The sequence below is a fragment of the Apodemus sylvaticus genome, chromosome 10, assembly GCF_947179515.1.
Source record: "Apodemus sylvaticus chromosome 10, mApoSyl1.1, whole genome shotgun sequence".
Taxonomy (NCBI): domain Eukaryota; kingdom Metazoa; phylum Chordata; class Mammalia; order Rodentia; family Muridae; genus Apodemus; species Apodemus sylvaticus.
Genome location: NC_067481.1, coordinates 110,507,740 through 110,579,828, shown reverse-complemented (window position 1 = coordinate 110,579,828; position 72,089 = coordinate 110,507,740).

Below are 72,089 nucleotides of genomic sequence, written 5' to 3'. Positions count from 1 at the left end.
TGGTTTTCTGACAAATTTTGACGAAATAAAACTCTCCTGTGGGTACTCTTTTGAGGCTACACGTTTAGACGTACACGCCACACAAAATCTTTTCGAGTTACAACGTGTTGTTTAGGACATACAAGCTAATTTTGCAAGATGCGTTATTTCTCTCTTAAAGTGTTTCCAATACGTACGTATTTGTCTTTACTCTGCAACACTGTATTTCCTTATAATGTGGTATCCTTACATATTCTTTCGAGAGAAAACTCTCCTGTGCATTCTCTTTTGAGGCTACATGCTTAGACATACACGCAACACCAAAGCTTTTCGAGTTACAACGTGTTGTATAGGAAAAACAAGATAATTTCGCACGATGCGGGATTTCCTTAAAACGTGGTTTTCTGACAAATTTTGACGAAAGAAAATTATCCTGTGGGTTCTCTTTTGAGGCTACACGTTTAGACGTACACACCACACCAAATCTTTTTGAGTTATAACGTGTTGTTTAGGAGATACAAACTAATTTTGTAAGATGCCTTATTTCTTCTCGTAAAGTTTAAGTTTTTCCAATAAGTACGTATTGGTCTTTACTCTGCAACACTGTTTTTCCTTATAATGTGGTATTCGTACATATTCTTTCGAGAGAAAACTCTCCTGTGCGTTCTCTTTTGAGGCTACACGCTTAGACATAAACGCAACACCAAAGATTTTCGAGTTAAAACGTTTGGTTTAGGAAAAACAAGATAATTTCGCACTATGCGGGATTTCCTTAATACGTGGTTTTCTGACAAATTTTGACCAAAGAAAATTCTCCTATGGGTTCTCTTTTCAGGATACACGTTTAGACGTACAGGCCAAACCAAATCTTTTTAAGTTACAACGTGTTGTTTAGGAGATACAAGCTTATTTCTTACGATGCGTTATTTCTTCTCATAAAGTTTTTTTCCAATTTGTAAGTATTTGTCTTTACTCTGCAACACTGTATTTCCTAATAACGTGGTATTCTTACATATTCTTTCGAGAAAAAACTCTCCTTTGCGTTCTCTTTTGAGGCTACGCGCTTAGAAATACAAGCAACACCAAAGCTTTTCGAGTTACAACGTGTTGTTTAGGAAAAACAAGATAATTTCGCACGATGCGGGATTTCCTTATAACGTGGTTTTCTGAAAAATTTTGACGAAAGAAAATACTCCTGTGGGTTCTCTTTTGAGGCTACACATTTAGACGTACATGCCACACCAAATCTTTTCGAGTTACAACGTGTTGTTTAGGAGAAACAAGCTAATTTTTTACGATCCGTTATTTCTTCTCATAAAGTTTAAGTGCTTCCATTGCGTACATATTTGCCTTTACTCTGCAACACTGTATTTCCTTATAACGTGGTATTCTTGCATATTTTTTCGAGAGAAAACTCTCCTGTGCGTTCTCCTTTGAGGCTACATGCTTAGACATTCACGCAACACCAAAGCTTTTCGAGTTACAACGTGTTGTTTAGGAAAAACAAGATAATTTCGCAAGATGCGGGATTTCCTTAAAACGTGGTTTTCTGACAAATTTTGACGAAATAAAACTCTCCTGCGGGTACTCTTTTGAGGCTACACGTTTAGACGTACATGCCACACCAAATCTTTTCGAGTTACAACGTTTTGTTTAGGACATACAAGCTAATTTTGCAAGATGCGTTATTTCTCTCTTAAAGTGTTTCCAACACGTATGTATTTGTCTTTACTCTGCAACACTGTATTTCCTAATAACGTGGTATTCTTACATATTCTTTTGAGAAAAAACTCTCCTTTGCGTTCTCTTTTAAGGCTACACGCTTAGACATACACGCAACACCAAAGCTTTTCGAGTTACAACGTGTTGTTTAGGAAAAACAAGATAATTTCGCACGATGCGGGATTTCCTTAAAACGTGGTTTTCTGACAAATTTTGACGAAAGAAAATACTCCTGTGGGTTCTCTTTTGAGGCTACACATTTAGACGTACACGCCCCACCAAATCTTTTCGAGTTACAACGTGTGGTTTAGGAGAAACAAGCTAATTTTTTTATGATGCGTTATTTCTTCTCATAAAGTTTAAGTGTTTCCATTACGTACATATTTGCCTTTACTCTGCAACACTGTATTTCCTTATAACGTGGTATTCTTGCATATTCTTTCGAGAGAAAACTCTCCTATGCATTCTCCTTTGAGGCTACATGCTTAGACATTCACGCAACACCAAAGCTTTTCGAGTTACAACGTGTTGTTTAGGAAAAACAAGATAATTTCGCAAGATGTGGGATTTCCTTAAAACGTGGTTTTCTGACAAATTTTGACGAAATAAAACTCTCCTGTGGGTACTCTTTTGAGGCTACACGTTTAGACGTACACGCCACACAAAATCTTTTCGAGTTACAACGTGTTGTTTAGGACATACAAGCTAATTTTGCAAGATGCGTTATTTCTCTCTTAAAGTGTTTCCAATACGTACGTATTTGTCTTTACTCTGCAACACTGTATTTCCTTATAATGTGGTATCCTTACATATTCTTTCGAGAGAAAACTCTCCTGTGCATTCTCTTTTGAGGCGACATGCTTAGACATACACGCAACACCAAAGCTTTTCGAGTTACAACGTGTTGTATAGGAAAAACAAGATAATTTCGCACGATGCGGGATTTCCTAAAAACGTGGTTTTCTGACAAATTTTGACGAAAGAAAATAATCCTGTGGGTTCTCTTTTGAGGCTACACGTTTAGACGTACACACCACACCAAATCTTTTTGAGTTATAACGTGTTGTTTAGGAGATACAAACTAATTTTGTAAGATGCCTTATTTCTTCTCGTAAAGTTTAAGTTTTTCCAATAAGTACATATTGGTCTTTACTCTGCAACACTGTTTTTCCTTATAATGTGGTATTCGTACATATTCTTTCGAGAGAAAACTCTCCTGTGCGTTCTCTTTTGAGGCTACACGCTTAGACATACACGCAACACCAAAGATTTTCGAGTTAAAACGTTTGGTTTAGGAAAAACAAGATAATTTCGCACTATGCGGGATTTCCTTAATACGTGGTTTTCTGACAAATTTTGACCAAAGAAAATTCTCCTATGGGTTCTCTTTTCAGGATACACGTTTAGACGTACAGGCCAAACCAAATCTTTTTAAGTTACAACGTGTTGTTTAGGAGATACAAGCTTATTTCTTACGATGCGTTATTTCTTCTCATAAAGTTTTTTTCCAATTTGTAAGTATTTGTCTTTACTCTGCAACACTGTATTTCCTAATAACGTGGTATTCTTACATATTCTTTCGAGAAAAAACTCTCCTTTGCGTTCTCTTTTGAGGCTACGCGCTTAGAAATACAAGCAACACCAAAGCTTTTCGAGTTACAACGTGTTGTTTAGGAAAAACAAGATAATTTCGCACGATGCGGGATTTCCTTATAACGTGGTTTTCTGAAAAATTTTGACGAAAGAAAATACTCCTGTGGGTTCTCTTTTGAGGCTACACATTTAGACGTACATGCCACACCAAATCTTTTCGAGTTACAACGTGTTGTTTAGGAGAAACAAGCTAATTTTTTACGATCCGTTATTTCTTCTCATAAAGTTTAAGTGCTTCCTTTGCGTACATATTTGCCTTTACTCTGCAACACTGTATTTCCTTATAACGTGGTATTCTTGCATATTTTTTCGAGAGAAAACTCTCCTGTGCGTTCTCCTTTGAGGCTACATGCTTAGACATTCACGCAACACGAAAGCTTTTCGAGTTACAACGTGTTGTTTAGGAAAAACAAGATAATTTCGCACGATGCGGGATTTCCTTAAAACGTTGTTTTCTGACAAATTTTGACGAAAGAAAATACTCCTGTGGGTTCTCTTTTGAGGCTACACATTTAGACGTACACGCCCCACCAAATCTTTTCGAGTTACAACGTGTGGTTTAGGAGAAACAAGCTAATTTTTTTATGATGCGTTATTTCTTCTCATAAAGTTTAAGTGTTTCCATTACGTACATATTTGCCTTTACTCTGCAACACTGTATTTCCTTATAACGTGGTATTCTTGCATATTCTTTCGAGAGAAAACTCTCCTATGCATTCTCCTTTGAGGCTACATGCTTAGACATTCACGCAACACCAAAGCTTTTCGAGTTACAACGTGTTGTTTAGGAAAAACAAGATAATTTCGCAAGATGTGGGATTTCCTTAAAACGTGGTTTTCTGACAAATTTTGACGAAATAAAACTCTCCTGTGGGTACTCTTTTGAGGCTACACGTTTAGACGTACATGCCACACAAAATCTTTTCGAGTTACAACGTGTTGTTTAGGACATACAAGCTAATTTTGCAAGATGCGTTATTTCTCTCTTAAAGTGTTTCCAATACGTACGTATTTGTCTTTACTCTGCAACACTGTATTTCCTTATAATGTGGTATCCTTACATATTCTTTCGAGAGAAAACTCTCCTGTGCATTCTCTTTTGAGGCGACATGCTTAGACATACACGCAACACCAAAGCTTTTCGAGTTACAACGTGTTGTATAGGAAAAACAAGATAATTTCGCACGATGCGGGATTTCCTTAAAACGTGGTTTTCTGACAAATTTTGACGAAAGAAAATTATCCTGTGGGTTCTCTTTTGAGGCTACACGTTTAGACGTCCACACCACACCAAATCTTTTTGAGTTATAACGAGTTGTTTAGGAGATACAAACTAATTTTTTAAGATGCCTTATTTCTTCTCGTAAAGTTTAAGTTTTTCCAATAAGTACGTATTGGTCTTTACTCTGCAACACTGTTTTTCCTTATAATGTGGTATTCTTACATATTCTTTCGAGAGAAAACTCTCCTGTGCGTTCTCTTTTTAGGCTACACGCTTAGACATACACGCAACACCAAAGCTTTTCGAGTTAAAACGTTTGGTTTAGGAAAAACAAGATAATTTCGCACTATGCGGGATTTCCTTAATACGTGGTTTTCTGACAAATTTTGACCAAAGAAAATTCTCCTATGGGTTCTCTTTTCAGGATACACGTTTAGACGTACAGGCCAAACCAAATATTTTTAAGTTACAACGTGTTGTTTAGGAGATACAAGCTTATTTCTTACGATGCGTTATTTCTTCTCGTAAAGTTTTTTCCAATACGTAAGTATTTGTCTTTACTCTGCAACACTGTATTTCCTAATAACGTGGTATTCTTACATATTCTTTTGAGAAAAAAACTCTCCTTTGCGTTCTCTTTTGAGGCTACGCGCTTAGAAATACACGCAACACCAAAGCTTTTCGAGTTACAACGTGTTGTTTAGGAAAAACAAGATAATTTCGCACTATGCGGGATTTCCTTATAACGTGGTTTTCTGACAAATTTTGACGAAAGAAAATACTCCTGTGGGTTCTCTTTTGAGGTACATGCCACACCAAATCTTTTCGAGTTACAACGTGTTGTTTAGGAGAAACAAGCTAATTTTTTACGATCTGTTATTCTTCTCATAAAGTTTAAGTGCTTCCATTGCGTACATATTTGCCTTTACTCTGCAACACTGTATTTCTTTATAACGTGGTATTCTTGCATATTTTTTCGAGAGAAAACTCTCCTGTGCGTTCTCCTTTGAGGCTACATGCTTAGACATTCACGCAACACCAAAGCTTTTCGAGTTACAACGTGTTGTTTAGGAAAAACAAGATAATTTCGCAAGATGCGGGATTTCCTTAAAACGTGGTTTTCTGACAAATTTTGACGAAATGAAACTCTCCTGTGTGTACTCTTTTGAGGCTACACGTTTAGACATACACCCCACACCAAATCTTTTCGAGTTCAACGTGTTGTTTAGGACATACAAGCTAATTATGCAAGATGCGTTATTTCTCTCATAAAGTGTTTCCAATACGTACGTATTTGTCTTTACTCTGCAACACTGTATTTCTTTATAACGTGGTATCCTTACATATTCTTTCGAGAGAAAACTCTCCTGTGCATTCTATTTTGAGGCTACACGCTTAGACATACACGCAACACCAAAGCTTTCGAGTTACAACGTGTTGTTTAGGAAAAACAAGATAATTTCGCACGATGCGGGATTTCCTTAAAACGTGGTTTTCTGACAAATTTTGACGAAAGAAAATTATCCTGTGGGTTCTCTTTTGAGGCTACACGTTTAGACGTACACACCACACCAAATCTTTTCGAGTTATAACGTGTTGTTTAGGAGATATAAACTAATTTTGTAAGATGCCTTATTTCTTCTCGTAAAGTTTAAGTTTTTCCAATAAGTACGTATTTGTCTTTACTCTGCAACACTGTATTTCCTTATAACGTGGTATTCTTACATATTCTTTCGAGAGAAAACTCTCCTGTGCGTTCACTTTTGAGTCTACACGCTTAGATATACACGCAACACCAAAGCTTTTCGAGTTAAAACGTTTGTTTTAGGAAAAACAAGGTAATTTCGCTCTATGCGGGATTTCCTTAATACGTGGTTTTCTGAAAAATTTTGACCAAAGAAAATTCTCCTATGGGTTCTCTTTTCAGGCTACACGCTTAGACGTACAGACCACACCAAATCTTTTTAAGTTACAACGTGTTGTTTAGGAGATACAAGCTAATTTCTTACGATGCGTTATTTCTTCTCGTTAAGTTTTTTCCAATACATAAGTATTTGTCTTTACTCTGCAACACTGTATTTCCTAATAACGTGGTATTCTTACATATTCTTTAGAGAAAAAACTCTCCTTTGCGTTCTCTTTTGAGGCTACACGCTTACACATACATGCAACACCAAAGCTTTTCGAGTTACAACATGTTGTTTAGGAGATACAAGCTAATTTCTTACGATGCGTTATTTCTTCTCATAAAGTTTTTTCCAATACGTAAGTATTTGTCTTTACTCTGCAACACTGTATTTCCTTATAACGTGGTATTCTTACATATTCTTTAGAGAAAAAACTCTCCTTTGCGCTCTCTTTTGAGGCTACACGCTTACACATACACGCAACACCAAAGCTTTTCGAGTTACAACGTGTTGTTTAGGAAAAACAAGATAATTTCGCACGATGCGGGATTTCCTTAAAACGTGGTTTTCTGACAAATTTTGACGAAAGAAAATACTCCTGTGGGTTCTCTTTTGAGGCTACACATTTAGACGTACACGCCCAACCAAATCTTTTTGAGTTACAACGTGTGGTTTAGGAGAAACAAGCTAATATTTTTATGATGCGTTATTTCTTCTCATAAAGTTTAAGTGTTTCCATTACATACATATTTGCCTTTACTCTGCAACACTGTATTTCCTTATAACGTGGTATTCTTGCATATTCTTTCGAGAGAAAACTCTCCTGTGCATTCTCCTTTGAGGCTACATGCTTAGACATTCACGCAACACCAAAGCTTTTCGAGTTACAACGTGTTGTTTAGGAAAAACAAGATAATTTCGCAAGATGCGGGATTTCCTTAAAACGTGGTTTTCTGACAAATTTTGACGAAATGAAACTCTCCTGTGTGTACTCTTTTGAAGCTACACGTTTAGACGTACACCCCACACAAAATCTTTTCGAGTTCAACGTGTTGTTTAGGACATACAAGCTAATTTTGCAAGATGCGTTATTTCTCTCATAAAGTGTTTCCAATACGTACGTATTTGTCTTTACTCTGCAACACTGTATTTCTTTATAACGTGGTATCCTTACATATTCTTTCGAGAGAAAACTTTCCTGTGCGTTCTCTTTTGAGGCTACACGCTTAGACATACACGCAACACCAAAGCTTTTCGAGTTACAACGTGTTGTTTAGGAAAAACAAGATAATTTCGCACGATGCGGGATTTCCTTAAAACGTGGTTTTCTGACAAATTTTGACGAAATGAAACTCTCCTGTGTGTACTCTTTTGAGGCTACACGTTTAGACGTACACACCACACCAAATCTTTTCGAGTTATAACGTGTTGTTTAGGAGATATAAACTAATTTTGTAAGATGCCTTATTTCTTCTCGTAAAGTTTAAGTTTTTGCAGTAAGTACGTATTTGTCTTTACTCTGCAACACTGTATTTCCTTATAACGTGGTATTCTTACATATTCTTTCGAGAGAAAACTCTCCTGTGCGTTCTCTTTTGAGGCTACACGCTTAGACATACACGCAACACCAAAGCTTTCGAGTTACAACGTGTTGTTTAGGAAAAACAAGATAATTTCGCACGATGCGGGATTTCCTTAAAACGTCGTTTTCTGACAAATTTTGACGAAAGAAAATTATCCTGTGGGTTCTCTTTTGAGGCTACACGTTTAGACGTACACACCACACCAAATCTTTTCGAGTTATAACATGTTGTTTAGGAGATACAAACTAATTTTGTAAGATGCCTTATTTCTTCTCGTAAAGTTTAAGTTTTTCCAATAAGTACGTATTTGTCTTTACTCTGCAACACTGTATTTCCTTATAACGGGGTATTCTTACATATTTTTTCGAGAGAAAACTCTCCTGTGCGTTCACTTTTGAGGCTACACGCTTAGATATACACGCAACACCAAAGCTTTTCGAGTTAAAACGTTTGTTTTAGGAAAAAGAAGGTAATTTCGCACTATGCGGGATTTCCTTAATACATGGTTTTCTGACAAATTTTGACCAAAGAAAATTCTCCTATGGGTTCTCTTTTCAGGCTACACGCTTAGTCGTACAGTCCACACCAAATCTTTTTAAGTTACAACGTGTTGTTTAGGAGATACAAGCTAATTTCCTACGATGCGTTATTTCTTCTCGTAAAGTTTTTTCCAATAAGTAAGTATTTCTCTTTACTCTGCAACACTGTATTTCCTAATAACGTGGTATTCTTACATATTCTTTCGAGAAAAAACTCTCCTTTGCTTTCTCTTTTGAGGCTACGCGCTTAGACATACACGCAACACCAAAGCTTTTCGAGTTACAACGTGTTGTTTAGGAAAAACAAGATAATTTCGCACGATGCGGGATTTCCTTAAAACGTGGTTTTCTGACAAACTTTGACGAAAGAAAATACTCCAGTGGGTTCTCTTTTGAGGCTACACATTTAGACGTACACGCCCCACCAAATCTTTTCGAGTTACAACGTGTGGTTTAGGAGAAACAAGCTAATTTTTTTTATGATGCGTTATTTCTTCTCATAAAGTTTAAGTGTTTCCATTACGTACATATTTGCCTTTACTCTGCAACACTGTATTTCCTTATAACGTGGTATTCTTGCATATTCTTTCGAGAGAAAACTCTCCTGTGCATTCTCCTTTGAGGCTACATGCTTAGACATTCACGCAACACCAAAGCTTTTCGAGTTACAACGTGTTGTTTAGGAAAAACAAGATAATTTCGCAAGATGCGGGATTTCCATAAAACGTGGTTTTCTGACAAATTTTGACGAAATAAAACTCTCCTGTGGGTACTCTTTTGAGGCTACACGTTTAGACGTACACGCCACACAAAATCTTTTCGAGTTACAACGTGTTGTTTAGGACATACAAGCTAATATTGCAAGATGCGTTATTTCTCTCTTAAAGTGTTTCCAATACGTACGTATTTGTCTTTACTCTGCAACACTGTATTTCCTTATAATGTGGTATCCTTACATATTCTTTCGAGAGAAAACTCTCCTGTGCATTCTCTTTTGAGGCTACATGCTTAGACATACACGCAACACCAAAGCTTTTCGAGTTACAACGTGTTGTATAGGAAAAACAAGATAATTTCGCACGATGCGGGATTTCCTTAAAACGTGGTTTTCTGACAAAATTTGACGAAAGAAAATTATCCTGTGGGTTCTCTTTTGAGGCTACACGTTTAGACGTACACACCACACCAAATCTTTTTGAGTTATAAGGTGTTGTTTAGGAGATACAAACTAATTTTGTAAGATGCCTTATTTCTTCTCGTAAAGTTTAAGTTTTTCCAATAAGTATGTATTTGTCTTTATTCTGCAACACTGTTTTTCCTTATGATGTGGTATTCTTACATATTCTTTCGAGAGAAAACTCTCCTGTGCGTTCTCTTTTGAGGCTACACGCTTAGACATACACGCAACACCAAAGCTTTTCGAGTTAAAACGTTTGGTTTAGGAAAAACAAGATAATTTCGCACTATGCGGGATTTCCTTAATACTTGGTTTTCTGACAAATTTTGACCAAAGAAAATTCTCCTATGGGTTCTCTTTTCAGGCTACACGTTTAGACGTACAGGCCAAACCAAATCTTTTTAAGTTACAACGTGTTGTTTAGGAGATACAAGCTTATTTCTTACGATGCGTTATTTCTTCTCGTAAAGTTTTTTTCAAATACATAAGTATTTGTCTTTACTCTGCAACACTGTATTTCCTAATAACGTGGTATTCTTACATATTCTTTCGAGAAAAAACTCTCCTTTGCGTTCTCTTTTGAGGCTACGCGCTTAGAAATACACGCAACACCAAAGCTTTTCGAGTTACAACGTGTTGTTTAGGAAAAACAAGATAATTTCGCACGATGCGGGTTTTCCTTAAAACGTGGTTTTCTGACAAATTTTGACGAAAGAAAATACTCCTGTGGGTTCTCTTTTGAGGCTACACATTTAGACGTACATGCCACACCAAATCTTTTCGACTTACAACGTGTTGTTTAGGAGAAACAAGCTAATATTTTACGATCCGTTATTTCTTCTCATAAAGTTTAAGTGTTTCCATTGCGTACATATTTGCCTTTACTCTGCAACACTGTATTTCCTTATAACGTGGTATTCTTGCATGTTTTTTCGAGAGAAAACTCTCCTGTGCGTTCTCCTTTGAGGCTACATGCTTAGACATTCACGCAACACCAAAGCTTTTCGAGTTACAACGTGTTGTTTAGGAAAAACAAGATAATTTCGCACGATGCGGGATTTCCTTAAAACGTGGTTTTCTGACAAATTTTGACGAAAGAAAATTATCCTGTGGGTTCTCTTTTGAGGCTACACGTTTAGACGTACACACCACACCAAATCTTTTTGAGTTATAAGGTGTTGTTTAGGAGATACAAACTAATTTTGTAAGATGCCTTATTTCTTCTCGTAAAGTTTAAGTTTTTCCAATTAGTATGTATTTGTCTTTATTCTGCAACACTGTTTTTCCTTATGATGTGGTATTCTTACATATTCTTTCGAGAGAAAACTCTCCTGTGCGTTCTCTTTTGAGGCTACACGCTTAGACATACACGCAACACCAAAGCTTTTCGAGTTAAAACGTTTGGTTTAGGAAAAACAAGATAATTTCGCACTATGCGGGATTTCCTTAATACTTGGTTTTCTGACAAATTTTGACCAAAGAAAATTCTCCTATGGGTTCTCTTTTCAGGCTACACGTTTAGACGTACAGGCCAAACCAAATCTTTTTAAGTTACAACGTGTTGTTTAGGAGATACAAGCTTATTTCTTACGATGCGTTATTTCTTCTCGTAAAGTTTTTTCCAATACGTAAGTATTTGTCTTTACTCTGCAACACTGTATTTCCTAATAACGTGGTATTCTTACATATTCTTTCGAGAAAAAACTCTCCTTTGCGTTCTCTTTTGAGGCTACGCGCTTAGAAATACACGCAACACCAAAGCTTTTCGAGTTACAACGTGTTGTTTAGGAAAAACAAGATAATTTCGCACGATGCGGGTTTTCCTTAAAACGTGGTTTTCTGAGAAATTTTGACGAAAGAAAATACTCCTGTGGGTTCTCTTTTGAGGCTACACATTTAGACGTACATGCCACACCAAATCTTTTCGACTTACAACGTGTTGTTTAGGAGAAACAAGCTAATATTTTACGATCCGTTATTTCTTCTCATAAAGTTTAAGTGTTTCCATTGCGTACATATTTGCCTTTACTCTGCAACACTGTATTTCCTTATAACGTGGTATTCTTGCATATTTTTTCGAGAGAAAACTCTCCTGTGCGTTCTCCTTTGAGGCTACATGCTTAGACATTCACGCAACACCAAAGCTTTTCGAGTTACAACGTGTTGTTTAGGAAAAACAAGATAATTTCGCAAGATGCGGGATTTCCTTAAAACGTGGTTTTCTGACAAATTTTGACGAAATGAAACTCTCCTGTGTGTACTCTTTTGAGGCTACACGTTTAGACGTACACCCCACACCAAATCTTTTCGAGTTCAACGTGTTGTTTAGGACATACAAGCTAATTTTGCAAGATGCGTTATTTCTGTCATAAAGTGTTTCCAATACGTAGGTATTTGTCTTTACTCTGCAACACTGTATTTCTTTATAACGTGGTATCCTTACATATTCTTTCGAGAGAAAACTCTCCTGTGCGTTCTCTTTTGAGGCTACACGCTTAGACATACACGCAACACCAAAGCTTTCGAGTTACATCGTGTTGTTTAGGAAAAACAAGATAATTTCGCACGATGCGGGATTTCCTTAAAACGTGGTTTTCTGACAAATTTTGACGAAAGAAAATTATCCTGTGGGTTCTCTTTTGAGGCTACACGTTTAGACGTACACACCACACCAAATCTTTTCGAGTTATAATGTGTTGTTTAGGAGATATAAACTAATTTTTTAAGATGCCTTATTTCTTCTCGTAAAGTTTAAGTTTTTCCAATAAGTACGTATTTGTCTTTACTCTGCAACACTGTATTTCTTTATAAGGTGGTATTCTTACATATTCTTTCGTGAGAAAACTCTCCTGTGCGTTCTCTTTTGAGGCTACACACTTAGACATACACGCAACACCAAAGCTTTCGAGTTACAACGTGTTGTTTAGGAAAAACAAGATAATTTCGCACGATGCGGGATTTCCTTAAAACGTCGTTTTCTGACAAATTTTGACGAAAGAAAATTATCCTGTGGGTTCTCTTTTGAGGCTACACGTTTAGACGTACACACCACACCAAATCTTTTCGAGTTATAACATGTTGTTTAGGAGATACAAACTAATTTTGTAAGATGCCTTATTTCTTCTCGTAAAGTTTAAGTTTTTCCAATAAGTACGTATTTGTCTTTACTCTGCAACACTGTATTTCCTTATAACGGGGTATTCTTACATATTTTTTCGAGAGAAAACTCTCCTGTGCGTTCACTTTTGAGGCTACACGCTTAGATATACACGCAACACCAAAGCTTTTCGAGTTAAAACGTTTGTTTTAGGAAAAAGAAGGTAATTTCGCACTATGCGGGATTTCCTTAATACATGGTTTTCTGACAAATTTTGACCAAAGAAAATTCTCCTATGGGTTCTCTTTTCAGGCTACACGCTTAGTCGTACAGTCCACACCAAATCTTTTTAAGTTACAACGTGTTGTTTAGGAGATACAAGCTAATTTCTTACGATGCGTTATTTCTTCAGGTAAAGTTTTTTCCTATACGTAAGTATTTGTCTTTACTCTGCAACACTGTATTTCCTAATAACGTGGTATTGTTACATATTCTTTCGAGAAAAAACTCTCCTTTGCGTTCTCTTTTGAGGCTACACGCTTAGACATACATGCAACACCAAAGCTTTTCGAGTTACAACGTGTTGTTTAGGAAAAACAAGATAATTTCGTACGATGCGGGATTTCCTTAAAACGTGGTTTTCTGACAAATTTTGACGAAAGAAAATACTCCTGTGGGTTCTCTTTTGAGGCTACACATTTAGACGTACACGCCCCACCAAATCTTTTCGAGTTACAACGTGTGGTTTAGGAGAAACAAGCTAATTTTTTTATGATGCGTTATTTCTTCTCATAAAGTTTAAGTGTTTCCATTACATACATATTTGCCTTAACTCTGCAACACTGTATTTCCTTATAACGTGGTATTCTTGCATATTCTTTCGAGAGAAAACTCTCCTGTGCGTTCTCCTTTGAGGCTACATGTTTAGACATTCACGCAACACCAAAGCTTTTCGAGTTACAACGTGTTGTTTAGGAAAAACAAGATAATTTCGCAAGATGCGGGATTTCCTTAAAACGTGGTTTTCTGACAAATTTTGACGAAATAAAACTCTCCTGTGTGTACTCTTTTGAAGCTACACGTTTAGACGTACACCCCACACAAAATCTTTTCGAGTTCAACGTGTTGTTTAGGACATACAAGCTAATTTTGCAAGATGCGTTATTTCTCTCATAAAGTGTTTCCAATACGTACGTATTTGTCTTTACTCTGCAACACTGTATTTCTTTATAACGTGGTATCCTTACATATTCTTTCGAGAGAAAACTCTCCTGTGCGTTCTCTTTTGAGGCTACACGCTTAGACATACACGCAACACCAAAGCTTTTCGAGTTACAACGTGTTGTTTAGGAAAAACAAGATAATTTCGCACGATGCGGGATTTCCTTAAAACGTGGTTTTCTGACAAATTTTGACGAAAGAAAATTATCCTGTGGGTTCTCTTTTGAGGCTACACGTTTAGACGTACACACCACACCAAATCTTTTCGAGTTATAACGTGTTGTTTAGGAGATACAAACTAATTTCGTAAGATGCCTTATTTCTTCTCGTAAAGTTTAAGTTTTTCCAATAAGTACATATTTGTCTTTACTCTGCAACACTGTATTTCCTTATGATGTGGTATTCTTACATATTCTTTCGAGAGAAAACTCTCCTGTGCGTTCTCTTTTGAGGCTACAAACTTAGACATACACGCAACACCAAAGTTTTTCGAGTTAAAACGTTTGGTTTAGGAAAAACAAGATAATTTCGCACTATGCGGGATTTTTTTAATAAGTGGTTTTCTGACAAATTTTGACCAAAGAAAATTCCTCTATGGGTTCTCTTTTCAGGCTACACGCTTAGACGTACAGTCCATACCAAATCTTTTTAAGTTACAACGTGTTGTTTAGGAGATACAAGCTAATTTCTTACGATGCGTTATTTCTTCTTGTAAAGTTTTTTCCTATACGTAAGTATTTGTCTTTACTCTGCAACACTGTATTTCCTAATAACGTGGTATTCTTACATATTCTTTCGAGAAAAAACTCTCCTTTGCGTTCTCTTTTGAGGCTACACGCTTAGACATACACGCAACACCAAAGCTTTTCGAGTTACAACGTGTTGTTTAGGAAAAACAAGATAATTTCGCACTATGCGGGATTTTTTTAATAAGTGGTTTTCTGACAAATTTTGACCAAAGAAAATTCCTCTATGGGTTCTCTTTTCAGGCTACACGCTTAGACGTACAGTCCATACCAAATCTTTTTAAGTTACAACGTGTTGTTTAGGAGATACAAGCTAATTTCTTACGATGCGTTATTTCTTCTTGTAAAGTTTTTTCCTATACGTAAGTATTTGTCTTTACTCTGCAACACTGTATTTCCTAATAACGTGGTATTCTTACATATTCTTTCGAGAAAAAACTCTCCTTTGCGTTCTCTTTTGAGGCTACACGCTTAGACATACACGCAACACCAAAGCTTTTCGAGTTACAACGTGTTGTTTAGGAAAAACAAGATAATTTCGCACGATGCGGGATTTCCTTAAAACGTGGTTTTCTGACAAATTTTGACGAAAGAAAATACTCCTGTGGGTTCTCTTTTGAGGCTACACATTTAGACGTACATGCCCCACCAAATCTTTTCGAGTTACAACGTGTGGTTTAGGAGAAACAAGCTAATTTTTTTATGATGCGTTATTTCTTCTCATAAAGTTTAAGTGTTTCCATTACGTTCATATTTGCCTTTACTCTGTAACACTGTATTTCCTTATAACGTGGTATTCTTGCATATTCTTTCGAGAGAAAACTCTCCTGTGCGTTCTCCTTTGAGGCTACATGCTTAGACATTCACGCAACACCAAAGCTTTTCGAGTTACAACGTGTTGTTTAGGAAAAACAAGATAATTTCGCAAGATGCGGGATTTCCTTAAAACGTGGTTTTCTGACAAATTTTGACGAAATAAAACTCTCCTGTGGGTACTCTTTTGAGGCTACACGCTTAGACATACACGCAACACCAAAGCTTTCGAGTTACAACGTGTTGTTTAGGAAAAACAAGATAATTTCGCACGATGCGGGATTTCCTTAAAATGTCGTTTTCTGACAAATTTTGACGAAAGAAAATTATCCTGTGGGTTCTCTTTTGAGGCTACACGCTTAGACGTACACACCACACCAAATCTTTTCGAGTTATAACGTGTTGTTTAGGAGATACAAACTAATTTTGTAAGATGCCTTATTTCTTCTCGTAAAGTTTAAGTTTTTCCAATAAGTACGTATTTGTCTTTACTCTGCAACAGTGTATTTCCTTATAACGGGGTATTCTTACATATTCTTTCGAGAGAAAACTCTCCTGTGCGTTCACTTTTGAGGCTACACGCTTAGATATACACGCAACACCAAAGCTTTTCGAGTTAAAACGTTTGTTTTAGGAAAAACAAGGTAATTTCGCACTATGCGGGATTTCCTTAATACATGGTTTTCAGACAAATTTTGACCAAAGAAAATTCTCCTATGGGTTCTCTTTTCAGGCTACACGCTTAGACGTACAGTTCACACCAAATCTTTTTAAGTTACAACGTGTTGTTTAGGAGATACAAGCTAATTTCTTACGATGCGTTATTTCTTCAGGTAAAGTTTTTTCCTATACGTAAGTATTTGTCTTTACTCTGCAACACTGTATTTCCTAATAACGTGGTATTCTTACATATTCTTTCGAGAAAAAACTCTCCTTTGCGTTCTCTTTTGAGGCTACACGCTTAGACATACACGCAACACCAAAGCTTTTCGAGTTACAACGTGTAGTTTAGGAAAAACAAGATAATTTCGCACGATGCGGGATTTCCTTAGAACGTGGTTTTCTGACAAATTTTGACGAAAGAAAATACTCCTGTGGGTTCTCTTTTGAGGCTACACATTAGACGTACATGCCCCACCAAATCTTTTCGAGTTACAACGTGTGGTTTAGGAGAAACAAGCTAATTTTTTTATGATGCGTTATTTCTTCTCATAAAATTTAAGTGTTTCCATTACGTACATATTTGCCTTTACTCTGCAACACTGTATTTCCTTATAACGTGGTATTCTTGCATATTCTTTCGAGAGAAAACTCTCCTGTGCGTTCTCCTTTGAGGATACATGCTTAGACATTCACGTAACACCAAAGCTTTTCGAGTTACAACGTGTTGTTTAGGAAAAACAAGATAATTTCGCAAGATGCGGGATTTCCTTAAAACGTGGTTTTCTGACAAATTTTGACGAAATAAAACTCTCCTGTGGGTACTCTTTTGAGGCTAAACGTTTAAACGTACACGCCACACAAAATCTTTTCGAGTTACAACGTGTTGTTTAGGACATACAAGCTAATTTTGCAAGATGCGTTATTTCTCTCTTAAAGTGTTTCCAATACGTACGTATTTGTCTTTACTCTGCAACACTGTATTTCCTTATAACGTGGTATCCTTACATATTCTTTCGAGAGAAAACTCTCCTCTGCATTCTCTTTTGAGGCTACACGCTTAGACATACACGCAACACCAAAGCTTTTCGAGTTACAACGTGTTGTTTAGGTAAAACAAGATAATTTCGCACGATGCGGGATTTCCTTAAAACGTGGTTTTCTGACAAATTTTGACGAAAGAAAATTATCCTGTGGGTTCTCTTTTGAGGCTACAGGTTTAGACGTACACACCACACCAAATCTTTTCGAGTTATAACGTGTTGTTTAGGAGATACAAACTAATTTTGTAAGATGCCTTATTTCTTCTCGTAAAGATTAAGTTTTTCCAATAAGTAAGTATTTGTCTTTACTCTGCAACACTGTATTTCCTTATGATGTGGTATTCTTACATATTCTTTCGAGAGAAAACTCTCCTGTGCGTTCTCTTTTGAGGCTACACGCTTAGACATCCACGCAACACCAAAGCTTTTCGAGTTAAAACGTTTGGTTTAGGAAAAACAAGATAATTTCGCACTATGCGGGATTTCCTTAATACGTGGTTTTCTGACAAATTTTGACCAAAGAAAATTCTCCTATGGGTTCTCTTTTCAGGCTACACGTTTAGACGTACAGGCCAAACCAAATCTTTTTAAGTTACAACGTGTTGTTTAGGAGATACAAGCTAATTTCTTACGATGCGTTATTTCTTCTCGTAAAGTTTTTTCCAATACGTAAGTATTTCTCTTTACTCTGCAACACTGTATTTCCTAATAACGTGGTATTCTTACATATTCTTTCGAGAAAAAACTCTCCTTTGCATTCTCTTTTGAGGCTATGCGCTTAGACATACATGCAACACCAAAGTTTTTCGAGTTACAACGTGTTGTTTAGGAAAAAGAAGATAATTTTGCACTATGCGGGATTTCCTTAAAACGTGGTTTTCTGACAAATTTTGACAAAAGAAAATACTCCTGTGGGTTCTCTTTTGAGGCTACACATGTAGACGTACATGCCACACCAAATCTTTTCGAGTTACCACGTGTTGTTTAGGAGAAACAAGCTAATTTTTTACGATGCGTTATTTCTTCTCATATAGTTTAAGTGTTTCCATTACGTACATATTTGCCTTTACTCTGCAACACTGTATTTCCTTATAACGTGGTATTCTTTCATATTCTTTCGAGAGAAAACTCTCCTGTGCGTTCTCCTTTGAGGCTACATGCTTAGACATTCACGCAACACCAAAACTTTTCGAGTTACAACGTGTTGTTTAGGAAAAACAAGATAATTTCGCAAGATGCGGGATTTCCTTAAAACGTGGTTTTCTGACAAATTTTGACGAAATTAAACTCTCCTGTGTGTACTCTTTTGAGGCTACACGTTTAGACGTACACCCCACACCAAATCTTTTCGAGTTCAACGTGTTGTTTAGGACATACAAGCTAATTTTGCAAGATGCGTTATTTCTCTCATAAAGCGTTTCAATACGTACGTATTTGTCTTTACTCTGCAACACTGTATTTCCTTATAAGGTGGTATTCTTACATATTCTTTCGAGAGAAAACTCTCCTGTGCGTTCTCTTTTGAGGCTACACGCTTAGACATACACGCAACACCAAAGCTTTCGAGTTACAACGTGTTGTTTAGGAAAAACAAGATAATTTCGCAGGATGCGGGATTTCCTTAAAACGTGGTTTTCTGACAAATTTTGTCGAAAGAAAATTATCCTGTGGGTTCTCTTTTGACGCTACACGTTTAGACGTACACACCACTCCAAATCTTTTTGAGTTATAACGTGTTGTTTAGGAGATACAAACTAATTTTGTAAGATGCCTTATTTCTTCTCGTAAAGTTTAAGTTTTTCCAATAATTACGTATTTGTCTTTACTCTGCAACACTGTATTTCCTTATAACGTGGTATTCTTACATATTCTTTCGAGAGAAAACTCTCCTGTGCGTACTCTTTTGGGGCTACATGCTTAGACATACACGCAACACCAAAGCTTTTCGAGTTAAAATGTTTGGTTTAGGAAAAACAAGATAATTTCGCACTATGCGGGATTTCCTTAATACGTGGTTTTCTGACAAATTTTGACCAAAGAAAATTCTCCTATGGGTTCTCTTTTCAGGCTACACGTTTAGACGTACACACCACACCAAATCTTTTTGAGTTATAACGTGTTGTTTAGGAGATACAAACTAATTTTGTAAGATGCCTTATTTCTTCTCGTAAAGTTTAAGTTTTTCCAATAAGTACGTATTTGTCTTTACCATGCAACACAGTATTTCCTTATTACGTGGTATTCTTACATATTCTTTCGAGAGAAAACTCTCCTGTGTGTTCTCCTTTGAGGCTACACGCTTAGACACACACGCAACACCAAAGCTTTTCGAGTTAAAACGTTTGGTTTAGGAAAAACTAGATAATGTCGCACTATGCGGGATTTCCTTAATACGTGGTTTTCTGACAAATTTTGACCAAAGAAAATTCTCCTATGGGTTCTCTTTTCAGGCTACACGTTTAGACGTACAGGCCACACCAAATCTTTTTAAGTTACAACGTGTTGTTTAGGAGATACAAGCTAATTTCTTACAATGCGTTATTTCTTCTCGTAAAGTTTTTTCCAATACGTAAGTATTTGTCTTTACTCTGCAACACTGTATTTCCTAATAACGTGGTATTCTTACATATTCTTTCAAGAAAAAACTCTCCTTTGCGTTCTCTTTTGAGGCTACATGCTTAGACATACACGCAACACCAAAGCTTTTCGAGTTACAACGTGTTGCTTACGAAAAACATGATAATATCGCACGATGCGGGATTTCCTTAAAACGTTGTTTTCTGACAAATTTTGATGAAAGAAAATACTCCTGTGGGTTCTCTTTTGAGGCTACACATTTAGACGTACATGCCACATCAAATCCTTTCGAGTTACAACGTGTTGTTTAGGATAAACAAGCTAATTTTTTTTTATGATGCGTTAATTCTTCTCATAAAGTTTCAGTGTTTCCATTATGTTCATATTTGCCTTTACTCTGCAACACTGTATTTCCTTATAAAGTGGTATTCTTGCATATTCTTTCGAGAGAAAACTCTCCTGTGCGTTCTCCTTTGAGGCTACATGCTTAGACATTCACGCAACACCAAAGCTTTTCGAGTTACAACGTGTTGTTTAGGAAAAACAAGATAATTTCGCAAGATGCGGGATTTCCTTAAAACGTGGTTTTCTGACAAATTTTGACGAAATAAAACTCTCCTGTAGGTACTCTTTTGAGGCTACACGTTTAGATGTACATGCCACACCAAATCTTTTCGAGTTACAATGTGTTGTTTAGGACATACAAGCTAATTTTGCAAGATGCGTTATTTCTCTCATAAAGTGTTTCCAATACGTACGTATTTGTCTTTACTCTGCAACACTGTATTTCCTTATAACGTGGTATCCTTACATATTCTTTCGAGAGAAAACTCTCCTGTTCGTTCACTTTTGAGGCTACACGCTTAGACATACAGGCAACACCAAAGTTTTCGAGGTACAACGTGTTGTTTAGGAAAAACAAGATAATTTCGCACGATGTGGGATTTCCTTAAAATGTGGTTTTCTGACAAATTTTGACGAAAGAAAATTATCCTGTAGGTACTCTTTTGAGGCTACACGTTTAGACGTACACACCACACCAAATCTTTTCGAGTTATAACGTGATGTTTAGGAGATAAAAACTAATTTTGTAAGATGCCTTATTTCTTCTCGTAAAGTTTAAGTTTTTCCAATAAGTACGTATTTGTCTTTACTCTGCAACACTGTATTTCCTTATAACGTGGTATTCTTACATATTCTTTCGAGAGAAAACTCTCCTGTGCGTTCTCTTTTGAGGCTACACGCTTAGACATACACGCAACACCAACGCTTTCGAGATACAACGTGTTGTTTAGGGAAAACAAGATAATTTCACACGATGCGGGATTTCCTTAAAACGTGGTTTTCTGACAAATTTTGACGAAAGAAAATACTCCTGTGGGTTCTGTTTCGAGGCTACACATTTAGACGTACATGCCACACCAAATCCTTTCGAGTTACAATGTGTTGTTTAGGATAAACAAGCTAATTTTTGTATGATGCGTTATTTCTTCTCATAAAGTTTAAGTGTTTCCATTACGTACATATTTGCCTTTACTCTGCAACACTGTATTTCCTTATAACGTGGTATTCTTGCATATTCTTTCTAGAGAAAACTCTCCTGTGCGTTCTCCTTTGAGGCTACATGCTTAGACATTCACGCAACACCAAAGCTTTTCGAGTTACAACGTATTGTTTAGGAAAAACAAGATAATTTCGCAAGATGCAGGATTTCCTTAAAACGTGGTTTTCTGACAAATTTTGACGAAATATAACTCTCCTGTGGGTACTCTTTTGGGGCTACACGTTTAGATGTACACGCCACACCAAATCTTTTTGAGTTACAATGTGTTGTTTAGGACATACAAGCTAATTTTGCAAGATGCGTTATTTCTCTCATAAAGTGTTTCCAATACGTACGTATTTGTCTTTACTCTGCAACACTGTATTTCCTTATAACGTGGTATCCTTACATATTCTTTCGAGAGAAAACTCTCCTGTTCGTTCACTTTTGAGGCTACACGCTTAGACATACAGGCAACACCAAAGTTTTCGAGGTACAACGTGTTGTTTAGGAAAAACAAGATAATTTCGCACGATGTGGGATTTCCTTAAAATGTGGTTTTCTGACAAATTTTGACGAAAGAAAATTATCCTGTAGGTACTCTTTTGAGGCTACACGTTTAGACGTACACACCACACCAAATCTTTTCGAGTTATAACGTGATGTTTAGGAGATAAAAACTAATTTTGTAAGATGCCTTATTTCTTCTCGTAAAGTTTAAGTTTTTCCAATAAGTACGTATTTGTCTTTACTCTGCAACACTGTATTTCCTTATAACGTGGTATTCTTACATATTCTTTCGAGAGAAAACTCTCCTGTGCGTTCTCTTTTGAGGCTACACGCTTAGACATACACGCACCACCAAAGCTTTCGAGATACAACGTGTTGTTTAGGGAAAATAAGATAATTTCGCACGATGCGGGATTTCCTTAAAACGTTGTTTTCTGACAAATTTTGACGAAAGAAAATACTCCTGTGGGTTCTGTTTCGAGGCTACACATTTAGACGTACATGCCACACCAAATCCTTTCGAGTTACAATGTGTTGTTTAGGATAAACAAGCTAATTTTTGTACGATGCGTTATTTCTTCTCATAAAGTTTAAGTGTTTCCATTACGTACATATTTGCCTTTACTCTGCAACACTGTATTTCCTTATAACGTGGTATTCTTGCATATTCTTTCTAGAGAAAACTCTCCTGTGCGTTCTCCTTTGAGGCTACATGCTTAGACATTCACGCAACACCAAAGCTTTTCGAGTTACAACGTGTTGTTTAGGAAAAACAAGATAATTTCGCAAGATGCGGGATTTCCTTAAAACGTGGTTTTCTGACAAATTTTGACGAAATATAACTCTCCTGTGGGTACTCTTTTGGGGCTACACGTTTAGATGTACACGCCACACCAAATCTTTTCGAGTTACAATGTGTTGTTTAGGACATACAAGCTAATTTTGCAAGATGCGTTATTTCTCTCATAAAGTGTTTCCAATACGTACGCATTTGTCTTTACTCTGCAACACTGTATTTCCTTATAACGTGGTATCCTTACATATTCTTTCGAGAGAAAACTCTCCTGTGCGTTCACTTTTGAGGCTACACGCTTAGACATACAGGCAGCACCAAAGTTTTCGAGGTACAACGTGTTGTTTAGGAAAAACAAGATAATTTCGCAAGATGCGGGATTTCCTTAAAATGTGGTTTTCTGACAAATTTTGACCAAAGAAAATTATCCTGTGGGTTCTCTTTTGAGGCTACACGTTTAGACGTACACACCACACCAAATCTTTTCAAGTTATAACGTGTTGTTTAGGAGATAAAAACTAATTTTGTTAGATGCCTTATTTCTTCTCGTAAAGTTTAAGTTTTTCCAATAAGTACGTATTTGTCTTTACTCTGCAACACTAAACTTCCTTATAACGTGGTATTCTTACATATTCTTTCGAGAGAAAACTCTCCTGGGCATTACCCTTTGAGGTTACAGGCTTAGACATACACGCAACACCAAAGCTTTTCGAGTTAAAACGTTTGGTTTAGGAAAAACAAGATGATGTCCACGATGCGGGATTTCCTTAATACGTTGTTTTCTGGCAAATTTTGACCAAAGAAAATTCTCCTATGCGTTCTCTTTTGAGGCTACACTTTTAGACGTACAGGCCAGACCAAATCTTTTTAAGTTACAACGTGTTGTTTAGGAGATACAAGCTAATTTCTTACGATGCGTTATTTCTTCTCATAAAGTTTAACTTTTTCCAATAAGTACGTATTTTCCTTTACTCTGCAACATTGTATTTCCTTATAAAGTGGTATTCTTACATATTCTTTCGAGAGAAAACTCTCCTGTGCGTTCTTTTTTGAGGCTACACACTTAGACATACACGCAACACCAAAGCTTTTCGAGTTAAAACGTTTTGTTTAAGAAAAACAAGAAAATTTCGCAGGATGCGGGATTTCCTTAAAACGTGGTTTTCTGACAAATTTTGACGAAAGAAAAGTTTCCTGTGGGTTCTCTTTTGACGCTACACGTTTAGATGTACACACCACACCAAATCTTTTCGTGTTATAACATGTTGTTTAGGAGATACAAACTAATTTTTAAGATGCCTTATTTCTTCTCGTAAGGTTTAAGTTTTTCCAATAAGTACGTATTTGTCTTTACTCTGCAACACTGTATTTCCTTATAACGTGGTATTCTTACATATTCTTTCGAGAGAAAACTCCCCTGTGTGTTCTCTTTTGAGGCTTCACGCTTAGACATACACGCAACACCAAAGCTTTTCGAGTTAAAACGTTTGGTTTAGGAAAAACAAGATAATGCCGCACTATGCGGGATTTCCTTAAAACGTGGCTTTCTGACAAATTTTGACCAAAGAAAATTCACCTATGGGTTCTCTTTTCAGGCTACACGTTTAGACGTACAGGCCACACCAAATCTTTTTAAGTTACAACGTGTTGTTTAGGAGATACAAGCTAATTTCTTACTATGCGTTATTACTTCTCGTAAAGTTTTTCTAAGACGTAAGTATTTGTCTTTACTCTGCAACACTGTATTTCCTAATAACGTGGTATTCTTACATATTCTTTCGAGAAAAAACTCTCCTTTGCGTTCTCTTTTGAGGCTACACGCTTAGACATACACGCAACACCAAAGCTTTTCGAGTTACAACGTGTTGTTTAGGAAAAACAAGATAATTTTGCACGATGCGGGATTTCCTTAAAACGTGGTTTTCTGACAAATTTTGACGAAAGAAAATACTCCTGTGGGTTCTCTTTTGACGCTACACGTTAAGACGTACACACCACACCAAATCTTTTCGAGTTATAACGTGTTGTTTAGGAGATACAAACTAATTTTGTAAGATGCCTTATTTCTTCTCGTAAGGTTTAAGTTTTTCCAATAAGTACGTATTTGTCTTTACTCTGCAACACTGTATTTCCTTATAACGTGGTATTCTTACATATTCTTTCAAGAGAAAACTCTCCTGTATGTTCTCTTTTGAGGCTACACGCTTAGACATACACGCAACACCACAGCTTTTCGAGTTAAAACGTTTGGTTTAGGAAAAACAAGATAATGTGTCACTATGCGGGATTTCCTTAATACGTGGTTTTCTGACAAATTTTGACCAAAGAAAATTTTCCTATGGGTTCTCTTTTCAGGCTACACGTTTAGACGTACAGGCAAATAAGTACAATTGGAAACACTTTATGAGAAGAAATAACGCATAGTACAAAATTAGCTTGTATCTCCTAAACAACACGTTGTAACTCGAAATGATTTGGTGTGGCGTGTACGTCTAAACGTATAGCCTCAAAAGAGAACCCACAGGAGAATTTTCTTTGGTCAAATTTGCCAGAAAACCACGTATTAAGGAAATTCTGCATCGTGCGAAATTATCTTGTTTTTCCTAAACAACACGATATAATGCAAAAAGCTTTGGTGTTGAGTGTATGTCTCAGCGTGTAGCCTCAAAAGAGAACACACAGGAGAGTTTTCTCTCGAAAGAATATGTAAGAATACCACGGTATAAGGAAATACAGTGTTGCAGAGTAAAGACGAATAGGTACGTATTGGAAACCCTTAAACTATACGAGATGAAATAAAGCATCTTACAAAATTAGCTCCTATCTCCTAAACAAAACGTTGTAACTCGAAAAGATTTCGTGTGGCGTGTACATCTAAACGTGTAGCCTAAAAAGAGAACCCATAGGAGAATTTTCTTTCTTCAAAATTTTCAGAAAACCACGTTTTAAGGAAATCCCACATCGTGCGAAATTATCTTGTTTTTCCTAAACAACACGTTGTAACTCGAAAAGCTTTGGTGTTGCGTGTATGTCTAAGCATGTAGACTCAAAAGAGAGCACACAAGAGAGTTTTCTCTCGAAAGAATATGTAAGAATACCACGTTATAAGGAAATACAGTGTTGCAGAATAAAGACAAATATGTACTTATTGGAAACACTTTATGAGAAGAAATAACGCATCGTAAAATATTAGCTTGTATCTCCTAAACTACACGATGTAACTCGAAAAGATTTGGTGTGGCGTGTACGTCTAAACGTGTAGCCTCAAAAGAGAACCCGCAGGAGAATTTTCTTTGGTCAAAATTTGTCAGAAAGCCATGTATTAAGGAAATCCCGCATTGTGCAAAATTATCTTGTTTTTCCTAAACAACGCATTGTAACTGGAAATGCTTTGGTGTTGTGTGTATGTCTATGCGTGTAGCCCCAAAAGAGAACACACAGGAGAGTTTTCTCTCGAAAGAATATGTAAGAATACCACGTTATAAGGAAGTACACTGTTGCAGAATAATGACAAATAGTTACGTATTGGAAACCCTTAAACTTTACGAGATGAAATAAATCATATTACAAAATTAGCTTGTATCTCCTAAACAACACGTTGTAACTCGAAAAGTTTTGTTGTGGCATGTACGTCTAAATGTGTAGCCTCAAAAGAGAACCACAGGACAATTTTCTTTCTTCAAAATTTGTCAGAAAACCACGTTTTAAAGAAATCCCGCATCGTGAGAAATTATCTTGTTCTTCCTAAACAACACGTTGTAACTCGAAAAGCTTTGGTGTTGCGTGTATGTCTAAGCGTGTAGCCTCAAGAGAGAACACACAGGAGAGTTTTCTCTCGAAAGAATTTGTAAGAATACCACCTTATAAGGAAATACAGTGTTGCAGAATAAAGACAAATACGTACTTATTGGAAACACTTAAACTTTACGAGAAGGAAGAGCGCATCGTACAAAATTAGCTTGTATCTCCTAAACAACACGTTGTAACTTGAAAAGATTTGGTGTGGCGTGTACGTCTAAAGGTGTAGCCTCAAAAGAGAACCCTCAGGAGTATTTTCTTTCGTCAAAATTTGTGAGAAAACCACGTTTTAAGGAAATCCCGCATCGTGCTAAATTATCTTGTTTTTCCTAAACAACACATTGTAACTCGAAAAGCTTTGGTGTTGTCTGTATGTCTAAGCCTGTAGCCTCAAAAGAGAACGCACAGGAGAGTTTTCTCTCGAAAGAATATGTAAGAATACCACGTTATAAGGAAATACAGTGTTGCAGAGAAAAGGCAAATACGTATGTATTAGAAACACTTAAACTTTACGAGAAGAAATAACGCATCGTAAAAATATTAGCTTGTATCTCCTAAACAGCATGGTGTAACTCAAAAAGATTTGGTGTGGCGTGTACGTCTAAACGTGTATCCTCAAAAGAGAACCCACAGGAGAATTTTCTTTCATCAAAATTTGTCAGAACACCACGTTTTAAGGAAATCCCGCATCGTGGGAAATTATCTTGTTCTTCCTAAACAACACGTTGTAACTCGAAAAGCTTTGCTGTTGCGTGTATGTCTAAGCGTGTAGCCTCAAAAGAGAATGCACAGGAGAGTTTTCTCTCAAAAGAATAAGAAAGAATACCACGTTATAAGGAAACACAGTGTTGCAGAGTAAAGACAAATACGTATGTATTGGAAACCCTTAAACTTTACGAGATGAAATAAAGCATCGTACAAAATTAGCTTGTATCTCCTAAACAACACGTTGTAACTCGAAAAGATTTGGTGTGGCGTGTACGTCTAAACGTGTAGCCTCAAAAGAGAACCCACAGGACAATTTTCTTTCGTCAAAATTCGACAGAAAACCACGTTTTAAGGAAATCCCACATCGTGAGAAATTATCTTGTTCTTCCTAAACAACACGTTTTAACTCGAAAAGCTTTGGTGTTGGGTGTATATCTAAGCGTTTAGCCCCAAAAGAGAACTCATAGGAGAGTTTTCTCTCGAAAAAATATGTAAGAATACCACGTTATAAAGAAATACAGTGTTGCAGAGTAAAGACAAATACGTACGTATTGGAAACACTTTATGAGAGAAATAACGCATCTTGCAAAATTAGCTTGTATGTCCTAAACAACATGTTGTAACTCGAAAAGATTTGATGTGGCGTGTACGTCTAAATGTGTATCCTCAAAAGGGAACCCATAGGAGAGTTTTCTTTTGTCAAAATTTGTCAGAAAACCACGTTTTAAGGAAATCCCGCATCGTGTGAAATTATCTTGTTTTTCCTAAACCACACGTTGTAACTCGAAAAGCTTTGGTGTTTCGTGTATGTCTAAGCATGTAGCCTCAAAGAGAACGCACAGAAGAGTTTTTCATCGAAAGAATATGTAAGAATACCATGTTATAAGGCAATACAGTGTTGCAGAGTAAAGACAAATACATACTTATTGGAAACACTTAAATTTTACGAGAAGAAAAAAGGCATCGTACAAAATTAGCTTGTATCTCCTAAACAACACGTTATAACTCTAAAGGATTTGGTGTGGAGTGTACGTCTAAATGTGTGCCTCAAAAGAGAACCCACAGGAGAATATTCTTTCGTCAAAACTTGTCAGAAAACCACATTGTAAGGAAATCCTGCATCGTGCGAAATTATCTTGTTTTTCCTAAACAACATGTTGTAACTCGAAAAACTTTGGTGTTGCGTGTATGTCTAAGCATGTAGACTCAAAAGAGAGCACACAAGAGAGTTTTCTCTCGAAAGAATATGTAAGAATACCACGTTATAAGGAAATACAGTGTTGCAGAATAAAGATAAATACGTACTTATTGGAAACACTTTATGAGAAGAAATAACGCATCGTAAAATATTAGCTTGTATCTCCTAAACAACACGATGTAACTCGAAAAGATTTGGTGTGGCATGAACGTCTAACCGTGTAGCCTCAAAAGAGAACCCACAGGAGAATTTTCTTTGGTCAAAATTTGTCAGAAAACCACGTATTAAGGAAATCCCGCATTGTGAAAAATTATCTTGTTTTTCCTAAACAACGCATTGTAACTGGAAAAGCTTTGGTGTTGTGTGTATGTCTATGCGTGTAGCCCCAAAAGAGAACACACAGGAGAGTTTTCTCTCGAAAGAATATGTAAGAATACCACGTTATAAGGAAGTACACTGTTGCAGAATAATGACAAATAGTTACGTATTGGAAACCCTTAAACTTTACGAGATGAAATAAATCATATTACAAAATTAGCTTGTATCTCCTAAACAACACGTTGTAACTCGAAAAGTTTTGGTGTGGCATGTACATCTAAACGTGTAGCCTCAAAAGTGAACCCACAGGACAATATTCTTTCGTCAAAATTTGTCAGAAAACCACGTTTTAAAGAAATCCCGCATCGTGAGAAATTATCTTGTTCTTCCTAAACAACACGTTTTAACTCGAAAACTTTGGTGTTGCGTGTATGTCTAAGCGTGTAGCCTCAAAAGAGAACACACAGGAGAGTTTTCTCTCGAAAGAATATGTAAGAATACCACGTTATAAGGAAATACAGTGTTGCAGAATAAAGACAAATACGTACTTATTGGAAACACTTAAACTTTACGAGAAGGAAGAACGCATCTTACAAAATTAGCTTGTATCTCCTAAACAACACGTTGTAACTCGAAAAGATTTGGTGTGGCGTGTACGTCTAAAGGTGTAGCCTCAAAAGAGAACCCTCAGGAGTATTTTCTTTCGTCAAAATTTGTCAGAAAACCACGTTTTAAGGAAATCCCGCATCGTGCTAAATTATCTTGTTTTTCCTAAACAACACATTGTAACTCGAAAAGCTTTGGTGTTGTCTGTATGTCTAAGCCTGTAGCCTCAAAAGAGAACGCACAGGTGAGTTTTCTCTCGAAAGAATATGTAAGAATACCACGTTATAAGGAAATACAGTGTTGCAGAGAAAAGGCAAATACGAATGTATTAGAAACACTTAAACTTTACGAGAAGAAATAACGCATCGTAAAAATATTAGCTTGTATCTCCTAAACAGCATGGTGTAACTCAAAAAGATTTGGTGTGACGTGTACGTCTAAACGTGTATCCTCAAAGGAGAACCCACAGGAGAATTTTCTTTCATCAAAATTTGTCAGAACACCACGTTTTAAGGAAATCCCGCATCGTGGGAAATTATCTTATTCTTCCTAAACAACACGTTGTAACTCGAAAAGCTTTGCTGTTGCGTGTATGTCTAAGCGTGTAGCCTCAAAAGAGAATGCACAGGAGAGTTTTCTCTCAAAAGAATAAGAAAGAATACCACGTTATAAGGAAATACAGTGTTGCAGAGTAAAGACAAATACGTATGTATTGGAAAATCTTAAACTTTACGAGATGAAATAAAGCATCGTACAAAATAAGCTTTTATCTCCTAAATAACACGTTGTAACTCGAAAAGATTTGGTGTGGCGTGTACGTCTAAACGTGTAGCCTCAAAAGAGAACCCACAGGACAATTTACTTTCGTCAAAATTCGACAGAAAACCACGTTTTAAGGAAATCCGCATCGTGAGAAATTATCTTGTTCTTCCTAAACAACACGTTTTAACTTGAAAAGCTTTGGTGTTGGGTGTATGTCTAAGCGTGTAGCCCCAAAAGAGAACTCATAGGAGAGTTTTCTCTCTAAAGAATACATAAGAATACCACGTTATAAGGAAATACAGTGTTGCAGAGTAAAGACAAATATGTACGTATTGGAAACACTTTATGAGAGAAATAACGCATCTTGCAAAATTAGCTTGTATGTCCTAAACAACATGTTGTAACTCGAAAAGATTTGGTGTGGCGTGTACGTCTAAACGTGTATCCTCAAAAGAGAACCAACAGGAGAGTTTTCTTTTGTCAAAATTTGTCAGAAAACCACGTTTTAAGGAAATCCCGCATCGTGTGAAATTATCTTGTTTTTCCTGAACAACACGTTGTAACTCGAAAAGCTTTGGTGTTGCGTGTATGTCTAAGCGTGTAGCCTCAAAAGAGAACGCACAGGAGAGTTTTTCCTCGAAAGAATATGTAAGAATACCACGTTATAAGGAAATACAGTGTTGCAGAGTAAAGACAAATACATACTTATTGGAAACACTTAAATTTTACGAGAAGAAAAAAGGCATCGTACAAAATTAGCTTGTATCTCCTAAACAACACGTTATAACTCTAAAGGATTTGGTGTGGTGTGTACGTCTAAATGTGTGCCTCAAAAGAGAACCCACAGGAGAATTTTCTTTCGTCAAAATTTGTCAGAAAACCACGTTGTAAGGAAATCCCGCATCGTGCGAAATTATCTGGTTCTTCCTAAACAACATATTGTAACTCGAAAAGCTTTGGTCTTGCGAGTATGTCTAAGCGTGTAGCCTCAAAGCGAATGCACAGGAGGGTTTTCTCTCGAAAGAATATGTAAGAATACCACGTTATAAGGAAATACAGTGTTGCAGATTAAAGACAAATACGTACATATTTGAAACACTTTAAGAGAAGAAATAATGTATAGTACAAAATTAGCTTGTATCTCCTAAACAACACGTTGTAACTCGAAAAGATTTGGTGTGACGTGTACGTCTAAACGTGTAGCCTCAAAAGGGAACCGACAGGAGAATTTTCTTTCATCAAAATTTGTCAGAAACCACGTTTTAAGGAAATCTCGCATCGTGCGAAATTATCTTGTTTTTCCTAAACAACACATTGTAACTCGAAAAGCTTTGGTGTTACGTGTATGAATAAGCGTGTAGCCTCAAAAGACAACGCACAGGATAGTTTTCTCTCAAAAGAATATGTAAGAATACCACGTTATAAGGAAATACAGTGTTGCAAGGTAAAGACAAATATGTATGTATTGGAAACACTTTACGAGAAGAAATAACGCATCATACAAAATTAGCTTGTATCTCCTAAACAACAGGTTGTAACTCTAAAGGATTTGGTGTGGCGTGTGCGGCTAAATGTGTAGCCTCAAAAGAGAACCCACAGGAGAATTTTCTTTCATCAAATTTGTGAGAAAACCACGTTTAAAGAAATCCCTCATCGTGCAAAATTATCTTGTTTTTCCTAAACAACAAGTTGTAACTCGAAAAGCTTTAGTGTTGCGTGTATGTCTAAGCATGTAGCCTCAAAAGAGAATGTAAAGGAGAGTTTTTTCTCGAAAGAATATGTAAGAATACCACGTTATAAGGAAATACAGTGTTGCAGAGTAAAGACAAATACGAACATATTGGAAAAACTTTACGAGAAGAAATAAGGCATCGTACAAAATTAGCTTGTGTCTGCTAAACAACACGTTGTAACTCGAAAAGATGTGGTGTGGTGTGTACGTCTAAACGTGTAGCCTCAAAAGAGAACCCACAGGAGAATTTTCTTTCGTTAAAATTTTTCAGAAAACCACGTTTTAAGGAAATCCTGCATCGTGCGAAATCATCTTCTTTTTCCTAAAAAACATGTTGCAACTCGAAAAGCTTTAGTGTTGCGTGTATGTCTAAGCGTGGAGCCTCAAAAGAGAAGGCACAGGAGAGTTTCTCTCGAAAGAATATGTAAGAATACCACGTTATATGGAAATACAATTTTGCAGAATAAAGACAAATAAGTACATATTGGAAACACTTTACGAGAAGAAATAACGCATCATACAAAATTAGCTTGTATCTCCTAAACAACACGTTGTAACTCGAAAGGATTTGGTGTGACGTGTACGTCTAAACGTATAGCCTCAAAAGAGAACCCTCAGGAGAATTTTCTTTCATCAAAATTTGTCAGAAACCACGTTTTAAAGAAATCCCGCATCGTGCGAGATTATCTTTTTATTCATAAACAACACGTTGTAACTCGAAAAGCTTTGGTGTTGCCTGTATGTCTAAGTGTGTAGCCCCAAAAGGGAACGCACAGGATAGTTTTCTCTTGAAAGAATATGTAAGAATACCACGTTATAAGGAAATACAGTGTTGCAGAGTAAAGATAAATACTTACCTATTGGAAACACCTTACGAGAAGAATTAACGCTTCGTACAAAATTAGCTTGTATCTCCTAAAAAACACGTTGTAACTCGAAAAGATTTGGTGTGGCGTGTACGTATAAATGTGTAGCCTCAAAAAAGAATCGACAGGAGAATTTTCTTTCGTCAAAATTTTTCAGAAAACCTCGTTTTAAGGAAATCCCCCATCGTGCGAAATCATCTTCTTTTTCCTAAACAACATGTTGTAACTCGAAAAGTTTTAGTGTTGCGTGTATGTGTAAGCATGGAGCCTCAAAAGAGAAGGCACAGGAGAGTTTTCTCTCGAAAGAATATATAAGAATACCACGTTATTAGGAAATACAATTTTGCAGAGTAAAAACAAATAAGTATATATGGGGAACACTTTACGAGAAGAAATAACGAATCGAAAAAATTAGCTTGTATCTCCTAAACAACATGTGGTAACTCGAAAAGATTGGGTTTGGCGTGTATGTCTAAACGTGTAGCCTCAAAGGAGAATTTTCTTTCGTCAAAATTTGTCAGAAAACCACGTTTTAAGGAAATACCGCATCGTGCGAAATTATCTTGTTTTTCCTAAACAACACGTGGTAACTCGAAAAGCTTTGGTGTTGCGTGTATGTCTAAGCGTGTAGCCTCAAAAGAGAATGCACAGGAGAGTTTTCTCTCGGTAGAACATGTAAGAATTCAACGTTATAAGGAAATACAGTGTTGCAGAGTAAAGACAAACACGTACATATTGGAAACACTTTACGAGAAGAAATTAAGCATCATACAATATTAGCTTGTATCTCCTAAACAACAAGTGGAAACTCGAACACTTTTGGTTTGGCGTGTACGTGTAAAAGTTTAGCCTCAAAAGAGAACCCACTGGAGAATTTTCTTTCGTCAAAATTTGTCAGAAAACCACGTTTTAACGAAATCCCGCATCCTGCGAAATTATCTTGTTTTTCCTAAACCACACGTTGTAACTCGAAAAGCTTTGGTGTTGCGTGTATGTCTCAGTGTGTAGCCTCAAAAGAGAACACACAGGAGAGTTTTCACTCGAAAGAATATGTAAGAATACCAGGTTATAAGGAAATACAGTGTTGCAGAGTAAAGACAAAGACATACGTATTGGAAACACTTTACGAGAAGAAATAACGCATCATACAAAATTAGCTTGTATCTCCTAAACAACACGTTGTAACTCGAAAAGATTTGGTGTGGCGTGTACGTCTAAACATGTAGCCTCAAAAAGAGAACCCACAGGAGAATTTTCTTTGGTCTTATTTGTCAGAAAACCACGTATTAAGGAAATCCTGCATCGTGAGGAAATTATCTTGTTTATCCTAAACAACACGTTGTAACTCGAAAAGCTTTGCTGTTGCGTGTATGTCTCACCGTGTAGCCTCAAAAGAGAACACACAGGAGAGTTTTCTCTCAAAAGAATATGTAAGAATACCACGTTATAAGGAAATACAGTGTTTCAGAGTAAAGACAAATACGTACTTATTGGAAACCCTTAAACTTTACGAGATGAAATAAAGCATCGTACAAAATTAGCTCGTATCTCCTAAACAACACGTTGTAACTCGAAAAGATTTGGTGTGGCGTGTACGTGTAAACGTGTAGCCTCAAAAGAGAACCCATGGGAGAATTTTCTTTCGTCAAAATTTTCAAAAAACCAAGTTTTAAGGAAATCCCGCATCGTGCGAAATTATCTTGTTTTTCTTAAACAACACGTTGTAACTCGAAAAGCTTTTGTGTTGCGTGTATTTCTCAGCGTATAGCCTCAAAAGAGAACACACAGGAGAGTTTTCTTTCGAAAGAATATGTAAGAATACCACGTTATAAGGAAATACAGTGTTGCAGATTAAAGACAAATATGTACTTTACGAGATGAAATAAAGCATTGTACAAAATTAGCTCGTATCTCCTAAAAAACACATTGTAACTCGAAAAGATTTGGTGTGGCGTGTACGTCTAAACCTGTAGCCTCAAAAGAGAGCCCATAGGAGAATTTTCTTTCGTCAAAATTTTCAGAAAACCACGTTTTAAGGAAATCCAGCACCGTTTGAAATTATCTTGTTTTTACTAAACAATACGTAGTAACTCGAAAATCTTTGGTGTTGTGTGGATGTCTAAGCGTGTCGCCTCAAAAAAGAACATACAGGAGAGGTTTCTCTCGAAAGAATATGTAAGAATAAAACGTTATAAGGAAGTACAGTGTTTCAGAATAAAGACAAGTACTTACGTATTGGAAACTCTTAAACTTTATGAGATGAAATAAAACATTGTAAAAAATTAGCTTGTATCTCCTAAACAACACGTTGTAACTCGGAAAGATTTGGTGTGGCGTGTACGTCTAAATGTGTAGCCTCAAAAGAGAACCACAGGACAATTTTCTTTCGTCAAAATTTGTCAGAAAACCACGTTTTAAGGAAATCCCACATCGTGAGAAATTATCTTGTTCTTCATAAACAACACATTGTAACTCGAAAAACGTTGGTGTTGCGTGTATGTCTAAGCATGTAGCCCCAAAAGAGAAGGCACAGGAGAGTTTTCTCTCGAAAGAATATGTAAGAATACCACGTTATAAGGAAATACAGTGTTGCAGAGTAAAGACAAATATGTACCTATTGGAAACACTTTACGAGAAGAAATAACGCATCGTAAAAAATTAGCTTGTATCTCCTAAACAACACGTTGTAACTTGAAAACATTTGGTGTGCCATGTATGTCTAAACGTGTAGCCTCCAAAGAGAACCCCCAGTAGAATTTTCTTTGGTCAAAATTTTTCAGAAAACCACGTTTTAAGGAAATCCCGCATCGTGCGAAATTATCTTGTTTTTCATAAACAACACATTGTAACTCGAAAAGTTTTGGTGTTGCATGTATATCTAAGCGTGTAGCCTCAAAAGAGAACACACAGGAGAGTTTTCTCTCGAAAGAATATGTAAGAATACCACGTTATAAGGAAACACACTGCTGCAGAGTAAAGACAAATACTTAAGTAAGGGAAACACTTTACGAGAAGAAATAATGCATGGTACAAAATTAACTTGTATCTCCTAAACAACACGATATAACTCAAAAGGATTTGGTGTGACGTGTATGTCTAAACGTTTAGCCTCAAAGGAGAACCCATAGGAGAATTTTCTTTCGTCAAAATTTGTCAGAAAACTACGTTTTAAGGAAATCCCGCATCGTGCTAAATTATCTTGTTTTTCCTAAACAACACGTTGTAACTCGAAAAGCTTTGGTGTTGCGTGTATGTCTAAGCGTGTAGCCTCAAAAGAGAACGCACAGGAGAGTTTTCTCTCGAAAGAATATGTAAGGATACCACGTTATAAGGAAATACAGTGTTGCAGAGTAAAGACAAATACGTACATATTGGAAACACTTTATGAGAGAAATAACGCATCTTGCCAAATTAGCTTGTATGTCCTAAACAACACGTTGTAACTCGAAAAGATTTGGTGTGGCGTGTACGTCTAAACGTGTAGCCTCAAAAGAGTACCCACAGGAGAGTTTTATTTCGTCAAAATTTTTCAGAAAACCACGTTTTAAGGAAATCCCGCATTGTGCGAAATTATGTGGTTTTCCTAAACAACACGTTGTAACTCGAAAAGCTTTGATGTTGCGTGTATGTCTAAGCATGTAGCTTCAAAGGAGAATGCACAGGAGAGTTTTCTATCGAAAGAATATGCAAGAATACCACGTTATAAGGAAATACAGTGTTGCAGAGTAAAGGCAAATATGTACGTAATGGAAACACTTAAACTTTATGAGAAGAAATAACGCATCGTAAAAAATTAGCTTGTATCTCCTAAACAACACGTTGTAACTCGAAAAGATTTGGTGTGGCGGTTACGTCTAAATGTGTAGCCTCAAAAGAGAACCCACAGGAGTATTTTCTTTCGTCAAAATTTGTCAGAAAACCACCTTTTAAGGAAATCCCGCATCGTGCTAAATTATCTGGTTTTTCCTAAACAACACATTGTAAGTCGAAAAGCTTTGGTGTTGCGTGTATGTCAAAGCATGTAGCCTCAAAAGAGAACGCACAACAGAGTTTTCTCTCGAAAGAATAGGTAAGAATACAACTTTATAAGGAAGTACAGTGTTGCTGAGTAAAGACAAAAATGTACATATTGGAAACCCTTAAACTTTACGAGATGAAATAAAGCATCGTACAAAATTAGCTTGTAACTCCTAAACAACACGTTGTTACTCGAAAGGATTTGGTGTGGCCTGTACGTCTAAACGTGTAGCCTCAAAAGAGAACCCACAGGACAATTTTCTTTCTTCAAAATTTGTCAGAAAACCAAGTTTTAAGGAAATCCCGCATTGTGAGAAATTATCTTGTTCTTCCTAAACAATACGTTTTAACTCGCAAAGCTTAGGTGTTGTACGTATACCTAAGCGTATAGCCTCAAAAGAGAACGCACAGGAGAGTTTTCTCTCGAAAGAATAAGTAAGAATACCACGTTATAAGGAAATACAGGGTTGCAAAGTAAAGACAAATACATATGTATTGGAAACACTTTATGAGAGAAATAACGCATCATGCAAAATTAGCTTGTATGTCCTAAACAACACGTTGTAACTTGAAAACATTTGGTGTGCCGTGTATGTCTAAACGTGTAGCCTCCAAAGAGAACCCCCAGTAGAATTTTCTTTCGTCAAAATTTTTCAGAAAACCACGTTTTAAAAAAATCCCGCATTGTGCGAAATTATCTTGTTTTTCATAAACAACACATTGTAACTAGAAAAGCTTTGGTGTTGCATGTATGTCTAAGCGTGTAGCCTCAAAGGAGAACGCACAGGAGAGGTTTCTCTTGAAAGAATATGAAAGAATACCACGTTATAAAGAAACACAGTGCTGCAGAGTAAAGACAAATACGTAAGTAAGGGAAACACTTTACGAGAAGAAATAATGCATGGTACAAAATTAGCTTGTATCTCCTAAACAACACGATATAACTCAAAAAGATTTGGTGTGGCGTGTATGTCTAAACGTTTAGCCTCAAAGGAGAACCCACAAGAGAATTTTCTTTCGTCAAATTTTGTCAGAAAACCACGTTTTAAGGAAATCCCGCATCGTGCTAAATTATCTTGTTTTTCCTAAACAACACGTTGTAACTCGAAAAGCTTTGGTGTTGCGTGTATGTCTAAGCGTGTAGCCTCAAAAGAGAACGCACAGGAGAGTTTTCTCTCGAAAGAATATGTAAGGATGCCACGTTATAAGGAAATACAGTGTTGCAGAGTAAAGACAAATACGTACATATTGGAAACACTTTATAAGAGAAATAACGCATCTTGCCAAATTAGCTTGTATGTCCTAAACAACACGTTGTAACTCGAAAAGATTTGGTGTGGCGTGTACGTTTAAACGTGTAGCCTCAAAAGAGTACCCACAGGAGAGTTTTATTTTGTCAAAATTTGTCAGAAAACCACGTTTTAAGGAAATCCCGCATCGTGCGAAATTATGTTGTTTTTCATAAACAACACGTTGTAACTCGAAAAGCTTTGGTGTTGCGTGTATGTCTAAGCATGTAGCCTCAAAGGAGAACGCACAGGAGAGTTTTCTATCGAAAGAATGTGCAAGAAAATCATGTTATAAGGAAATACAGTGTTGCAGAGTAAAGGCAAATATGTACGTAATGGAAACACTTAAACTTTATGAGAAGAAATAACGCATCGTAAAAAATTAGCTTGTATCTCCTAAACAACACATTGTAACTCGAAAAGATTTGGTGTGGCATGTACGGCTAAATGTGTAGCCTCAAAAGAGAACCCACAGGAGTATTTTCTTTCCTCAAAATTTGTAAGAGAACCACATTTTAAGGAAACCCCGCATCGTTCTAATTTATCTTGTTTTTCCTAAACAACACATTGTAACTCGAAAAGCTTTGGTGTTACGTGTATGTCAAAGCATGTAGCCTCAAAAGAGAACGCACAGGAGAGTTTTCTCTCCAAAGAATATGAAAGAATACCACGTTATAAGGAAATACAGTGTTGCAGAGCAAAGACAAATACGTACTTATTGGAAACACTTTATGAGAGAAATAACGCATCTTGCAAAATTAGCTTGTATGTCCTAAACAACATGTTGTAACTCGAAAAGAACGCACAGGAGAGTTTTCTCTCGAAAGAATATGTAAGAATACCACGTTATAAGGAAATACAATGTTGCAGTGTAAAGACAAATACGTACTTATTGGAAACACTTAAACTTTACGAGAAGAAATAGGCATCGTACAAAATTAGATTTGGTGTGGTGTGTACGTCTAAATGTGTAGCCTCAAAAGAGAACCCACAGGATAATTTTCTTTCGTCAAAATTTGACAGAAAACCACGTTTTAAGGAAATCCCTTTTTGAGTTACAACGTGTTGTTTAGGAAAATCAAGATAATTTTGCACGATGCGGGATTTCCTTAATACGTGGTTTTATGACAAATTTTGACCAAAGAAAATTCTCCTATGGGTTCTCCTTTGAGGCTACACGTTTAGACGTACAGGCCACACCAAATCTTTTTACGTTACAACGTGTTGTTTAGGAGATACAAGCTAATTTTGTACGATGCGTTATTTCTTCTCGTAAAGTGTTTCCAATGCATAAGTATTTGTCTTTACTCTGCAACACTGTATTTCCTAATAACGTGGTATTCTTACATATTCTTTCGAGAAAAAACTCTCCTTTGCGTTCTCTTTTGAGACTACACGCTTGGAAATACACGCAACACCAAAGCTTTTCGAGTTACAACGTGTTGTTTAGGAAAAACAAGATGATTTCGCACGATGCGGGATTTCATTAAAACATGGTTTTCTGACAAATTTTGACGAAAGAAAACTCTCCTGTGGGTTCTCTTTTGAGGCTACACGTTTAGACGTACATGCCACACCAAATCTTTTCGAGTTACAACGTGTTGTTTAGGAGATACAAGCTAATTTTGCAAGATGCGTTATTTCTCTCATAAAGTGTTTCCAATATGTACGTATTTGTCTTTACTCTGCCACACTGTATGTCCTTATAACGTGGTATTCTTACATATTCTTTCGAGAGAAAACTCTCCTGTGCGTTCTCTTTTGGGGCTACACGCTTAGACATACACCCAACACCAAAGCTTTTTGAGTGACAACGTGTTGTTTAGGAAGAACAAGATAATTTCTCACGATGCGGGATTTCCTTAAAACATGGTTTTCTGACAAATTTAGACGAAAGAAAATTGTCCTGTGGGTTCTCTTTTGAGGCTACACGTTTAGACGTACAGGCCACACCAAATCTTTTCGAGTTACCACGTGTTGTTTAGGAGATACAAGCTAATTTTGTACGATGCTTTATTTCATCTCGTAAAGTTTAAGGGTTTCCAATACATACATATTTGTCTTTACTCTGCAACACTGTATTTCCTTATAACGTGGTATTCTTATATATTCTTTCGAGAGAAAACTATCCTGTGTGTTCTCTTTGGAGGCTGCACGTTTAGAAATACACACAACACCAAAGCTTTTTGAGTTACAACGTGTTGATTAGGAAAAACAAGATAATTTCGCACGATGCAGGATTTCCTTAAAACGTGAATTTCTGACAAATTTTGACGTAAGAAAATTCTCCTGTGGGTTCTCTTTTGAGGCTACACATTTAGACTACACGCGACACCAAATCTTTTTGAGTTGCAACTTGTTGTTTAGGAGATACAAGCTAATTTTTTTACAATGAATTATTTCTTCTCGTAAAGTTTAAGTGTTTCCAATACGTATGTATTTGCCTCTACTCTGCAACACTGTATTTCCTTATAACGTGGTATTCTTACATATTCTTTCGAGAGAAAACTCTCCTGTGCGTTCTCTTTTGAGGCTACACATTTAGACGTGCACGCCACACCAAATCTTTTCGAGTTACAACGTGTTGTTTAGGAGATACAAGCTAATTTTGTATGATGCGTTATTTCTTCTCCTAAAGTGTTTCCAATATGTACGTATTTCTCTTTACTCTACAACACTGTACTTCCTTATAACATGGTATTCGTACATATTCTTTCAAGAGAAAACTCTCCTGTGCATTCTCTTTTGAGGCTACACGCTTAGACATACACGCAACACCAAAGCATTTCGAGTTACAACGTGTTGTTTAGGAAAAACAAGATAATTTCTCATGATGCGGGAATTCCTTAAAACGTGGTTTTCTGACAAATTTTGAGGAAATAAAATTCTCCTATGGGTTTTCATTTGAGGCTAAACGTTTAGACGTACACGCCACACCAAATGTTTTCGAGTTACAACGTGTTCTTTAGGAGATACAAGCTAATTTTTTACGATGCTTTATATCTTCTTGTAAAGTTTAAGTGTTTCCAAAAGGAACGTATTTATCTTTTATTTGCAACAATGTATTTCCTTATAACGTGGTATTCTTACATACTTGTTCGAGAGAAATCTCTCCTGTGCGTTCTCTTTTGAGGCTACATGCTTAGACATACACGCAACACCAAAGATTTTCGAGTTACAATGTGTTGTTTAGGAAAAACAAGATAGTTTCGCATGATGCGGGATTTCCTTAATAAGTGGTTTTCTGACAAATTTTGACGAAAGAAAATTCTCCTGTGGGTTCTCTTTTGGGGCTACACGTTTAGACGTACATGCCACACCAAATCTTTTCGAGTTACGTGTTGTTTAGGAGATACAAACTAATCTTTTACGATGCGTTATTTCTTCTCATAGAGTGTTTCAAATACATACGTATTTGTCTTTACTCTGCAAAACTGTATTTCCTTATAATGTGGTATTCTTACATGTTCTTTCGAGAGAAAACTCTCCTGTGCGTTCTCTTTTGAGGCTACACGCTTAGACATACACGCAACATCAAAGCTTTTCGAGTTACAACGTGTTGTTTAGGAAAAACAAGATAATTTCGCAGGATGAGTGATTTCCTTAAAACGTGGATTTCTGACAAATTTTAACAAACAAAAATTCTCCTGTGGGTTCTCTTTTGAGGCTACACATTTAGACGTACAAGCCACACGAAATCTTTTCGAGTTACAATGTGTTGTTTAGGAGATCAAGCTAATTTTGTACGATGCGTTATTTCTTCTCGTAAAGTGTTTCCAATACGTACGTATTTGCCTTTAGTCTGCAACACTGTATTTCCTTATAACGTGGTATTCTTACATATTCTTTCGAGAGAAAACTCTCCTGTGCATCCTCTTTTGAGGCTACACGCTTAGACATACACGCAACACCAAAGCTTTTCGCGTTACAACGTGTTGTTTAGGAAAAACAAGATAATTTCGCACGATGAGGGATTTCATTAATACGTGGTTTTCGGACAAATTTTGACAAAAGAAATTTCTCCTATTGGTTCTCTTTTGAGACTACACGTTTAGACATGCAGGCCACACCAAATCTTTTTAAGTTTCAACGTGTTGTTTAGGAGATACAAGCTAATTTTGTACGATGCGTTATTTCTTCTCATAAAGTTTTTCCAATAAGTAAATATTTGTCTTTACTCTGCAACACTGTATTTCCTTATAACGTGGTATTCTTACATATTTTTTCGAGAGAAAAGTCTCCTGTGCATTCTCATTTGAGGCTACACGCTGAGACATACACGCAACAGCAAAGCTTTTCGAGTTACAACGTGTTGTTTAGGAAGAACAAGATAATTTCTCACGATGCGGGATTTCCTTAAAACGTGGTTTTCTGACGAATTTTGATGAAAGAAAATTCTCCCGTGGGTTCTCTTTTGAGGCTAAACATTTAGACGTACACGCCACACCAAATCTTTTAGAGTTACAACTTGTTGTTTAGGAGATACAAGCTAATTTTTTAACGATGAATTATTTCTTCTCGTAAAGTTTAAGTGTTTCCAATACATATGTATTTGCCTCTACTCTGCAACAATGAATTTCCTTATAACGTGGTATTCTTACATATTCTTTCGAGAGAAAACTCTCCTGTGCGTTCTCTTTGGAGGCTACACACTTAGACATTCACGCAACACGAAAGCTTTTCGAGGTACAACGTGTTGTTTAGGAAAAACAAGATAATTTCGCATTTCCTTAAAATGCGGGATTTCCTTAAAATGTGGTTTTCTGACAAATTTTGACGAAAGAAAATTCTCCTGTGGGTTCTCTTTTGAGGCTTCACGTTTAGACGTACACGCCACACCAAATCCTTTCGAGTTCTAACTTGTTGTTTAGGATATACAAGCTAATTTTGTACTATGTGTTATTTCTTCTCGTAAAGTTTAAGTGTTTCCAATAAGTATGTATTTGTCTTTATTCTGCAACACTGTATTTCCTTATAACGTAGTATTCCTACATATTCTTTCGGGAGAAAACTCTCCTGTGCGTTCTCTTTTGAGGCTACACGTTTAGACTTACACGCCACACCAAATCTTTTTGAGTTACAACTTGTTGTTTAGGAGATACAAGCTTATTTTTTAACGATGAATTATTTCTTCTCTTAAAGTTTAAGTGTTTCCAATATGTATATATTTGCCTCTACTCTGCAACACTGTATTTCCTTATAACGTGGTATTCTTACATATTCTTTCGAGAGAAAACTCTCCTGTGCATTCTCTTTGGAGGCTACACGCTTAGACATTCACCCAACACCAAAGCTTTTCGAGTTACAACGTGTTGTTTAGGAAAAACAAGATAATTTCGCATGATGCGGGATTTCCTTAAAACGTGGTTTTCTCACAAAATTGATGAAAGAAAATTCTTCTGTGGGTTCTCTTTTGAGGCTACACGTTTAGACGTACACGCCACACCAAATCCTTTCGAGTTATAATGTGTTGTTTAGGATATACAAACTAATATTTACTATGTGTTATTTCTTCTCGTAAAGCTTAAGTGTTTCCAATAAGTATGCATTTGTCTTTACTCTGCAACACTGTATTTCCTTATAACGTGGTATTCCTACATATCCTTTTGGAAGAAAACTCTCCTGTGCGTTCTCTTTTGAGGCTACACGCTTAGACATACACGCAACACCAAAACTTTTCGAGTTACAACGTGTGGTTTAGGAAAAACAAGATAATTTCGCATGATGTGGGATTTCCTTAAAACGTGGTTTTCTGACAAATATTGATGAAAAAAAATTCTCCTGTGGGTTCTCTTTTGAGGCTACACGTTGAGACGTACACGCCACACCTAATCCTTTCAAGTTATAACGTGTTGTTTAGGATATACAAACTAATTTTTACTATGTGTTATTTCTTCTCGTAAAGCTTAAGTGTTTCCAATAAGTATGCATTTGTCTTTACTCTGCAACACTGTATTTCCTTATAACATGGTATTCCAACATATTCTTTCGGAAGAAAACTCTCCTGTGCGTTCTCTTTTGAGGCTACACGCTTAGACATACACGCAACACCAAAGCTTTTTGAGTTACAACATGTTGTTTAGGAAAAACAAGATAATTTCGCACGATGCGGTATTTCCTTAAAACGTGGTTTTCTGACAAATTTTGACGAAAGAAAACTCTCCTGTGGGTTCTCTTTTGAGGCTACACCTTTAGAAATACACGCCACACCAAATCTTGTCGATTTAAAACGTGTTGTTTAGGAGATACAAGCTAATTTTGCATGATGCCTTATTTATTCTCCTAAAGTGTTTCCATTAAGTACATATTTGTCTAAATTCTGCAACATTGTATTTCCTTATAACGTGGTATTCTTACATATTCTTTCGAGAGAAAACTATCCTGTGCGTTCTCTTTGGAGGCTACACGCTTAGACATACACGCACCACCAAAGCTTTTCGAGTTACACCTTGTTGATTAGGAAAAACAAGATAATTTCGCACGATGCGGGATTTCCTTAAAAAGTGGTTTTCTGACAAATTTTGACGAAAGAAAACTCTCCTGTGGGTTCTCTTTTGAGGCTACACTTTTAGACGTACACGCCACACCAAATCTTTTCGAGTTACAACGTGTTGTTTAGGACATACAAGCTAATTTTGCAAGATGCGTTATTTCTCTCATAAAGTGCTTCCATTACGTACGTATTTGTCTTTACTCTGCCACACTGTATTTCCTTATAACGTGGTATTCTTACATATTCTTTCGAGAGAAAACTCTCCTGTGTGTTCTCTTTGGAGGCTACACGCTTAGACATTCACGCAACACCAAAGCTTTTCGAGTTACAACATGTTGTTTAGGAAAAACAAGATAATTTCGCATGATGCGGGATTCATTTAAAACGTGGTTTTCTGAAAAGTTTTGACGAAAGAAAATTCTCCTGTGGGTTCTCTTTTGAGGCTACACGTTTAGACGCACACGCCACACCAAAACCTTTCGAGTTATAACGTGTTGTTTTGGATATACAAGCTAATTTTGTACTATGTGTTATTTCTTCTCGTAAAGCTGAACTGTTTCTAATAAGTATGTATTTGTCTTTACTCTGTAACACTGTATTTCCTTATAACGTGGTATTCCTACATATTCTTTCGGGAGAAAACTCCCCTGTGCGTTCTCTTTTGAGGCTACACGTTTAGACGTACACGCCACAACAAATCTTTTTGAGTTACAACTTGTTGTTTAGGAGATACAAGCTACTTTTTATAAGATGAATTATTTATTCTCGTAAAGTTTAAGTGTTTCCAATACGTATGTATTTGCCTCTACTCTGCAACACTGTATTTCCTTATAACGTGATATTCTTACATATTCTTTCGAGAGAAAACTCTCCTGTGCGTTCTCTTTGGAGGCTACACGCTTACACATTCACGCAACACCAAAGCTTTTCGAGTTACAACGTGCTGTTTAGGAAAAACAAGATAATTTCGCATGATGCGGGATTTCCTTAAAACGTGGTTTTCTGACAAATTTTGACGTAAGAAAATTCTCCTGTGGGTTCTTTTTTGAGGCTGCACGTTTAGACGTACACGCCACACCAAATCCTTTCGAGTTATAACGTGTTGTTTAGGATATACAAGCTAATTTTGTACTATGTGTTATTTCTTCTCGTAAGGCTTAAGTGTTTCCAATAAGTATGTATTTGTCTTTACTCTGCAACACTGTATTTCCTTATAACGTAGTATTCCTACATATTCTTTTGGGAGAAAACTCTCCTGTGCGTTCTCTTTTGAGGCTACACGTTTAGACGTACACGCCACACCAAATCTTTTTGAGTTACAACTTGTTGTTTAGGAGATACAAGCTAATTTTGTACTATGTGTTATTTCTTCTCGTAAAGCTTAACTGTTTCCAATAAGTATGTATTTGTCTTTACTCTGCAACACTGTATTTCCTTATAACGTGGTATTCCTACATATTCTTTCGGAAGAAAACTCTCCTGTGCGTTCTCTTTTGAGGCTACACGCTTAGACATACAGGCAACACCAAAGCTTTTCGAGTTGCAACATGTTGTTTAGGAAAAACAAGATAATTTCGCACGATGCGGTATTTCCTTAAAACGTGGTTTTCTGACAAATTTTGACGAAAGAAAACTCTCCTGTGGGTTCTCTTTTGAGGCTACACGTATAGACATACATGCCACACCAAATCTTGTCGAGTTACAACATGTTGTTTAGGAGATACAAGCTAATTTTACATGATGCGTTATTTCTTCTCCTAAAGTGTTTCCAATAAGTACACATTTGTCTATACTCTGCAACACTGTATTTCCTTATAACGTGATATTCTTACATATTCTTTCGAGAGAAAACTATCCTGTGCGTTCTCTTTGGAGGCTACACGCTTAGACATACACGCAACACCAAAGCTTTTCGAGTTACAACGTGTTGATTAGGAAAAACAAGATAATTTCGCACGATGCGGGATTTCCTTAAAACGTGGTTTTCTGACAAATTTTGACGTAAGAAAATTCTCCTGTTGGTTCTCTTTTGAGGCTACACATTTAGATGTACACGCCACACCAAATCTTTTTGAGTTACCACGTGTTGTTTCAGAGATACAAGCTAATTTTATACCATGCGTTATTTCTTCTCATAATGTGTTTCTAATACGTACGTATATGTCTTTACTCTGCAGCAATATATTTCCTTATAACGTGGTATTCTTACATATTCTTTCGAGAGAAAACTCTTCTGTGCATTCTCTTTTGAGATACATGCTTAGACATACACGCAACACCAAATCCTTTCAAGTTATAACGTGTTGTTTAGGATATACAAGCTAATTTTTTACTATGTTTTATTTCTTCTCGTAAAGTTTAAGTGTTTCCAATAAGTATGTATTTGTCTTTACTCTGCAACACTGTATTTCCTAATAACGTGGTATTCCTACATATTCTTTGGGAGAAAACTCTCCTGTACGTTCTCTTTTGAGGCTACACGCTTAGACATATACGCAACATCAAAGCTTTTCGAGTTACAACATGTTGTTTAGGAAAAACAAGATAATTTCGCACGATGCAGGATTTCCTTAAAACGTGGTTTTCTGACAAATTTTGACGAAAGAAAACCCTCCTGTGGGTTCTCCTTTGAGGCTACACGTTTAGTCGTTCACGCCACACCAAATCTTTTCGAGTTGCAACGTGTTGTTTAGGAGATAGAAGCTAATTTTGCATGATGCGTTATTTCTTCTCCTAAAGTGTTTCCAATAAGTACATATTTGTCTATACTCTGCAACACTGTATTTCCTTATAACGTGGTATTCTTACATATTCTTTCGAGAGAAAACTATCCTGTGCGTTCTCTTTGGAGGCTACACGCTTAGACATACATGCAACAACAAAGCTTTCGAGTTACAACGTGTTGATTAGGAAAAACAGGATAATTTCGCACGATGCGGGATTTCCTAAAAATGTGTTTTTCTGACAAATTTTGACGTAAGAAAATTCTCCTGTGGGTTCTCTTTTGAGGCTACACATTTAGACGTGCACGCCACACCAAATCTTTTTGAGTTACCACGTGTTGTTTAGGAGATACAAGCAAATTTTGTACCATGCATTATTTCTTCTCATAATATGTTTCCAATACGTATGTTTGTCTTTACTCTGCAGCAATATAATTCCTTATAATGTGGTATTCTTACATATTCTTTCGAGAGAAAACTCTCCTGTGCATTCTCTTTTGAGGATACACGCTTACACATACACCCAACACCAAAGCTTTTCGAGTTACAATGTTTTGTTTATGAAAAACAAGATAATTGCGCACAATGCGGGATTTCCCTAAAACGTGGTTTTCTGACAAATTTTGACGAAAGAAAATTCTCCTGTGGGTTTTCTTTTGAGGCTACATGTTTAGACGTACACGCCACATCAAATCTTTTCGAGTTACAACGTGTTGTTTAGGAGATACAAGCTAATTTTGTACGATGCGTTATTTCTTCTCCTAAAGTGTTTCCAATACGTACGTATTTGTCTTTACAACACTGTATTTCCTTATAACATGGTATTCGTACATATTCTTTCGAGAGAAAACTCTCCTGTGCATTCTCTTTTGAGGCTACATGCTTAGACATACACGCAACACCAAAGCATTTCGAGTTAGAACGTGTTGTTTAGGAAAAACAAGATAATTTCGCACGATGCGGGAATTCCTTAAAACGTGGTTTTCTGACAAATTTTGAGGAAAGAAAATTCTCCTGTGGGTTTTCATTTGAGGCTAAACGTTTAGACGTACACGCCACACCAAATGTTTTCGAGTTACAACGTGTTGTTTAGGAGATACAAGCTCGATATAATTTATTTACATTTCAAATGATTTCCCCTTTTCCAGCCCCCCCCCCACTCCCGAAATTCCCGTAAGCCCCCTTCTCTTCCCCTGTCCTCCCTCCCACCCCTTCCCAGTTTCCCGTTCTGGTTTTGCCTAATACTGTTTCACTGAGTCTTTCCAGAACCAGGGACCACTCCTGCTTTCTTCTTGTATCTCATTTGATGTGTGGATTATGTTTTGGGTATTCCAGTTTTCTAGGTTAATAACCACTTATTAGTGAGTGCATACCATGATTCACCTTTTGAGTCTGGGTTACCTCACTTAGTATGATGTTCTCTAGCTCCATCCATTTGCCTAAGGATTTCATGAATTCATTGTTTCTAATGGCTGAATAGTACTCCATTGTGTAGATATACCATATTTTTTGTATCCACTCTTCTGTTGAGCGATAACTGGGTTCTTTCCAGCATCTGGCAATTATAAATAGGGCTGCTATGAACATAGTAGAGCATGTATCCTTATTACATGGTGGGGAATCCTCTGGGTATATGCCCAGGAGTGGTATAGCAGGATCTTCTGGAAGTGAGGTGCCCAGTTTTCGGAGGAACCGCCAGACTGCTTTCCAGAGTGGTTGTACCAATTTGCAACCCCACCAGCAGTGGAGGAGTGTTCCTCTTTCTCCGCACCCTCTCCAACACCTGCTGTCTCCTGAATTTTTAATCTTAGCCATTCTGACTGGTGTAAGATGAAATCTTAGGGTTGTTTTGATTTGCATTTCCCTAATGACTAATGAAGTTGAGCATTTTTTAAGATGCTTCTCCGCCATCCGAAGTTCTTCAGGTGAGAATTCTTTGTTTAACTCTGTACCCCATTTTTTAATAGGGTTGTTCGGTTTTCTGGAGTCTAACTTCTTGAGTTCTTTATATATATTGGATATTAGCCCTCTATCTGATGTAGGATTGGTGAAGATCTTTTCCCAATTTGTTGGTTGCCGATCTGTCCTCTTGATGGTGTCCTTTGCCTTACAGAAACTCTGTAACCTTATGAGGTCCCATTTGTCAATTCTTGCTCTTAGAGCATACGCTATTGGTGTTCTGTTCAGAAACTTTCTCCCTGTACCGATGTCCTCAAGGGTCTTCCCCAGTTTCTTTTCTATTAGCTTCAGAGTGTCTGGCTTTATGTGGAGGTCCTTGATCCACTTGGATTTGAGCTTAGTACAAGGAGACAAGGATGGATCAATTCGCATTCTTCTGCATGCTGAAGCTAATTTTTTATGATGCTTTATATCTTCTTGTAAAGTTTAAGTGTTTCCAAAAGGAACGTATTTATCTTTAATTTGCCACAATGTATTTCCTTATAACGTGGTATTCTTACATACTCGTTCGAGAGAAATCTCTCCTGTGCGTTCTCTTTTGAGGCTACATGCTTAGACATACACGCAACACCAAAGATTTTCGAGTTACAATGTGTTGTTTAGGAAAAACAAGATAGTTTCGCATGATGCGGGATTTCCTTAATAAGTGGTTTTCTGACAAATTTTGACGAAAGAAAATTCTCCTGTGGGTTCTCTTTTGAGGCTACACGTTTAGACATACATGCCACACCAAATCTTTTCGAGTTACAACGTGCTGTTTAGGAGATACAAACTAATTTTTTACGATGTGTTATTTCTTCTCATAGAGTGTTTCAAATACATATGTATTAGTCTTTACTCTGAAAAACTGTATTTCCTTATAAAGTGGTATTCTTACATGTTCTTTCGAGAGAAAACTCTCCTGTGCGTTCTCTTTTGAGGCTACACGCTTAGACATACACGCAACATCAAAGCTTTACGAGTTACAACGTGTTGTTTAGGAAAAACAAGATAATTTCGCAAGATGAGTGATTTCCTTAAAACATAGATTTCTGACAAATTTTACGAACAAAAATTCTCCTGTGGGTTCTCTTTTGAGGCTACACGTTTAGACGTACACGCCACACTAAATCTTTTCGAGTTACAATGTGTTGTTTAGGAGATACAAGCTAATTTTTTACGATGCGTTATTTCTTCTCATAAACTTTTTCCAATAAGTATTTGTCTTTACTCTGCAACACTGTATTTCCTTATAACGTGGTATTCTTACATATTTTTTCGAGAGAAAACTCTCCTGTGTGTTCTCATTTGAGGCTACACGCTGAGACATACACGCAACAGCAAAGCTTTTCGAGTTACAACGTGTTGTTTAGGAAGAACAAGATAATTTCTCACGATGCCGGATTTCCTTAAAACGTGGTTTTGTGACAAATTTTGACGAAAGAACATTCTCATGTGGGTTCTCTTTTGAGGCTAAACTTTTAGACGTACACGCCACACCAAATCTTTTTGAGTTGCAACTTGTTGTTTAGGAGATACAAGCTAATTTTTTTACAATGAATTATTTCTTCTCGTAAATTTTACGTGTTTCCAATACGTATGTATTTGCCTCTACTCTGCAACACTGTATTTCCTTATAACGTGGTATTCTTACATATTCTTTCGAGAGAAAACTCTCCTGTGCATTCTTTTGGAGGCTACACACTTAGACATTCACGCAACACGAAAGCTTTTCGAGGTACAACGTGTTGTTTAGGAAAAACAAGATAATTTCGCATGATGCGGGATTTCCTTAAAACGTGGTTTTCTGACAAATTTTGACGAAAGAAAATTCTCCTGTGGGTTCTCTTTTGAGGCTTCACGTTTAGACGTACACGCCACACCAAATCCTTTCGAGTTCTAACGTGTTGTTTAGGATATACAAGCTAATTTTGTACTATGTGTTATTTCTTCTCGTAAAGCTTAAGTGTTTCCAATATGTATGTATTTGTCTTTACTCTGCAACACTGTATTTCCTTATAACGTAGTAATCCTACATATTCTTTCGGGAGAAAACTCTCCTGTGCGTTCTCTTTTGAGGCTACACGTTTAGACGTACACACCACACCAAATCTTTTTGAGTTACAACTTGTTGTTTAGGAGATACAAGCTAATATTTTAACGATGAATTATTTCTTCTCGTAAAGTTTAAGTGTTTCCAATATGTATATATTTGCCTCTACTCTGCAACACTGTATTTCCTTATAACGTGGTATTCTTACATATTCTTTCGAGAGAAAACTCTCCTGTGCGTTCTCTTTGGAGGCTACACGCTTAGACATTCACGCAATACCAAAGCTTTTCGAGTTACAACGTGTTTTTTAGGAAAAACAAGATAATTTCGCATGATGCGGGATTCCCATAAAACGTGGTTTTCTGACAAATTTTGATGAAAGAAAATTCTCCTGTGGGTTCTCTTTTGAGGCTACACGTTTAGAAGTACACGCCACACCAAATCCTTTCGAGTTATAACGTGTTGTTTAGGGTATACAAACTAATTTTTACTATGTGTTATTTCTTCTCGTAAAGCTTAAGTGTTTCCAATAAGTATGCATTTGTCTTTACTCTGCAACACTGTATTTCCTTATAACGTGGTATTCCTACATATTCTTTCGGAAGAAAACTCTCTTGTGCGTTCTCTTTTGAGGCTACACGCTTAGACATACACGCACCACCAAAGCTTTTCGAGTTACATGTTGTTTAGGAAAAACAAGATAATTTCGCACGATGCGGAATTTCCTTAAAACGTGGTTTTCTGACAAATTTTGACGAAAGAAAACTCTCCTGTGGGTTCTCTTTTCAGGCTACACGTTTAGACATACACGCCACACCAAATCTTGTCGAGTTACAACGTGTTGTTTAGGAGATACAAGCTAATTTTGCATGATGCGTTATTTCTTCTCCTAAAGTGATTCCAATAAGTACATATTTGTCTAAATTCTGCAAAACTGTATTTCCTTATAACGTGGTATTCTTACATATTCTTTCGAGAGAAAACTATCCTGTGCGTTCTCTTTGGAGGCTACACGCTTAGACATACACGCACCACCAAAGCTTTTCGAGTTACAACGTGTTGATTAGGAAAAACAAGATAATTTCGCACGATGCGGGATTTCCTTTAAACGTGGTGTTCTGACAAATTTTGACAAAAGAAAACATACCTGTGGGTTCTCTTTTGAGGCTACACTTTTAGACGTACACGCCACACCAAATCTTTTCGAGTTACAACGTGTTGTTTAGGACATACAAGCTAATTTTGCAAGATGCGTTATTTCTCTCATAAAGTGCTTCCATTACATACGTATTTGTCTTTACTCTGCCACACTGTATTTCCTTATAACGTGATATTCTTACATATTCTTTCGAGAGAAAACTCTCCTGTGCATTCTCTTTGGAGGCTTCACGCTGAGACATTCACGCAACACCAAAGCTTTTCGAGTTACAACGTGTTGTTTAGGAAAAACAAGATAATTTCGCATGATGCAGGATTCCCTTAAGACGCGGTTTTCTGAAAAGTTTTGACGAAAGAAAATTCTCCTGTGGGTTCTCTTTTGAGGCTACACGTTTAGATGTACACGCCACACCAAATCCTATCGAGTTATAACCTGTTGTTTAGGATATACAAGCTAATTTTGCACTATGTGTTATTTCTTCTTGTAAAGCTTAACTGTTTCCAATAAGTATGTATTTGTCTTTACTCTGCAACACTGTATTTCCTTTTAACGTGGTATTCCTACATATTCTTTCGGGAGAAAACTCTCCTGTGCGTTCTCTTTTGAGGCTACACGTTTAGACCTACACGCCACACCAAATCTTTTTGAGTTACAACTTGTTGTTTAGGAGATACAAGCTAATTTTTTTACGATGAATTATTTCTTCTCGTAAAGTTTAAGTGTTTCCAATACGTATGTACTTGCCTCTACTCTGCCACACTGTATTTCCTTATAACGTGATATTCTTACATATTCTTTCGGGAGAAAACTCTCCTGTGCGTTCTCTTTGGAGGCTACACGCTTAGACATTCACGCAACACCAAAGCTTTTCGAGTTACAACGTGTTGTTTAGGAAAAACAAGATAATTTCGCATGATGCGGGATTTCCTTAAAACGTGGTTTTCTGACAAATTTTGACGAAAGAAAATTCTCCTGTGGGTTCTCTTTTGAGTCTACACGTTTAGACGTACACGCCACACCAAATCCTTTCGAGTTATAACGTGTTGTTTAGGATATACAAGCTAATTTTGTACTATGTGCTATTTCTTCTCGTAAAGCTTAAGTGTTTCCAATAAGTATGTATTTGTCTTTACTCTGCAACACTGTATTTCCTTATAACGTGGTATTCCTACATATTCTTTCGGAAGAAAACTCTCCTGTGCGTTCTCTTTTGAGGCTACACGCTTAGACATACACGCACCACCAAAGCTTTTCGAGTTCCAACATGTTGTTTAGGAAAAACAAGATAATTTCGCACGATGCGGGATTTACTTAAAACGTGGTTTTCTGACAAATTTTGATGAAAGAAAACTCTCCTGTGGGTTCTCTTTTGAGGCTACACGTTTAGAGGTACACGCCACACCAAATCATTTTGAGTTACAACGTGTTCTTTAGGAGATACAAGCTAATTTTGCATGATGCGTTATTTCTTCTCCTAAAGTGTTTCCAATAAGTACATATTTGTCTATACTCTGCAACACTGTATTTTCTTATAACGTGGTATTCCTACATATTCTTTCAGGAGAAAACTATCCTGTGCGTTCTCTTTGGAGGCTACACACTTAGACATACACGCAACACCAAAGCTTTTCGAGTTACAACGTGTTGATTAGGAAAACCACGATAATTTCGCACGATGCGGGATTTCCTTAAAACGTGGTTTTCTGACAAATTTTGACGTAAGAAAATTCTCCTGTGGGTTCTCTTTTGAGGCTACACGTTTAGACATACATGCCACACCAAATCTTTTTGAGTTACCAAGTGTTGTTTCAGAGATACAAGCTAATTTTGTACCATGCGTTATTTCTTCTAATAATGTGTTTCCAAAACGTATGTATTTGTCTTTACTCTGCAGCAATATGTTTCCTTATAACGTGGTATTCTTACATATTCTTTCGAGAGAAAACTCTCCTGTGCATTCTCTTTTGAGGCTACATGCTTAGACATACACGCAACACCAAATCCTTTCGAGTTATAACGTGTTGTTTAGGATATACAAGCTAATTTTGTACTATGTTTTATTTCTTCTCATAAAGTTTAAGTGTTTCCAATAAGTATTTATTTGTCTTTACTCTGCCACACTGTATTTCCTTATAACGTGGTATTCTTACATATTCTTTTGAGAGAAAACTCTCCTGTGCGTTCACTTTTGGGGCTACATGCTTACACATACACCCAACACCAAAGCTTTTCGAGTTAAAACGTGTTGTTTAGGAAGAACAAGATAATTTCTCACGATCCGGGATTTCCTTAAAATGTGGTTTTCTGAAAAATTTTGACAAAAGAAAATTGTCCTGTGGGTTCTCTTTTGAGGCTTCACGTTTAGACGTACACGCCACACCAAATCCTTTCGAGTTACAACGTGTTGTTTAGGAGATACAAGCTAATTTTTTACGATGCTTTATTTCATCTCTTAAAGTTTATGGGTTTCCAATACATACATATTTGTCTTTACTCTGCAACACTGTATTTCCTTATAACGTGGTATTCTTACATATCCTTTCAAGAGAAAACTCTCCTGTGCGTTCTCTTTTGAGGCTACACGCTTAGATATACCCGCAACACCAAAGCTTTTCGCGTTACAACGTGTTGTTTAGGAAAAAACAAGATAATTTCGCACGATGAAGGATTTCCTTAATACGTGGTTTTCTGACAAATTTTGACCAAAGAAAATTCTCCTATGGGTTCTATTTTGAGACTACACGTTTAGATGTACAGGCCACACCAAATCTTTTTCAGTTACAACGTGTTGTTTAGGAAATACAAGCTAATTTTGTACGATGCCTTATTTCTTCTCGTAAAGTTTTTCCAATAAATAAGTATTTGTTTTTACTCTGCAAAACTGTATTTCCTTATAACGTAGTATTCTTACATATTTTTCGAGAGAAAACTCTCCTGTGCATTCTCATTTGAGGCTACACGCTTAGACATACACGCAACAGCAAAGCTTTTCGAGTTACAACGTGTTGTTTAGGAAGAACAAGATAATTTCTCACGATGCGGGATTTCCTTAAAACGTGGTTTTCTGACAAATTTTGACGAAAGAAAATTCTCCTGTGGGTTCTCTTTTGAGGCTACACGTTTAGACGTACACGCCACACCAAATCTTTTCGAGATACAACGTGTTGTTTAGGAGATACAAGCTAATTTTGCATGATGCCTTATTTCTTCTCGTAAAGTGTTTCCAATAAGTACATATTTGTCTATACTCTGCAACACTGTATTTCCTTATAACCTGGTATTCTTACATATTCTTTCGAGAGAAAACTATCCTGTGCGTTCTCTTTGGAGGCTACACGCTTAGACATACATGCAACAACAAAGCTTTTCGAGTTACAACGTGTTGATTAGGAAAAGCAGGATAATTTCGCACGATGCGGGATTTCCTTAAAACGTGGTTTTCTGACAAAATTGATGAAAGAAAATTGTCCAGTGGGTTCTCTTTTGAGGCTACACGTTTAGACGTACATGCCACACCAAATCTTTCCGAGTTACAACGTGTTGTTTAGGAGATACAAGCTAATTTTTTACGATGCTTTATTTCATCTCGTAAAGTTTATGGGTTTCCAATACATACATATTTGTCTTTACTCTGCAACACTGTATTTCCTTATAACGTGGTATTCTTACATATTCTTTCGAGAGAAAACTCTCCTGTTAGGAGATACAAGCTAATTTTGTACCATGCGTTATTTCTTCTCATAATATGTTTCCAATACGTATGTATTTGTCTCTACTCTGCAGCAATGTATTTCCTTATAACGTGGTATTCTTACATATTCTTTTGAGAGAAAACTCTCCTGTGCATTCTCTTTTGAGGCCACACACTTGCACATACACCCAACACCAAAGCTTTTAGAGTTACAATGTTTTGTTTTTGAAAAACAAGATAATTGCGCACAATGCGGGATTTCCTTAAAACGTGGATTTCTGACAAATTCTGATGAAAGAAAATTCTCCTGTGGTTTCTTTTTTGAGGCTATATGTTTAGACGTACATGCCACAACAAATCTTTTCGAGTTTCAACGTGTTGTGTAGGAGATACAAGCTCATTTTGAACGATGCTTTATTTCAGCTCGTAAAGTTTATGGGTTTCCAATACATACGTATTAGTCTTTATTCTGCAACACTGTATTTCCTTATAACGTGGTATCCTTACAAATTCTATCGAGAAAAAACTCTCCTGTGCATTCTCTTTTGAGGCTACACGCTTAGACATACACGCAACACCAAAGCTTTCGAGTTACAACGTGTTGTTTAGGAAAAACAAGATAATTTCGCTCGATACGGGATTTACTTAAAACGTGGTTTCTGAAAAATTTTGACGAAAGAAAATTCTCCTGTGGGTTCTCTTTTGAGGCTGCACTTTTAGACGTACACGCCACACCAAATCTTTTCGAGTTACAACGTGTTGTTTAGGAGATACAAGCTAATTTTGTACGATGCGTTATTTCTTCTAGTAAAGTGTTTCCAATACGTACGTATTTGGCTTTAGTCTGCAACACTGTATTTCCTTATAACGTGGTATTCTTACATATTCTTTCGAGAAAAAACTCTCCTGTGCATCCTCTTTTGAGGCTACACGCTTAGACATACACGCAACACCAAAGCTTTTCGCGTTACAACGTGTTGTTTAGGAAGAACTAGATAATTTCTCATGATGCGTGATTTCCTTAAAAGGTGGTTTTCTGACATATTTTGACCAAAGAAAATTCTCCTATGGGTTCTCTTTTGAGACTGCACTTTTAGACGTACAGGCCACTCCAAATCTTTTTTAAGTTACAACGTGTTGTTTAGGCGATACAAGCTAATTTTGTACGATGCGTTATTTCTTCTTGTAAAGATTTTCCAATAAATAAGTATTTGTCTTTACTCTGCAACACTGTATTTCCTTATAACGTGTCATTCTTACATATTCTTTCGAGAGAAAACTCTCCTCTGCCTTCTCTTTTGGGGCTACACGCTTAGACATACACCCAACACCAAAGCTTTTCGAGTTAAAACGTGTTGTTTAGGAAGAACTAGATAATTTCTCACGATGCGTGATTTCCTTAAAACGTGGTTTTCTGACAAAATTGATGAAAGAAAATTGTCCAGTGGGTTCTCTTTTGAGGCTACACGTTTAGACGTACATGCCACACCAAATCTTTCCGAGTTACAACGTGTTGTTTAGGAGATACAAGCTAATTTTTTACGATGCTTTATTTCATCTCGTAAAGTTTATGGGTTTCCAATACATACGTATTTGTCTTTACTCTGCAACACTGTATTCCCTTATAACGTGGTATTCTTACATATTCTTTCGAGAGAAAACTCTCCTGTGTGTTCTCTTTTGAGGCTACACGCTTAGACATACACGCAACACCAAAGCTTTTCGAGTTACAATGTGTTGTTTAGGAAAAACAAGATAATTTCGCAGGATGCGGGATTTCCTTAAAACGTGGATTTCTGAAAATTTTTGACGAAAGAAAATTGTCCTGTGGGTTCTCTTTTGAGGCTACACGTTTAGACGTACACGCCACACCAAATCCTTTCGAGTTACAACGTGTTGTTTAGGAGATACAAGCTAATTTTCTAAGAAGCATTATTTCTTCTCGTAAAGTGTTTCCAATACTTACGTATTTGCCTTTAGTCTGCAACACTGTATTTCCTTATAACATGGTATTCTTACATATTCTTTCGAGAGAAAACTCTCCTGTGTGTTCCCCTTTGAGGCTACATGCTTAGACATACAGGCAACACCAAAGCTTTTCGCGTTACAACGTGTTGATTAGGAAAAACAATATAATTTCGCGCGATGCGGGATTTCCTTAATAAGTGGTTTTCTGACAAATTTTGACCAAGGAAAATTCTCCTATGGGTTCTCTTTTGAGGCTACACGTTTAGACGTACAGGCCACACCTAATCTTTTTAAGGTACAAAGTGTTGTTTAGGAGATACAAGCTAATTTTTTACGATAGGTTATTTCTTCTCGTAAAGTTTTTCTAATAAGTAAGAATATGTCTTTACTGTGCAACACTGTATTTCCTCATAACGTGGTATTCTTACATATTCTTTCGAGAGAAAACTCTCCTGTGCGTTCTCATTTGAGGCTACATGCTTAGACATACACGCAACACCAAAGCTTTTCGAGTTACAATGTGTTGTTTAGGAAGAACAAGATAATTTCCCACGATGCGGGATTTCCTTAAAACGTGGTTTTCTGACAAATTTTGATGAAAGAAAATTCTCCTGTGGGTTCTCTATTGAGGCTACACGTTTAGACGTACACACCACACCAAATCTTTTTGAGTTACAACGTGTTGTTTAGGAGATACAAGCTAATTTTTTTATGATGCCTTATTACTTCTCGTAAAGTTTAAGTGTTTCCAATACGTATGTATTTGCCTTTACTCTGCAACACTGTATTTCCTTATTATGTGGTATTCTTACTTATTCTTTCGACAGTAAACTCTCCTGTGCGTTCTCTTTGGAGGCTACACGCCTAGACATACACGCAACACCAAAGCTTTTCGAGTTACAACGTGTTGTTTAGGAAAAACAAGATAATTTCGCATGATGCGGGATTTTCTTAAAACGTGGTTTTCTGACAAATTTTGAAGAATGAAAATTCTCCTGTGGGTTCTCTTTTGAGGGTACACGTTTAGACGTACACGCCACACCAAATCCTTTCGAGTTATAACGTGTTGTTTAGGAGATACAAACTAATTTTTTACTATGTGTTATTTCTTCTCGTAAAGTTTAAGTGTTTCCAATAAGTATGAATTTGTCTTTACTCTGCAACACTGTATTTCCTTATAACGTGGTATTCTTACATATTCTTTCAGGAGAAAACTGTCCTGTGCGTTCTCTTTTGAGGCTACACGCTTAGACATACACGCAACACCAAAGCTTTTCGAGTTACAATGTGTTGTTTAGGAAAAACAAGATATTTTCGCACGATGCGGGATTTCCGTAAAACGTGGTTTTTGACAAATTTTGACCAAAGAAAACTCTCCTGTTGGTTCTCTTTTGAGGCTACACGTTTAGACGTACACACCACACCAAATCTTTTCCAGTTACAACGTGTTGTTTAGGAGATACAAGCTAATTTTGCATGATGCTTTATTTCTTCTCATAAAGTGTTTCCAATAAGTATGTATTTGTCTATACTCTGCAACACTGTTTTTCCTTATAACGTGGTATTCTTACATATTCTTTCGAGAGAAAACTCTCCTGGGCATTCCCCTTTGAGGCTACGCACTTAGACCTACGCGCAACACCAAAGCTTTTCGAGTTACAACGTGTTGTTTAGGAAAAACAAGATAATTACGCACGATGCGGGATTTCATTAATAAGTGGTTTTCTGACAAATTTTGACCAAGGAAAATTCCTCTATGGGTTCTCTTTTGAGGGTACACGTTTAGACATACAGGACACACCAAATCTTTTTAAGGTACAACGTGTTGTTTAGGAGATACAAGCTAATTTTGTATGATGCGTTATTTCTTCTCCTAAAGTTTTTCCAATAAGTAAGTATATGTCTTTATTCTGCAACACTGTATTTCCTTATAACGTGGTATTCTTACATATTCTTTCAAGAGAAAACTCTCCTGTGCGTTCTCATTTGAGGCTACACGCTTAGACATATACGCAACACCAACGCTTTTCGAGTTACAACGTGTTGTTTAGGAAGAACAAGATAATTTCGCATGATGCGGGATTTCCTTAAAACGTGGTTATCTGTCAAATTTTGACGAAAGAAAATTCTCCTGTGGGTTCTCTTTTGAGGGTACACGTTTAGACGTACAAGCCACACCAAATCCTTTCGAGTTATAACGTGTTGTTTAGGAGATACAAGCTAATTTTGTACTATGTGTTATTTCTACTCGTAAAGTTTAAGTGTTTCCAATAAGTATGTATTTGTCTTTACTCTGCAACACTGTATTTCCTTATAACGTGGTATTCCTACATATTCTTTCGGGAAAAAAACTCTCCTGTGCGTTCTCTTTTAAGGCTACACGCTTAGACATACACGCAACACCAAAGCTTTTCGAGTTACAACATGTTGTTTAGGAAAAACAAGATAATTACACACGATGCAGGATGTCCTTAAAACGTGGTTTTTGACAAATTTTGACGAAAGAAAATTCTCCTGTGGGTTCTCTTTGAGACTACACGTTTAGACGTACACGCCACACCAAATCTTTTCGAGTTACAGCATGTTGTTTAGGAGATACAGGCTAATTTTGCATGATGCGTCATTTCTTCTCGTAAAGTGTTTCCAATAAGTACGTATTTGTCTTTACTCTGCAACACTGTATTTCCTTATCACGTGGTATTCTTACATATTCTTTCGAGAAAAAACTATCCTGTGCATTCTCTTTGGAGGCTACACGGTTAGAAATATACGCAACACCAAAGCTTTTCGAGTTACAACGTGTTGATTAAGAAAAACAAGATAATTTCGCCCGATGCGGGATTTCCTTAAAACGTAGTTTTCTGACAAATTTTGACGTAAGAAAATTCTCCTGTGGGTTCTCTTTTGAGGCTACACGTTCAGACGTACACGCCACAGCAAATCTTTTTGAGTTACCACGTGTTGTTTTGGAGATACAAGCTAATTTTGTACCATGCGTTATTTCTTCTCACAATGTGTTTCCAATAAGTACGTATATGTCTTTACTCTGCAGCAATATATTTCCTTCTAACGTGGTATTCTTACATATTCTTTCGAGAGAAAACTCTCCTGTGCTTTCTCTTTTGAGGCTGCACGCTTAGACATACACGCAACGCCAACGCTTTTCTAGTTACAATGTGTTGTTTAGGAAAAACAAGATAATTTCGCACGATGCGGGATTTCCTTAAAACGTGGTTTTCTGACAAATTTTGACGAAAGAAAACTCTCCTGTGGGTTATCTTTTGAGGCTACACGTTTAGACGTACATGCCACACCAAATCCTTTTGAGTTACAACGTGTTGTTTAGGACATACAAGCTAATTTTGCAAGATGCGTTATTTCTTTCATAAAGTGCTTCCAATATGGACGTATTTGTCTTTACTCTGCCACACTGTATTTCCTTATAACGTGGTATTCTTACATATTCTTTTGAGAGAAAACTCTCCTGTGCGTTCTCCTTTGGGGCTACACGCTTAGACATACACCCTACACCAAAGATTTTCGAGTTAAAACATGTTGTTTAGGAAGAACAAGATAATTTCTCACGATGCGGGATTTCCTTAAAACGTGGTTTTCTGAAAAATTTTGACGAAAGAAAATTGTCCTGTGGGTTCTCCTTTGAGGCTACACGTTTAGACGTACACGCCACACCAAATCTTTTCGAGTTACAACGTGTTTTTTAGGAGATACAAGCTAATTTTGTACGATGCTTTATTTCATCTCGTAAAGTTTATGGGTTTCCAATACATACGTATTTGTCTTTATTCTGCAACACTGTATTTCCTTATAACGTGGTATGCTTACAAATTCTATCGAGAAAAAACTCTCCTGTGCGTTCTCTTTTGAGGCTACACGCTTAAACATACACGCAACACCAAAGCTTTTCAAGTTACAACGTGTTGTTTAGGAAAAACAAGATAATTTCGCACGATGCAGGATTTCCTTAAAACGTGGTTTTCTGAAAAATTTTGACGAAAGAAAATTCTCCTGTGGGTTCTCTTTTGAGGCTACACGTTTAGACGTACAGGCCACACCAAATCTTTTCGAGTTACAACGTGTTGTTTAGGAGATACAAGCTAATTTTGTACGTTGCGTTATTTCTTCTCGTAAAGTGTTTCCAATACGTACGTATTTGCTTTTACTCTGCAACACTGTATTTCCTTATAAAGTGGTATTCTTACATACTCTTTCGAGAGAAAACTCTCTTGCGCGTTCTCTTTTGAGGCTACACGCTTAGACATACACGCAAAACCAAAGCTTTTCGAGTTAAAACGTGTTGTTTAGGAAAAAGAAGATAATTGCGCACGATGCGGGATTTCCTCAAAACGTGGTTTTCTGAAAAATTTTGACGAAAGAAAATTCTCCTGTGGGTTCTCTTTTGAGGGTACACGTTTAGACGTACAAACCACACCAAATCCTTTCGAGTTATAACGTGTTGTTTAGGAGATACAAGCTAATTTTGTACTATGTGTTATTTCTACTCGTAAAGTTTAAGTGTTTCCAATAAGTATGTATTTGTCTTTACTCTGCAACACTGTATTTTGAAGAAAATTCTCCTGTGTGTTCTCTTTTGAGGCTACACGTTTAGACGTACATGCCACACCAAATCTTTTCGAGTTATAACGTGTTGTTTAGGAGATACAAACTAATTTTGTACGATGCCTTATTTCTTCTCGTAAAGTTTAAGTGTTTCCAATAAGTACGTATTTGTCTTTACTCTGCAACACTGTATTTCCTTATAACGTGGTATTCTTACATATTCTTTCGAGAGAAAACTCTCCTGTGCGTTCTCTTTGGAGGCTACACACTTTGACATACACGTAACACCAAAGCTTTTCGAGTTACAATGTGTTGTTTAAGAAAAACAAGATAATTTAGCATGATGCGGGATTTCCTTAAAACGTGGTTTTCTGACAAATTTTGACGAAAGAAAATACTCATGTGGGTTCTCTTTTGAGGCTACACGTTTAGACTTACACGCCACACCAAATCCTTTCGAGTTACAACGTGTTGGTTAGGAGATACAAGCTAATTTTTTAAGATGCGTTATTTCTTCTTGTAAAGTTTAAATGTTTCCAATATGTACGTATTTGCCTTTACTCTGCAACACTGTATTTCCTTATAACGTTGTAATCTTGCATATTCTTTCGAGAGAAAAACTCTCCTGTGCGTTCTCTTTAGAGGCTACATGCTTAGACATACACGCAACACCAAAGCTTTTCGAATTACAACCTGTTGTTTAGGAAAAACAAGATAATTTCGGGTGATGCGGGATTTCCTTAAAACGTGGTTTTCTGAAAAATTTTGACGAAAGAAAACTCTCCTGTGGGTTCTCTTTTTAGGCTACATGTTTAGTTGTAAACGCCACACCAAATCTTTTCGAGTTACAACGTGTTGTTTAGGAGATACAAGCTAATTTTGTACGACGCGTTATTACTTCTCGTAAAGTGTTTCCAATAAGTACTTATTTGTCTTTACTCTGCAACACTGTATTTCCTTATAACGTGGTATTCTTACATATTCTTTCAAGAGAAAACTCTCCTGTGTGTTCTCTTTTGAGGCTACACGCTTAGACATACACGCAACACCAAAGCTTTTTGAGTTACAACGTGTTGTTTAGGAAGAACAAGATAATTTCTCACGATGTGGGATTTCCTTAAAACGTGGTTTTCTGACAAATTTTGACGAAAGAAAATTGTCCTGTGGTTCTCTTTTGAGGCTACACGTTTAGACGTACACGCCACACCAAATCTTTTCGAGTTACAACGTGTTGTTTAGGAGATACAAGCTAATTTTGTATGATGCTTTATTTCATCTCGCTAATTTTAAGGGTTTCCAATACGTAAGTATTTGTCTTTATTCTGCAACACTGTACTTCCTTATAACGTGGTATTCTTACTCGAAAAGCTTTGGTGTTGCGTGTATGTCTAAGCGTGTAGCCTCAAAAGAGAACGCACAGGAGAGATTTCTCTCGAAAGAATATGTAAGAATACAACGCTATTTGGAAATACAGTGTTGCAGAGTAAAGACCAATATGTATATATTGGAAACACTTTATGAAAAGAAATAACGTATGGAAAAAATTTGCTTGTATCTCCTAAAAAACACGTTGTAACTCGAAAAGGTTTGGTGTGGTGTTTACATCTAAACGTGTAGCCTCAAAAGTGGACCCACAGGAGAATTTTCTTTCGTCAAAAATTTTCAGAAAACCACGTTTTAAGGAAATCCCACATCGTGCGAAATTATCTTGTTTTTCCGAAACAACACGTTGTAACTCGAAAAGCTTTGGTATTAAGTGTATGTCTAAGAATGTAGCCTCAAAAGAGAACGCACAGGATTGTTTTCTCTCGAAAGAATATGTAAGAATACCACGTTATATGGAAAAACAGTGTTGCAGAGTAAAGACAAATATGTACGTATTGGAAACACTTTACGAGAAGAAATAATGCATGGTAAAAAATTAGCTTGTATCTCCTAAACAACATGTTGTAACTCGAAAGGATTTGGTGTGGTGTTTACATCTAAAGGTGTAGCCTCAAAAGAGAACGCACAGGAGAATTTTCGTTCGTCAAAATTTTTTCAGAAAACCACGTTTTATGGAAATCCCGCATCGTGCGAAATTATCTTGTTTTTCCTAAACAACACGTTGTAACTCGAAAAGCTTTGGTTTTGCATGTATGTCTAAGCGTGTAGCCTCAAAAGAGAACGCACAGGAGAGTATTCTCTCGAAAGAATATGTAAGAATACCACGTTATAAGGACATACAGTGTTGCAGAGTAAAGACAGATACATACATATTGGAAACACTTTACGAGAAGGAATAATACATCATACAAAATTAGCTTGTATTTCCTAAACAACACGTTGTAATGCGAAAAGATTTTGTGTGGCGTGTACGTTGAAACGTGTAGCCTCAAAAGAGAACCCACAGGAGAATTTTCTTTCGTCAAAATATGTCGGAAAACCACGTTTTAATCCCGCATCGTGTGAAATTATCTTGTTTTTCCTAAACAACACGTTGTAACTCGAAAAGCTTTGGTGTAAACAACACGTTGTAACTCGAAAATATTTGGTGTGGTGTTTACATCTAAATGCGTAGCCTCAAAAGAGAACCCACAGGAGAATTTTCTTTGGTCAAAATTTTTTCAGAAAACCACGTTTTAAGGAAGTCCTGCATCGTGCGAAATTATCTTGTTTTTCCTAAACAACACGTTGTAACTCGAAAAGCTTTGGTGTTGCGTGTATGTCTAAGCATGTAGCCTCAAAAGAGAATGCACAGTAGAGTATTCTCTAGAAAGAATATGTAAGAATACCACGTTATAAGGAAATACAGTGTTGCAGAGTAAAGACAGATACTTACTTATTGGAAACACTTTACGAGAAGGAATAATACATCGTACAAAATTAGCTTGTATTTCCTAAACAACACGTTGTAACTCGAAGGATTTGGTGTGACGTGTAAGTTGAAACGTGAAGACAAAAAAGAGAACCCACAGGAGAAGTTTCTTTCATCAAAATTTGTCAGAAAACCACGTTTTAAGGAAATCCCGCATTGTGCGAAATTATCTTGTTTTTCCTAAACAACACATTGTAACTCGAAAAGCTTTGGTGTTGCGTGTATGTCTAAACGTGTGGCCTCAAAAGAGAACGCACAGGAGAGTTTTCTCTCGAAAGAATATATAAGAATACCACGTTATAAGGAAATACAGTGTTGCAGAGTAAAGACAAATACGTATGTATTGGAAACACTTTACGAGAAGAAATAACGCATCTTACAAAATTAGCTTGTATCTCCTAAACAACACTATGTAACTCGAAAAGATTTGGTGTGGCGTGTACGTCTAAATGTGTAGCCTCAAAAGTGAACTTACAGGAGTATTTTCTTTCGTCAAAATTTGTCAGAAAACCACGTTTTATGGAAATCCCTCATCGTGGAAATTATCTTGTTTTTCCTAAACAACACGTTGTAACTCGAAAAGCTTTGGTGCTGCGTGTATGTCTAAGCGTGTAGCCTCAAAAGAGAACGCACAGGAGAGTTTTCTCTCGAAAGAATATGTAAGAATACCGCGTTATAAGGAAATACAGTGTTGCAGAGTAAAGACAAATAAGTAAGTATTGGACACACTTTATGAGAAGAAATAACGCATCGTAAAAAATTAGCTTGTATCTCCTAAACAACACGTTGTAACTCGAAAAGATTTGGTGTGACATGTACGTCTAAACGTGTAGCCTCAAAAGAGAACTCACAGGAGAATTTTCTTTCATCAAAATTTGTCAGAAAACACGTTTTAAGGAAATCTCGCATCGTGCAAAATTATCTTGTTTTTACTAAACAACACGGTGTAACTCGAAAAGCTTTGGTGTTGAGTGTTTGTCTAAGTGTGTAGCCTCAAAAGAGAACGCACAGGAGAGTTTTCTCTCGAAAGAATATGTAAGAATACCACATCATAAGGAAATACAGTGTTGCAGAGTAAAGACAAATAAGTACATATTGGAAACACTTTAGGAGAAGAAATAACGCATCGTAAAATATTTGCTTTTATCTCGTAAACAACACGTTGTAACTCGAAAAGATTTGGTGTGGCTCATACATCTAAATGTGTAGCCTCAAAAGAGAACCCACAGGAGAACTTTCTTTCGTCAAAATTTGTCAGAAAACCACGTTTTAAGGATATCCCGCATCGGGCAAAATTATCTTGTTTTTCCTAAACAACACGTTGTAACTCAAAAAGCTTTTGTGCTGCGTGAATGTCTATGCGTGTAGCCACTTAAGAGAACGCACAGGAGATTTTTCTCTCAAAAGAACATGTAAGAATACAACGTTATAAGGAAATACAGTGTTGCAGAGTAAAGACAAATACGTACTTATTGGAAACACTTTACGAGAAGAAATAACGCATCGTAAAAAATTAGCTTGTATCTCCTAAACAACACGTGGTAACTCGAAAAGATTTGGTGTGGCGTGCAAGTCTGAACGTGTAGCCTCAAAAGAGAACCAACAGGAGAATTTTCTTTCGTCAAAATTTGTCAGAACACCACGTTTTAAGGAAATCCCGCATCGTGCGAACTTATCTTGTTTTTCATAAACAACACGTTGTAACTCGAAAGGTTTTGGTGTTGCCTGTATATCTAAGTGTGTAGCCTCAAAAGGGAACACACAGGATAGTTTTCTCTCGACAGAATATGTAAGAATACCACGTTATAAGGAAATACAGTGTTGCAGAGTAAAGACAAATACGTACGTATTGGAAACACATTATGAGAAGAAATAACGCATCGTACAAAATTAGCTTGTATCTCCTAAACAACACGTGGTAACTCGAAAGGATTTGGTGTGCCGTGCACGTCTAAACGTGAAGCCTCAAAAGAGAACCCACAGGAGAATTTTCTTTCGTCAAAATTTGTCAGAAAACCACGTTTTAAGGAAATCCCGCATCGTGAGAAATTATCTTGTTTTTCATAAACAACACGTTGTAACTCGAAAAGCTTTGTTGTTGCCTGTATGTCTAAGTGTGTAGCCTCAAAAGGGAATGCACAGGATAGTTTTCTCTTGAAAGAATATGTAAGAAAACCACGTTTTAAGAAATACAATGTTGCAGAGTAAAGACAAATATATACGTATTGGAAACACTTTACGAGAAGAATGAACGCATTGTACAAAATTAGCTTGTATCTCCTAAACAACACGTTGTAATTCGAAAAGATTTGGTGTGGCGTGTACGTCTAAATATGTAGCCTCAAAAGAGAACACACAGGAGAATTTTCTTTCGTCAAAATTTGTCAGAATCCACGTATTAAGGAAATCCCGCATCGTGCGAAATTATCTTGTTTTCCTACACAACACTTCGTAACTCGAAAAGCTTTGGTGTTGTGTGTATGTCTAAACGTGTGGCCTCAAAAGAGAACGCACAGGAGAGATTTCTCTCGAAAGAATATATAAGAATACCACGTTATAAGGAAATACAGTGTTGCAGAGTAAAGACAAATACGTATGTATTGGAAACACTTTACGAGAAGAAATAACGCATCGTACAAAATTAGCTTGTATCTCCTAAACAACACGATGTAACTCGAAAAGATTTGGTGTGGCGTGTACGTCTAAACGTGTAGCCTCAAAAGAGAACTCACAGGAGAATTTTCTTTCGTCAAAATTTGTCAGAAAACCACGTTTTATGGAAATCCCGCATCGTGGAAATTATCTTGTTTTTCCTAAACAACATGTTGTAACTCAGAAAGCTTTGGTGCTGCGTGTATGTCTAAGCGTGTAGCCTCAAAAGAGAACGCACAGGAGAGTTTTCTCTCGAAAGAATATGTAAGAATACCACGTTATAAGGAAATACAGTGTTGCAGAGTAAAGACAAATAAGTACGTATTGGACACATTTTACGAGAAGAAATAACGCATCGTAAAAAATTAGCTTGTATCTCCTAAACAACACGTTGTAACTCGAAAAGATTTGGTGTGACGTGTACGTCTAAACGTGTAGCCTCAAAAGGGAACTCACAGGAGAATTTTCTTTCATCAAAATTTGTCAGAAAACACGTTTTAAGGAAATCTCGCATCGTGCAAAATTATCTTGTTTTTCCTAAACAACACGGTGTAACTCGAAAAGCTTTGGTGTTGAGTGTTTGTCTAAGCATGTAGCCTCAAAAGAGAATGCACAGGAGAGTTTTCTCTCGAAAGAATATGTAAGAATACCACGTTATAAGGAAATACAGTGTTGCAGAGTAAAGACAAATAAGTACATATTGGAAACACTTTAGGAGAAGAAATAACGCATCGTAAAAAATTTGCTTGTATCTCCTAAACAACACGTTATAACTCGAAAAGATTTGGTGTGGCGTGTACGTCTAAACCTGTAGCCTCAAAAGACAACGCACAGGAGAACTTTCTTTCGTTAAAATTTGTCAGAAAACGACGTTTTAAGGATATCCCGCATCGTGAAAATTATCTTGTTTTCATAAACAACATGTTGTAACTCGGAAAGCTTTGGTATTGCGTGTATGTCTATGCGTGTAGCCACTTAAGAGAACACACAGGAAATTTTTCTCTCGAAAGAACATGTAAGAATACAACATTATAAGGAAATACAGTGTTGCAGAGTAAAGACAAATACATACTTTTTGGAAACACTTTACTAGAAGAAATAATGCTTCGTAAAAAATTAGCTTGTATCTCCTAAACAACACGTGGTAACTGGAAAAGATTTGGTGTGGCGTGCACGTCTAAACGTGTAGCCTCAAAAGAGAACCAACAGGAGAATTTTCTTTCGTCAAAATTTGTCAGAACACCACTTTTTACGGAAATCCCGCATCGTGCGAAATTATCTTGTTTTTCATAAACAACACGTTGTAACTCGAAAAGTTTTGGTGTTGCCTGTATGTCTAAGTGTGTAGCCTCAAAAGGGAATGCACAGGATAGTTTTCTCGCGACAGAATATGTAAGAATACCACGTTATAAGGAAATACAGTGTTGCAGAGTAAAGACAAATACGTACGTATTGGAAACACTTTATGAGAAGAAATAACGCATCGTACAAAATTAGCTTGTATCTCCTAAACAACACGTGGTAACTCGAAACGATTTGGTGTGGCGTGCACGTCTAAACGTGAAGCCTCAAAAGAGAACCCACAGGAGAATTTTCTTTCGTCAAAATTTGTCAGAAAACCACGTTTTAAGGAAATCCCGCATCGTGCGAAATTATCTTGTTTTTCATAAACAACACGTTGTAACTCGAAAAGCTTTGTTGTTGCCTGTATGTCTAAGTGTGTAGCCTCAAAAGGGAATGCACAGGATAGTTTTCTCTCGAAAGAATATGTAAGAAAACCACGTTTTAAGGAAATACAGTGTTGCAGAGTAAAGACAAATACATACGTATTGGAAACACTTTACGAGAAGAATTAACGCATTGTACAAAATTAGCTTGTATCTCCTAAACAACACGGTGTAATTCGAAAAGATTTGGTGTGGCATGTACGTCTAAATATGTAGCCTCAAAAGAGAAAGCACAGGAGAATTTTCTTTCGTCAAAATTTTTCAGAAAACCACATTTAAAGCTAATCCCGCAACGTGCAAAATCATCTCCTTTTTCCTAAACAACATGTTGTAACTCGAAAAGCTTTGGTGTTGCGTGTATGTGTAAGGATGGAGCCTCAAAAGAGAAGGCACAGGAGAGTTTTCCCTCGAAAGAATATGTAATAATACCATGTTATAAGGAAATACAATTTTGCAGAGTAAAGACAAATAAGTACATATTGGAAACACTTTACGAGAAGTAATAACGCATCGTACAAAATTAACTTGTGTCTCCTAAACAACACGTTGTAACTCGAAAAGATTTGGAGTCAAGTGAATGTCTAAACGTGTAGCCTCAAAAGTGAACCCACAGGAGAATTTTCTTTCATTAAAATTTGTCAGAAACCATGTTTTAAGGAAATCTCGCATCGTGCGAAATTATCATGTTTTTCCTAAACAACACGTTGTAACTTGAAAAGCTTTGGTGTTGCGTGTATGTCTAAGCTTGTAGCCTCAAATGAGATTGCACAGGAGAGTTTTCTCTCAAAAAATATGTAAGAATACCACGTTATAAGCAAATATAGTGTTGCAGAGTAAAGACAAATAAGTACGTATTGGAAACACTTTAAGTGAAGAAATACTGCATCGTACTAAATTAGCTTGTATCTACTAAACAACAAGTTGTAACTCGAAAGGATTTGGTGTGGCGTGTACGTCTAAACCTGTAGCCTCAAAAGACAACGCAAAGGAGAACTTTCTTTCGTTAAAATTTGTCAGAAAACCACGTTTTAAGGATATCCCGCATCCTGAAAAATTATCTTGTTTTTCCTAAACAACACGTTGTAACTCGAAAAGCTTTGGTGTTGCGTGTATATCTAAGCGTGTAGCCTCTAAAGAGAACGCACAAGAGAGTTTTCTCTCGAAAGAACATGTAAGAATACAATGTTATAAGGAAATACAGTGGTGCAGAGTAAAGACAAATACGTACATATTGGAAACACTTTACAAGAAGAAATAACGCATCGTACAAAATTAGCTTGTATCTCCTAAACAACACGTAAGAATTCGAAAGGATTTCATGTGGCGTGCACGTCTAAACATGTAGCCTCAAAAGAGAACCCACAGGAGAATTTTCTTTCGTCAAAATTTGTCAGAACACCAAGTTTTAAGGAAATCCCGCATCGAGCGAAATTATCTTGTTTTTCATAAACAACACGTTGTAACTTGAAAAGCTTTGGTGTTGCCTGTATGTCTAAGTGTGTAGCCTCAAAAGGGAACGCACAAGATAGTTTTCTCTCGAAAGAATGTGTAAGAATACCACGTTATAAGGAAATACAGTGTTGCAGAGTAAAGACAAATACGTACGTATTGGACACACTTTACGAGAAGAAATAAAGCATCGTACAAAATTAGCTTGTATCTCCTAAACAACACGTGGTAACTCGAAAGGATTAGGTGTGGCGTGCACGTCTAAACGTGAAGCTTCAAAAGAGAACCAACAGAATAATTTTCTTTCGTCAAAATTTGTCAGAAAACCATGTTGTAAGGAAATCCAGCATCGTGCGAAATTATCTTGTTTTTTAAAAACAACACGTTGTAACTCAAAAAGCTTTGGTGTTGCCTCTTTGTCTAAGTGTTTAGCCTCAAATGGCAATGCACAGAATAGTTTTCTCTTGAAAGAATATGTAAGAATACCACGTTATAAGGAAATACAGTGTTGCAGAGTAAAGACAAATACGTACGTATTGGAAACACTTTAGGAGAATTAACGCATTATAAAAAATTAGCTTGTATCTCCTAAACAACACGTTGTAACTCGAAAAGATTTGGTGTGACGTGTACGTCTAAATATGTAGCCTCAAAAGAGAACCCAAAGGAGAATTTTCTTTTGTCAAAAATTTTCAGAAAACCAGGTTTTTAGGAAATCCCTC